General features: G+C 35.1%; 3 protein-coding genes, 1 long non-coding RNA gene and 3 other non-coding genes across 8 annotated transcripts; 5 read left to right on the forward strand and 2 right to left on the reverse strand.

The window, feature by feature from the left end:
• Positions 1-13,051: 13,051 nt before the first annotated feature.
• SEC8 (subunit of exocyst complex 8) lies at positions 13,052-19,233 on the forward strand. Of its 2 annotated transcripts, XM_078981668.1 has the most exons (25): positions 13,052-13,212; positions 13,313-13,416; positions 13,801-14,187; positions 14,271-14,375; positions 14,474-14,583; positions 14,680-14,832; positions 14,901-15,009; positions 15,087-15,193; positions 15,284-15,591; positions 15,678-15,841; positions 15,929-16,044; positions 16,138-16,202; positions 16,291-16,468; positions 16,558-16,658; positions 16,754-16,866; positions 16,947-17,054; positions 17,139-17,354; positions 17,436-17,521; positions 17,608-17,821; positions 17,915-17,992; positions 18,080-18,181; positions 18,276-18,350; positions 18,445-18,540; positions 18,630-18,679; positions 18,788-19,233. In XM_078981668.1, the coding sequence occupies exons 2-25, from the start codon at positions 13,375-13,377 to the stop codon at positions 18,873-18,875; spliced, it is 3,171 nt and encodes a 1,056-aa protein (XP_078837794.1). In that variant the 5' UTR covers positions 13,052-13,212; positions 13,313-13,374; the 3' UTR covers positions 18,876-19,233. The 2 variants fall into 2 exon arrangements, with proteins under 2 accessions (XP_078837794.1, XP_078837795.1); XM_078981669.1 differs by lacking the exons at positions 13,052-13,212; positions 13,313-13,416; positions 13,801-14,187 and having other exon boundaries at positions 14,685-14,832.
• Positions 19,234-19,261: 28 nt separating this feature from the next.
• Positions 19,262-21,845, reverse strand: LOC145032755 (putative ribosomal large subunit pseudouridine synthase SVR1, chloroplastic). The gene is made up of 10 exons (XM_078981670.1): positions 21,348-21,845; positions 20,952-21,031; positions 20,747-20,847; positions 20,580-20,652; positions 20,405-20,498; positions 20,281-20,329; positions 19,939-20,089; positions 19,778-19,834; positions 19,509-19,564; positions 19,262-19,439 (listed from the first exon to the last, which is right to left on the reverse strand). Exons 1-10 carry the CDS (start codon positions 21,745-21,747, stop codon positions 19,376-19,378), a joined length of 1,125 nt encoding a protein of 374 aa, XP_078837796.1. The 5' UTR covers positions 21,748-21,845; the 3' UTR covers positions 19,262-19,375.
• A 146-nt stretch (positions 21,846-21,991) lies between these two features.
• Positions 21,992-24,790, forward strand: LOC145032757 (uncharacterized). Its single transcript, XR_013677193.1, has 2 exons — positions 21,992-22,988; positions 23,086-24,790. It is a non-coding gene; the product is annotated as an uncharacterized LOC145032757 (long non-coding RNA).
• A 7,933-nt stretch (positions 24,791-32,723) lies between these two features.
• Positions 32,724-32,796, forward strand: TRNAK-UUU (transfer RNA lysine (anticodon UUU)). Its single transcript has one exon. It is a non-coding gene; the product is annotated as a tRNA-Lys (tRNA).
• A 79-nt stretch (positions 32,797-32,875) lies between these two features.
• On the forward strand, positions 32,876-32,948 carry TRNAK-UUU (transfer RNA lysine (anticodon UUU)). The gene has a single exon. It is a non-coding gene; the product is annotated as a tRNA-Lys (tRNA).
• Positions 32,949-34,683: 1,735 nt separating this feature from the next.
• TRNAK-UUU (transfer RNA lysine (anticodon UUU)) lies at positions 34,684-34,756 on the forward strand. The gene has a single exon. It is a non-coding gene; the product is annotated as a tRNA-Lys (tRNA).
• A 53-nt stretch (positions 34,757-34,809) lies between these two features.
• LOC145032758 (U-box domain-containing protein 14-like) lies at positions 34,810-37,940 on the reverse strand. Its single transcript, XM_078981671.1, has 4 exons — positions 37,397-37,940; positions 36,704-36,820; positions 36,198-36,614; positions 34,810-36,105 (listed from the first exon to the last, which is right to left on the reverse strand). The coding sequence occupies exons 1-4, from the start codon at positions 37,667-37,669 to the stop codon at positions 35,032-35,034; spliced, it is 1,881 nt and encodes a 626-aa protein (XP_078837797.1). The 5' UTR covers positions 37,670-37,940; the 3' UTR covers positions 34,810-35,031.
• Between the last annotated feature and the right edge of the window lie 34,149 nt (positions 37,941-72,089).

Consider the following 72,089-nt stretch of genomic DNA (forward strand, 5'->3'; position numbering starts at 1 on the left):
CACCTCTTCTTCTAGTGTACCATTTAAGGAAGCATTTGATACATCCATTTGATGTAATTCCTAGTCAAGATTAGCTGTGATGGATAACAATACTCTTATGGAATTTAGTTTTGCAATAGGTGCAAATGTTTGTTCATAATCGATTCCATATGTTTGAGTATATCCTCGAGCAACTAGATGGGCTTTGTATCTCTCAATAATCCCATTCTTGCCAACTTTCACACTAAAAATCCATTTACAACCTACTAATTTCTTTCCTTTAGGCATATCAACAACTTCCCATGTCTTGTTTTCATTTAATGCTTTTAATTCTTCAAAGACTGCTTCCTTCCACTTTGGATCCTTTAACGCTTCATGGATGTTTGAAGGAATAGTGGTGTCATCAAGTTGAGATACAAAGGCCCTGTGATTTTTAGATAACCTTCCATAGGACAAGTGTTTTGAAATAGGATGTTGAGTACAAGATCTTACTCCCTTTCGGATTGCAATAGGAACATCAAGATCATCCACTTTGGATTTTTCTTGCTGTAATTCTTATGGATGATCTGAAGTTGGTTCTGATGGCTGGTTTTGCTGAGTTACACGTGGTCTTCTTGAGTAGACACGTAAAGATGGTTCTTCTCTTTGAACAGGTTCTGAAATTTGAATTGGTTCAGGGATGATATTTTCTGTCACCGGGGGTATAGATGGTGATATAGACTCAGAAATAGGCAACATTGGAAGAGATATAGATGGATCCCAATGATTCTCTTCATTTAAAGTCTCCCCTGAAGAGAATCATAAGAGTAAAATGGTTGATTTTAAGGAAATGTGACATCATAAGATGTAGAGAACCTTTTTGTGTGGGGGTTGAAACATTTGTACCCTTTTTGTGTAGACGAGTAACCTACAAATACACATTTTGTTGATTGTGGATCAAGTTTTCCTTTGTTGGGACTGATATTGTGAACAAATGCTGAACACCCAAAAACTTTTGGAGAAAGAGAATTAATTACTCTGGAATCGGGAAAGGTTTTTTGAAGAACACTGATTGGTGTTTGGAATTTTAAAGGTTTTGAGGGAAGACAGTTTATTAGATAGGAAGCAGTTAGGATTGATTCTCCCCAAAAAGATTTTGGCACATGACTAGAGAACATGATTGAACGTGATACCTCTAAAAGATGTCGATTTTTACGCTCGACAATCCCATTTTGTTGGGGAGTTGAAGCACATGAACTCTGATGTAAAATACCATTTTCTGAGAGGTATCTTCGTAAGTTACTAGAGAAATATTCCCCCCCCCCCCTCCATTGTCTGTTCGAAGTATGTGAATATTGCTTTGGAATATGTTTTTTATCATGCTGTGAAATTTTATGAACACATCCACAACATCCGGTTTGTTTTCTAAAAGAAAAACCCAACATACACGAGTATAATCATCTATGAAGGTGATGAACCAACTCTTTCCACTTAGGTCCTTGACACGAGAAGGACCCCAAATATCACTATGTATAATATGGAATGGTTTTGAGGGTTGGTATACATGAATGGGGTAGTTTCTTCGTGTTTGTTTTGCAAGAATACATGATTCACAATAAAATGAAGAGACATCTTTGTTGATGAAGAGGTTTGGATACAAAAGCTTCATATACTGAAAACTAGGGTGTCCTAACCGTTTATGCCAAAGGATTACATCGGAATTTAAGATACTTGATGCAGATAGTGCTAGACACAAGGTTGGAAAATGAGAATGACCAGTGAGGTAGTAGAGACCATGTTCTACCTTAGCATTGCTAATCATCTTCCCCGAATGCAGATCCTGAAATACACAAAAATCACAAAGAAAAATTACTTGACAGTTTTGATATTTTGTTAATTTTCTCACAGACAGAAGATTATATTTTAAATGTGGCACGTGAAGGACTGATTTTAAGTGAAGTCCTTGAAACTTTGTATCACCCATTCTTATAACCGGTAACACAGTTCCATTTGCCACACATACTCCAGGTTCATCACCACATGTTCTATAGTTGCTTAAGTTTCTACAATCTCCGGTCATATGATCGGAGGCACCGGTATCAACAATCTAGTCATCTAAATCTGTTTTCTTTGTTAACAGAGACATTTTTATGTTACTGTGATGCGTAGTTGTTATTTTAGGGGCTGGTTCAGGTGCTCCATAGCATTGTAATTCACGGAGAAAGGACCTTAGAGTCTCCATATTTTGTGGAGTGAGTTTGTTGATGTCGGAGCTTAGTGGTCAGGTTTGCTCGACTACATGAGCAGAAGGAGTTTCTCTACGTTGACTTCGTGACTTCCAATCCTTTGGCTTTCCATGTATTTCCCAGCAGGTTGCCTTCGTATGGAAAGGTTTCTTGCAATGTTCGCACCAATGACGAGCATCCTTGTTTGCCTTATGATTTTGAGAATGAGAAGACATAAGGGCTGATCCTTGCGGTTGTTCTTCCGGAAAAATGCCCTCGTTTGATGTGAGCATAACTCTACGTCGGCTTTGTTCTCTACGAACTTCAGAAAAAACTTCTCTAAGTGAAGGCAGCGGTTTGACTCCAAGAATACGCCCTCTTACTTCATCAAGATCCTTATTAATTCCTTGAAGAAAATCAAAAACTCTGTCTTTTTCAAGCATTTGGTTATATGTGTTTCCATCATCACTGCACTTCCAAGGAATAAAATAGAATAGGTCCATATTATGCCATAAATCAACTAACTGGTTGTAATACTTAGTAACCATCATTGTTCCTTGGCGAGTGGATCTTAGGATTGAGCGAATCTCGAAACACTGAGATGTGTTTTCAAGATCTGAGTACATATCTTGGACACCTTTCTAGATTTCGTGAGCGTTGTTGTAGAATAAGTAATGCTATGATAATGGAGTTTTCTGCTTCCCATTGTTGATAACCTAAATCACCCTGTTTTGGTTGACAAGTTTCACCAGTAAGATAGCCTACTTTCCCTTTCCCTCGGATGACCAGCAAAACAGATTGATACCATTCTCTGAAATTCAACCCATTAAGTTTGTGTTGGGTGATTTGCAGAGTATGTCCAAGGTCAGGAGTAGAGAGGAGAGTGGATTTTGCTGCAGATGAAGTAGAATCGCTTGTGACATCGGATTGGTTTCCCCCGACCATAAGTAGTTTAAGTTAGAGAGAAAAAAAACTTAGGAAATAAAAGAGAGATGTTTGATCAGGTCTAGGATGGACCTGCTCTGATACCATGAAACAAAAGATGAAAGCTTTTCAGTCATTTTCTTATTCACATCACAACTGTTTATATACAGGGAAGAATTAGACTAAACTAGGAAAGAGATAATCTACTCTAATTACAGAATTAAGGTCTAAAAATACATCTAATATAAAGGCAATTAAAGAGCTAATTTAGGCCAATATACAACTGTTAAATATAGCAGTCAACAACTGTATAAGGTACAACTGTAATATTTCCAACAAAACATTGGATTATTAACTAGGTCATTTAACCAAAACAGTTGGGTTGAACCAAGTCAACTCAAGTTAAGATCTTTGGGCTGACCACTTACATACTTGATATGCCTACAACTTCAAATCATGTGTTGTTTTTACATTTGGCGAACATGATTACTTAATTCAAGGCAAAATCATAAAATGATGGGTTGATGTGGTAGTTCTCACAATTTTTTGGATTCTGTGGATCCTAGAGAATAACATTGTTTTTAGAGGGCCGGTGATGAGAAAATATTCCATGTTTGACTCGCTAGTACTGTTTTTGTTTCCTTGGAATTCTTTTCGGTGCTCTGAGTAGGGGTGAGCATTTGGACGGGTGGACCGGACCGAACCAGATCGGACCGTGTTTTTGGACCCCAGGGCCGGTTTTTGGTCCTAGAAATCCATCAAAACCGGTCCGGTTTTTTTCGCGGTCCAATCCGGTTTTTACCGGATTTAGAACCGGTTTGACCCGATTTAAAAGAAAATTTGTAATCTATGAAAATTTTTAAACAACCATAACTCATTCGTTTTTAAGTCGGATTGATACGCGGTTTATTCTAATGTTTAATTTATAGTTTGTAAATGAATTTAGACTACAATTTGTTGATATTGGTATTATATTTAATGTGTTATAGTCTTTCAAAGTTGAGCTATCAAGGCTGAAAAATTTCAGCTTTTCAGCAATATTTTTAAAATTTTGTAATCTGTGAAAATTTTTAAACAACCATAACTCATTCGTTTTAAGTCGGATTGATACGTGGTTTTTTCCAACGTTTAATTTATAGTTTGTAGTTGAATTTAGACTAGTTTTGTTGATTAGGGTATTATATTCAATGAGTTACAGTCTTTCAAAGTATAGCTATCAAAACTGAAACAAATTTTTAAAATTTTGTAATCTGTGAAATTTTTTATACAACCATAACTTATTCGTTTTAAATCGGATTGATTTGCGATTTTTTCCAATATTTAGTTGACAGTTTGTAGATGGATTTACATTATAATTTTGTTGATTTTTGTATTATATTCAGTGAATTGCAATCCTTCAAAATTGAGCTATCAAAGCTTAAATATTTCAGCTTTTTAACTATTATTTTAGACTATAATTCTGAATTTTATGTATTTTTGACAGATAAATCATATGAAATGGATCTTGGTGACATTAATTTATATGTTAGTTGTTTTTATTTGGAAAATTAATTTTGCAAGTTATAATATTATAAAATAAGGTAGATTAGTTATGCATGAAACGGAAACGTAATCATTTTTACAAGTTGTATCGTATCAAACCCAACAACATATTTGTTTTAACGAGTTCTATCAAACCAAAAACTTATTTTAACGATCTGTACTCTATGCAATTAAAGTTGTACCGGTCCAAACGGGTTCAAGAACCGAAAAACCCGGACATGAATATGGGCACGGACACAACTCATCCAGTCCAATCCAGTCCACGGTCCACAATATTCTCCATAACAAGTCCAATCCAAGAGTCGGTCTGGTTCAGTCCAAATGCTCACCCCTAGCTCTGAGTTTGAAATTTAAAGGGTAGATTGGCTCAAAATCTCTATATACTTTTTTTTTTATTTTTTTCTTTTGGTTTCTCGACTAATTGCTTGCTAGTAATTTAATAATAACTAGTTGTGCTCCAATCCTTTAATATTTTCAAGTACAAACACTTCTTTTAATTTATCCAATAATTTTTATCCCCTAGTTTTCGCTAAAAAACCGAGCTAAATTGCGAAGACTCGACGTCATTTAGAACTTCAATTGGGGAAAAGAATATGATAACTATAATAACATGCTACTACTAATAATAATATTAACAATAAGTAATACAAATAACAAAAGTAAATGCAATGTAAATAAACAATAGTTTAACAATAAACAAACAAATAGTAATGAAAATACCATTAACAACCCCAACACAAAATATTTGTGTCAAGTGGTAATTTCAACATGTATCACAACCATTTTTTTATGTACTAGTAAGGATGGATGTCCGTATCGACGAGTTTATTAATCATATATTTTCAACATCATTTCTTATTATTCTCTTACATGTGGACCATTTCTATAATTTCACTATTAGAACGGGCCATTATTGTAATTTTGTATTTGTAACACCCCAAAATTACCGGTTAAAATTTTCATTTTTAATTTAGGTGAAAACATAAAACATCATTACAAACATTCATGATAAAAATCCATGTCTGAAAAACCGGTGACATCATAATCAGAATTGAGAGTACATCCCAGAAAATCTACAATGCGGAAAACAAAAGGCGTATGTGTGATGTGCTGCTACCGCGCGGCTCTTTTCCCTTAGCTAGAGAGGTACCTGAAATCAAACTGCAAACCGTAAGCACAAAGCTTAGTGAGTTCCCCCATGATACCCCATACCATGTAAGCATATAATAACAACATTCAACTATGAGATACGGGCCCTTGCCCACACTCGTGAAGATACGGCTCCTGCCCACACTTCGCTTTCTGGGAGATACGGGCCATGCCCACACTCATGAAGATACGGACCCTGCCCACACTTTGCTATCTGGGAGATACGGGCCTAGCCCACACTCCACTCTCGGAGAGATACGGGCCTAGCCCACACTCAACCGCCAACTCATATCATACAAGTATCACACAGACAACAAGTATAGACAGCTCTATCCTACTAGCATATATCGCAATCACTCAATTAAGAGATACGGGTCGGCCCACACTCTAATACTAACGTCTCGTCTATACAGGCCGGCCTTGGTGCCTTAGACCCGTTACTACTAAAAGGAAACTCACCTCAAAATAGCTGCTGGTGTGTGTGGGAACCGACTGTCTGCTGCTGTTGCTACTCCGGAAATCCTCCGGCTGTAATTCCCACAACATACTCAACCAATCAATATTTACTGCCTTTTGGGTGAAATGACCCTTTTACCCCCGACCATGCCCTAAGTCAAAGTCAGAGTCAACTTCCAGTTGACCCGACTCGCCGAGTTGGCTATCCAACTCGTCGAGTCTATGTCCAAACGACTATCCAGGATTCTGTTTCTACTCGTCGAGTTAGGCGTTGACTCGACGAGTTCCCCATCCAAACTAATGTTCAAGTCCTTCATCCTACTCGTCGAGTTGTATGAACAACTCGGCGAGTTCATCTTCATCCGATGAACACTTATGCTGCGACTCGCCGAGTTGTATGAACAACTCGCCGAGTCTGATCTTGATCTAAGGAGATTGCCTTGAACTCGCCGAGTCAGGGCATCGACTCACCGAGTTCCATTATGGGTGAGTTTTGGCTTCTAACTCACCGAGTCCCTCCTGGACTCACCTCACGACTCGACATAACAAAAAGGGGCAAACCCGGAGACTCGCGACTGGACTCACCGAGTCCGTTCCATGCAAGAGCTAAAAATGCGATTTTGCTCGAATCCAATCCATGTAATTTGTAGATCTGGGCTCCTAGAGCATGAATAACACGTAAAGTTTCCAACTTTACATGTAAATATCCATCTATGGGGCTTTTAGGGTTGAAATGCACCAAAAGAGTAGATCTAAGGTTTATGTGCAATATGGGCTCATAAAGGTAGTGGATATGAGCTCCTGGAGCTCAACTATGCTTGGATCAAGAGACCAATCGGCGGAACATTATGCACATACAAGCTTGAGGAATGGCTCAAGAATGTCTTAAATGAAGCAATAAGCATGGAAACAAGGGAAAAACGAGATATACCTCAATGGAACTACTGAGAGAACACAATGGTGCTTGGATGGCTTCCCCTTCTTCTGGATCTACTTCCCTTCTTCTTCAAAACCTTCAAAAACACCAACAATTGCTTCAACTCTTCAAAGAACAAGCTCAAACGAGGGTTAGGAGCTCTGGAGGGTGAATGGGGGCTGGCTTGGGGCGGATATGTTGCTTAAATAGGGTGCAAACCCCTGAAACTTAGGGTTTCATCCAACAACGGTGACTCGCCGAGTCTAGGATATGGACTTGCCAACTTAAATGTGTCCCGTGTCTCGTCCCTACTCGGCGAGTCGGACCTATGACTCGCCGAGTCCAAGGCTTAAAAAGGAAAAATACTCAATGAAGATTTACATACCAGGAACTAGGCGCTACAGTATTACACATGGACCATCTTTGTAATTTTGGTATTACACATGGACCATTTCTATAATTTTGATACTACAGGGACCATTTCAGTAATATGTTATTACACAGGGGCCATTTCCATAACTTTGTCTTACACATGGACCGTTACTATATATTTTCGTATACATGAACCATTTGTGTAATCTCGTTACTACATAGTGGACATTTCAGACCATTTTTGTAAATTTTATAAAATATGGACAATTAAATAAACATAGTTTTTACACATGGATAATTTCTATAATTATGCTATTAAAAGGTACCATTTCTATAACTTTATGAAATACAAGACCATTTATGTATTTTTGTGAAACTCAAGGACCATTTCTAAAACATTATGAAAGATATAGACCATTTTATGAAATATAATGGTATTTATGTAATATTGTGAAAAAAAAAAGTGATGATTTGAATACGAACTATGCTATTTAGAAATATAAATTTCAAAAGAGGAAAGATTTGAGACAAACATACAATTATTACACTTACATTATTCTGTCATATGATTCTAAAACGAAAAACGTACAATTATTCCTTTCACGTACAATGAAAGGATCGATATTTCTTCAATAATGGTCTTCAATAATGTTTTCAAACGTCAGCAATGACGTTTGAAGACATTATTGAAGACCACATTGAAGAAACATCTATTATTGATCCTTTGGTTGTATGTGAAATGAATAATTTTGAATAATTGTACGTTTGTTGTTTTAGAATCATATGACACTATCCCTCCATGGCTAGCTTCTTATTGAAGACGTTATACGTATCTCCTATCTAGCCTGCCAATCAAATGTAAGAAGTATATAAACTTTGTTATTATACGTATCTCCTCATTCATATAAATTGTCAAATCATGAACATACACAAACACTATTTTATTCACAAGGGGATGCACAAAACAATTTGAGAAGGGGTACATATAGAATTATCTATAAGAATTTAATTTTACATTACTGCTTGATTGCATCAAACGTTTACATGGTTTGAATATTTTCTATTAGAATTTGTAGTTTCATTTCAATTAAACATAATACCATTGTTATATTACTCAAAACAAGATTTTTTTTTTTTTTAAATTTAATTCAAAACCCCAATCTATTTACTGTTTTGTTTATATTTGTCATACATACATGATACATACATTGTTGGTATGCTTTGACGGAGCTGTAGATGGTAGAGGTGGCAAAGGTGCAGTGGTTTCCAGGAATGAGTCGTCATGCAAACATGGAAGGAATAGGATGGATGACGAGTGAACACGTATCAGTGAAGGTTCTGGTTGTGCTACAGCTTGGTGAATGGGAACGAATGGTATATCATCAGAGTAACAACTAAAAAACATCGGCGAGTTTATGTGTTACATTGACGGGTCACTTAACCCAACTTTTTTATTTCTGTATAACAAGTTATTTGAAACTAAAAATTATGACCTAGCTTAAAAAAAAATACAAATGAACCACCTAAATATTTTGGGAACAAAAAAAATATATAAATTAGATTTTTGAACTCCATAATCTGTATTTTAATAGTCCAATATCTTTTAATTTATAATCTAATATTCATAGCCTAATACAAGCTATAATAAAAAATTAAAAAATTAAGTCACAAATCAATTGTTTTATAGCACATTAACCTTCAATCTTCAATTATTAATAACCGTCAATCAAATTTGCAATCGCCGGTAAATATATTCTACTTTGTTAACTTTGTAAAAATTGATTAAAGTATGTGGAAATTCTATTTTCAATTCCAATATTCTATGACAAAGACCATTATTCATAATTTAGTTGTAGGTTTAATTGAATTTACTGTTTGGTTTCTTTTCTTTTTCTTGTTAATATTTATTCCATAAGCATCAAAGACAAAGCTATTAAATGTTTGGGAATACTTAGTGAATTTTTTTTATTATTATTGTTCAATGAGTTCATAATAGGTTTTTTTTTTTTTTTTTTATTTCAATTTTTTCAATACGAATTGATTATTTGATTGTTGTTCATGTGTTTGGTTATTTGATTGTTGTTTGTGAATTGTTGTTTATTTCGGAAATCAAAATCAAGAATGTCTTTAATAATAATTTGATTTTTTTTGCTTATACAATTCGACCAGATCCAAACCCTCAACTAATATTTGATTATTATTATTTATTTTTTCTATCGGTTTCATTTAAATAGCGAACCATATGTTTTACGTTCTAGATTTGTCACTACTTAAAAATAAGGTTAGAGTGTTGGTAGAGGATGTGTCACTTGCAAACGAGAAGGAAGTTTCATCAAACTTAACATGTGTGGTGATGAAGATTTTAGAAGTAATAGGATCGAAACATTTGTAACCTTTATACCGAGTGCAATAACCAAGGAAGATGCATGCAATGCTTCAATGTGCTAGTTTATGCTCCGCATATGGTCTTAAATAAGGAAAAACCCGACATCCAAACCCCTTAAAGTTGTTATAGTTAGGAACAACTTTAAAAAGAGTTTCAAAGGGAGATTTATGTTGTTAAAGTTTCGTGGGTAGACGATTTATAACACAAGTGGCAGAAGAGAAAACATCCACCCAAAAAATGTGCAGGTGCATTTGTGCCAAAAAGCATGGCAAGACCGGTTTCGGTTAGACGACGATGCTTGCGTTCAACATGACCATTTTGTTGCGGAACATAAGGACACAACATTTGATGATGAGTTCCATTTTCAGCAAACAATTTGCACACATAATGATTTAAAAATTCAGTGCCTCCGTCACTTTGAAAAACCTTCATCTTGCAAGAGAATTGGGTTAGAACAAACGTTAAAAAAAGTGACTAAAACCTCATAAAAATCTTATTTCTATTTTAGAGGATAAAACCAAGAAAACTGAGAGTAGTCATCAATGAATAAAGCATAGTAACGATAACCATCAACATAAGTGATAGGAGTCGGTCCCCATAAATCTCAGTGAACTAAATCAAGAACATGCAAAAATCTTTTAACATTCAATTGAAAGGGTAAATGATGTTGCTTGGAGAGTTGACAAGATGTGCATAAAGTAGGACTCGGTAAGATAGAAGTAACAACCAAATATCCATATTTATTAAGAAGAAAAATAACATCATAAGAAACATGACCAAGTCATTTATGCCATAAATCCAAAGATGCAATATTGGAAGAAATCATTGATGCCACCAAAGCTTGAGATGTTAGATGCAAGATGTATAAACCACCTTTATGCTTGCGCGTTCCAAAATCTTTTTGTTGAATGTGTTCTGAATAGCAAAATAGGTCCGAGAAAACAAAAAATCAACCAGGTAATCATTAGTTAACTTGTTGATAAAGAGTAGCTTCTTTTTGATGTGTGGAACTATGATAACATCTTGTAATTTTAAATGTGGAGACAGGATAAAGTGCCAATAAGAGAGATGGGAAGCACATTACCATTTCCAAAAGCAACATTGTCTTTGTCATGATAAAGGATTGAGGAATCCATACCAATCGAAGATGGAGCCATGTGGGTTGTTGCTCCTGAATCGACACACCAATCAGAAGTAGATTCATTTATGTTGCAATTAGTGTTAAAAGCTCGAACAAGATTGGGAGCAGAATAAGAAGATCGTTGAGCATAACTATTGAGTTCTGGACATACGTTGGCATACTGACCATCATGGTGGCATAATTGGCAGTGATGAGGTCGACGACCAAACCTTCCCCTGCTACGAGAAGATGAAGATCCCCGCGTACTGGAATGTCCAAATCTACCTCTCCCATGAGAGGAGTTAGCATTAAAGGTAACAAGACGCAGTGTAAGGAGTGCTTGATGAGCAGTTGAGAAGGTTTCAAACGTTGGCCCTAAGCCACACAAGAACCAACAGCTCTTGTTAGTTTCAGGAACCGGTTGTCCGATGGCCTAGAGTTTATCACATATAGATTTAAATTTCTTAGCATAACCAGAAACAAAGAGGGTACCCTTTTTGAGTTGGCGTAAGGAATCTTTGAGGTTCTGTGATCTTTCTTGAGAGTCATGACTATAAGCAAACTCCAAAGTTGTCCGCACTTCACGAGGTATAAAGAGGCCATGGACTCTTCTAACAAGGAAGATTATAGGATTAAGAGGACTTTCTGACCGAGTTCCACTCAAACATCACACGTTCGGGTTTAGAGTTTCTTTTTCGTCGATAAGAATAGTAGATGGTGAGATGGTGGAGGAAGCATCAACATGACTCATCCACTTTTGATGAAGAAGCGAGATGATCTGATATTTCCAGAGAAGATAATTAGAGGAGTTTAACTTGACAGTAAGCATGTATATGAGGGTATTTAACGAACATGAACTTTCTGAGGAGGTGGTCATCGTGTAAGGAAGAAGAAGAGAAGGAGGGGCTATTTAGGGTTAGGAATGAGAGGAGGCTGATACCATGTGAGAATGGGATACATGTTCCCTTTGAATATTATTGATCATTAAACGGGATTACATACAAGATACAACATAATTGTAGGAGATATACAAGTTAACTAAATAATCAAATATAGGAAACAAATAAACTAATTATGTAGGGGAATAGGGGATTTATCTCCAATAATAAGAAATATATCTCTCACTCATATAAATTATCAAATCACGAGGATACACAAATACTATTTCACTCATCAAGGGATACATGAAACAATTTGGAAGGGGATATGTATAGAATTGCATATAAGAATTTAATTTGTCATTCCTGCAAAACTCGATTGCATCAAAATTTTACATGGTCTGATTTTTTTTTATAACAAAATTTGTATATAGTTTCATTTCTATCATATTTCATTATATTATATTCTAAGTGAACCAAATGCTTGATCGGCATGATAAGATAATTGTAAATTGAGAAATTTGGAAACAGGAGGAAACAATTAAACATAATAACACCGGTATATTACTTGAAACAATATTTTTTTGAATTTAATTCAAAGCCACAATCTATATACTGTTTTGTTTATATTTATCATACATACACGATACATACATTGTTGTCATGCATACTCTAATGTATTGTATTATTTATGAATATATAATCAAGAGTAAGGTATTGTATTCTTTATGAATATATAATCAAGAGTAAGTCTATAAGAGAACATTCAATTTTTAAATATCAACTTCGTTGAAAGAAAAGTCTAAAAGTTTGAAAAACACGATATATAAGAAGAGTCATTCTAATTGGTTAAGTAATCACCGAGTAGATAAACATAGTTTATTGCAACCTTAATTGGGTAGACAACGATATTATAGAACTTAAATTAATTTTATATCCATCCAACCATCTTTGCTGTATATTTCTTGAAATCATATTATTTTTATTTATTTAGACAGGTTCCAAATCCACATAGTCCCTATGAAATTACCTTTTTACCCTTGACCATCTTCTCGTATTAGACGCGGTTTGGTGGAAAGATTACAACATTACGAGGTCCTGATAGGAATTGAGTCAGATGGAGATGGGTCACGGTCAGCAGTTCAAAAACTCAACCATGGTTAAACACGTATAGTTACAAGATCATCGTCAGTGCCCCTTTTTCTCAATCTGCTGGAGCTCCACCAAGCTCTTCTCTCTCCTCCCTCCAGATCCTCCGATCACCACCATATTCGTGTCGTTTTCCGGTAAGCAATCGTTGTTTTCCTCTCTTCGCCCTTCGTCAACGGATTTTCGGCACAAGCGGGATTGCAATTTAGGCATAATTGATCTCTTCTTTGCTTGCAGAATTCTGAATTGTGGCCGGGACGTATTTCGAAAGCGATTTGCTTGTTTAGTTCCTCCGAGCTATGGGACTCTTTGATAATTTGCCTGTTCCTCAAGATAAAGCGGTGAGTTCTAATTAAACCTCACACCACTTTGTTTTTCTCTTGTGTATATCTGTCATGTAGTTTAAAGGGCTTTTAGTCATTCAGAACTTGACGAATTCCATTGAAAATATTACTCCTCTCCTCCATAGATAAGACCTACACTTTGACATTTGGGATCAAGCGAGCTGCTTTTCAACTATAAGTGACGTGCATTAACTAATTTGAGAAAAATCTCGACTAAAATACTAGTTATAGGGAAAGTGGGGGTAATGATGGTGTTATACTAGTAGTATATAAGGGACCAAATGTGCGTAAAATGAGATAACTAAATAGGCAAGTGTGTATTAATGAGGAATGGTGGAAGATTTGTTTTGATGTTTATTATCTGGTCTGTTTCCACTGCAGTATTTAAGAGATGATCTTGAGAATGTAGATGAGAGCTGGACTGTGGCACGATTTGATTCGTTACCTCATGTTGTCCATATCTTGACCTCAAAAGATCGAGATGCAGAAGTCCAAACATTGAAAGACCAGAGTGATATCGTTGAGGAAGTTGTGGATGAAGTTGTTCAAACTTATCATGGTGGATTCAACAGAGCAATTCAAAATTATTCACAAATATTACGGTTATTTAGTGAGTCTACTCAAAGCATCCGGACACTTAAAGTTGATCTGGGCAATGCAAAAAAAGTCATTAGTGCTCGCAACAAACAGTTGCATCAGCTTTGGTATCGATCCATGACATTGAGACACATTATCTCCTTGTTAGATCAAATTGAAAACATAGCTCAGGTTTGTGTGCACCTTCTAACTTTGTTAACTGTGCAAGTTATGGAGACTGAAGATCTTGAATTGAATCTGTTCATATGTTTCAGGTCCCATCTCGTATTAACAAGCTTATTGATGACAATCAGTTTTACGCAGCAGTCCAAGTTCATGTTCAATCATCTAGAATGCTTGAAAGAGAGGGACTTCAAACAGTGAGTCAATTTGAGCATCTATACTGTTACTATGTTGCCTTTTCAGAGAAAGAATTAGGTTTATAGTAGAAAATTTACATACTGGTTGGTTTTAACAGGTTGGTGCTCTTCAAGATGTCCGATCTGAGCTGACAAAATTGCGGGGTGTTCTCTTTTATAAAGTGTTGGAATCTTTGCATGCTCATCTTTATAATACTGGTGAATATAGGTAATTATGATGCTTTGCAATAACTACATGCTTCATTTTGAACTCAAGAGTAATATGAAAGAGGGATTTTGTAGAACTGATGATCTTTTAGTGCAGCTCAGCTACCCCTAGTATGAATGAGAAGGATGATGCTATTCCAACCACCACAGTTGCTGCATTTTCAATGAATCATTCACAGTCTCTTTCCCGGAGAACCAGATTGCAGAAAGGCGACAGTCACGTTGGAATTGCCAGTTCCGTTGATGGAGGGTAAGATGGAATCTCAATTCCGAAGTGAATTTATATGGAAATACTGATGCGAATTTTATGTATTTCAGTTCCTCATATGATGGCCATGATGATGATGACAATCAAGATAGTGCTGACATGAAGAATACTGCTCGTCTTCCAACATGGCTTACTGAATCCACTCCTGATGAATTTGTTGTATGATATAACCTTTCCTATTAAATTTGTAAAGTTTTTTTTTCCTCTTTTTCAATTGGGGTTCTATTTAATTACAGGAAATAATGAGAAAAAGCGAATCTCCTATTCATGTGAAGTATCTGCAGACTATGGTTGAGTGCCTTTGCATGCTTGGGAAAGTTGCAGCTGCTGGTGCTATAATGTGGTATGTAATGCTGCTCTTTTTTATGTTGTATTTCCAAATGAAGACACTTATTATTATTCTTGTTTTTTTTTTTTGTCTATATATCTACAGCCAAAGATTAAGACCTACAATTCATGAGGTTATTACATCAAAGATCAAAGCACAGGCAGAATATGTAAATTCTTGTAGAGCTGGTGTTGGGCAGGCTGCCCGAACTGCTACAACAGGTCTTCATTATGTAAAAGGGCAGTTGCAGAGCTACCAGTTACCAAAACATAAACAGAAAAACGGATCATTGTTAGCTGGAACATTATTGGCAGTTAGCCCTGTGTCACCTGTGATGGCTCCCATGGGAGCTGCACAGAATGCAGCAAAGGAACTTCTTGATTCTATTCTAGATGCTATTGTTCGGATATTTGGTTAGTATAATAAGTATTTTACTAATTATGTAATCATGATCTGTGATTGTGACTGAATGAGTTTTATCATTTTTTATATTTTGCAGACAACCATGTGGTTGTTGGGGAGCTTCTTGAATCAAAATCTTCTCAAAAAGCACCAATGAACACACCGAAATCCATGGTGACTGAGATATCTGGGAACCCTGATTCTGAATCATCTAAGGACACAGGAGGCTACACTATTGGCTTTTCCATGACTGTTCTACAGGCAATAATTACTAATTAGTGCTACTCTTTTTACTATCTTATGAATACTAGTTATATAGTTCATGATTTTTAACTGTATATTTGACAGAGTGAATGCCAACAACTCATTTGTGAGATTCTGCGAGCAACTCCTGAAGCTGCATCTGCTGATGCTGCTGTTCAAACAGCTAGACTTGCAAACAAGGCTCCTTCAAAAGAAAAAGGGCAAGCAAATATACTCTAATTCTTTTCCAGACCTTTTTCCATGTATAGCTCATTTTTCTGTTTGTTTGTTTATATTAATACTTTTGTTAACAGGGATAAGACAGAAGATGGCCTTACATTTGCCTTTCGCTTCACTGATGCTTCAGTATCCAGCCAAGGTCTGCTCATTGACTTTATATTACCTGTTACTACTTATATTTGGAAAGTGTTTTAACTTTTGTGTGGTGTGTATCTGACTTATGTCAGGTGCTGATTTGATTCGACAAGGGCGAAATAGGAAAGGTCAAAATGTCCAAGAGGGTTATGGTTCATCTTCCCTCCTACCAGAACAAGGCATATATCTAGCAGCATCTGTATACCGACCTGTTCTACAATTTACAGATAAAATAGCTGCAATGCTGCCTCAAAAGTATTCTCAACTAGGGTAAGCTTTGTACCTTTTCCAATGTTTTTACTTTTTATATGATCAAGCATCAACATGTCTTATGGTGTATCTTGACCTTTTTGTTGCAGGAATGATGGATTGTTGGCATTTGTTGAAAACTTTGTAAAAGATCACTTCCTCCCAACTATGTTTGTAGATTACAGAAAAGGCGTGCAACAAGCAATATCAAGCAAGTTCTTTGAATCCTTACCTTTCAATTAACTGCTATATAAATTCTTCACTTGATTACTAATTACTAATTTCCAATTGGAATCTTGTATGTAGGTCCCGCTGCATTTCGCCCTCGAGCAAATCCTGCTACTGCTTACACCCCATCAGTTTCCAAGGGTCGACCTGTCTTACAAGGACTTTTGACCATTGATTTTCTCGCAAAAGAGGCATGTTTTTTTCTTTTTTTTTAAAAAAAATTATTTATTTCTCGTTTGATTGTGTTTTAATTTGCACAATATTACTATAGGTGCTTGGGTGGGCACAAGCAATGCCAAAATTTTCTGGTGACCTTGTGAAGTATGTGCAAACTTTTCTTGAAAGAACATATGAAAGATGTCGGGCATCATACACTGAGGCATGGCTGTTTCTTTAATTTTTTTGTTCTTTTCTTTAAAAAATTTATAAATAATAACTTAATGTATGAGTTATGATATATCAGGCAGTTCTTGAGAAGCAGAGTTATATGCTTATTGGAAGACATGACATTGAAAATCTGATGCGACATGATCCAGCAAGTGCATTTTTGCCAACTTCACTTGCTCATGCTCATGCTCATGCTCATGCCAATGGAGATAATCATATTGCTGATGCTGAATCTGATGGGGTTGAATTGGAAATCAGTGCTCTTCTCATGAAACTAAGGCCAATCAAACAGGTCTGTTTTATTATTCCTTTTAAAATTTTAAGTTATTGGTTTACAGAAGATTACAATAAGATAAGATATCTCTTGTTGCAGGAGTCCTTAATTCGTGATAACAACAAACTTATATTGTTGGCATCCCTTAGTGATTCATTGGAGTACATTGCCGATTCTATAGAAAGGCAAGTTCTTGTTTTATGTATCGATATATGAAAGGCAGTTTTATTTATTTATTTTTAAAGAGAAGATGTGTCGTGTAATATAACAGGTTTGGAAATGCATCAGCAAAAGCATCTGATGAAGAAGTGGAACAAGAGCAGAAGGATGTTAAGCCGACACCTGGGCATGGGCATCATAAACGAAATGCTAGTGTAGCTCATAAGGACCTGGCATCATTTGCTGATGATTACAGAAAGCTAGCAATTGATTGCTTGAAGGTTTTACGTGTTGAGATGCAGTTAGAAACAGTTTTCAATATGCAGGTATGTCAATTGTCAACATCACATGCTGTAAATTACTATTTTGACCTTGTGAGATGTTTTATCTAATCTTCAAATTAATTTTGATGTTCACAGGTAATGGCAACACGGGAATACTTGGAGGACCAAGATGCCGAGGAACCTGATGATTATGTTATATCTCTAATCACCCAGGTGTGTGTTTTTGTGTGTTTCTATATCTTTTTGTTTTTTCCAAATATGTTCCAAGAAATAAATTAATTTATGTTTTTGGTGAGATAGATAACTCGTAGAGACGAGGTAATTGGTCCTTTCATTGCTCCAACAAAACGAAACTATGTATTTGGTGGAATCTGTGCTGTTGCATCACATGCATCCATCAAGGTTTGTAACACAAAGATTCCAATATAAAGATTCTTTTTTTTTTTTTTTTTGGGTTTTAACAGATAAACATTGCATATAATTTGTTTTTTATCAGGCTTTGGCGGAGATGAAACGCATCAATCTTTTTGGGGTGCAGCAGATATGTAGGAATACAATTGCATTAGAACAGGTTTGTGATGGTGATTATGTATTTTATCAAGAACACTTTAAAAAAAAATGGTTACTTTTTTGTGATGGATGTAATGATGTAATAATAAATATAGGCTTTGTCTGCGATCCCATCAATTGATAATGAATCAGTGCAAATGAGGTTAGATCATGTGAGAACTTACTACGAGCTGCTAAACATGCCAGTGGAGGTAATTAAATGCAATAAATAGTTTCTGTACAACTACAATAGTAGTTATATTTGGGAATTAAAACTGACATGTATATTTTTTGTGTGCAGGCATTACTTGCCTTTGTTACAGAGCATGACACATTATTCACTGCCATAGAGTATGTTCATTTTTATTTTATTTACTTTGAAATATTAACATAAGTGTTGCTAATTATTATGATATGAGAGAAGTGATGACCAATGATCATGTTGTATTGTATCTGTAGGTACTATAATCTTCTAAAGGTGCAGGTACCTGGTAGGGAAGTTCCAGATGATGCCAAAGGTAGGATGGCTGAGATCTTGCCTATTTAATCTTTTAACATCCACTCCACTCCACTCCACTCCACTCATCATGGATGGATGGTGTTCATTATGGTAAAACCTCCTCTTGTGCTACTAGTATTTTGTTTTGTTTGATTTTTGGTTCTACGGATCTTTTAAATGCATAAGCATGCACCCCACCCCTTTTCCCAAGAGTTAGAAGATATTATTAGTCATTTGTGTTCCCGATTTCTCTGTTTTCCCAAATTTTGTATTCTTTTGTGTAGTTGTAGTTGGTATAAGGCCTTTTTTGGTCCTGTTTGTTATTATGTGGTATGTATTTTTTCCTTGTAAAATAATCAGTCAATTGTCTACAATGTTATTTGGTATGAAATTATTATTACTCGCATCACATCTATACATACAGTCATTGCAAATGTTTAAATAAACCACCATTCAAAATTTCAAAGCTCGAACATGAGATAATATATAATTTACAGATTATAACCTATTACTCTACTTTCTTCTCTAACACCATCTAACACAACACATTACTTGTCCTCCCACCCCAATGCCTTTAAATGAGCTGGTTTTAGTTCCATGTGTTTTCCAAACCTATTTACACAAGATGTACTCTAGTCAAATTATGGTCACTTTGATGATAAAAAGTTTCATAATACTTACAAAAGATCTGGGGGAAGCCTGAAAGCACCAATACGCATCCTCTTCAGTGAATAAATCTGGAATGACAACAGTAGCAAGCAAAATTCATCAAAATAATGCCAGTATTTTCACCAGTGTGCCAAAATATAAGGCACCATGAAAAGATTAATAAATACCCTCTTCCATAGTACATATAAACTTCTATTACTGCTTTCTGGTCCTAATTTAAAAGGAGTAAATTGTTTTGTTACAGCATTAAGTTTTACACAGATGAAGAATTGAAACCATACCTGAAGTCCAGCACTTTTCACAAGTTCTCGAACTTCATGATTTCTCCCCTCATGAACCTACAACCAGTTCAATCAAAACAAATAAAATCACCAAAATGATTTTATAATAAAATTTCACCTCTCAAAGGTAAGTTAGATTTTTGGTTTTCATATGGAGTTACCACAATGCGAATGCGGGGTCTTGATTTATCAGGCTGTTGTGGTAGCAATTCCACAGCATCTGGGATACATTTGACACCATCAACCATTGTTCCCTCACTAATTGCTAACAAATGTCGTTTGTTCACTGCTCCATCTATTGTTGCAATGTACCTTCACCCATAAAATAACATCAACACCATGTCATGCAAACTCAATTTCAAATAATATCCACTGCCACATTGAATTCTTCATCATAGAAGACAGTTTCTTTTAACAATCCGTGGAATTGTAAAATCACACAGCAGCATTTGAAAGCATATTACAATTAAACTAACTAATTACATATTGGTATGGAACCTTACTCTTTGGATAAACCAGATGAAGGATGAGAAATTTTCTGTGCAAACTCCCCTACAAAGCATATAATCATAGGTTAAAAGCTATGCATCTAAAGTTAAATTGCTTTTCACAAAGCTTTACAAGTACCATCATTTGTTACAATTATCAGCCCAGTTGTGGCAACATCAAGCCTTCCTACAGTAAACAATCGGGGTTTCGGTTGCCCTGGATTTCTTTTATCCTGGATAAAAGAAAAGAGAGACAGTGGTTCAGATTTGTAACATTCAAGCTACAAGGAGCAAAACAGATACGTAGCACTTACCCAACTCTTCATATAATCGCTAAACAAAGATATGACAGATTTAGTTTGGGTTTCTCCTGATGAACAAATGTATCTGTAAAAGTATTGGCTCAGTGAATTGAATATTTGAAGTAGAAAATAATATTTGAATGGGTTGGGTTGTAATAAACATTAGACACAAAACAAACCCTTTTGGCTTGTTGAGAGCAAGATAGACCTTTGGAGGCAGTTTCTTAGGAAGGCGATTACCATTTACATATATCATATCCTTCTTAGGATCAACTCTAGTCTGCACATGTTATTGGAAAACAATATCAACTATAACAAATGATTATTTGAAGCTATCACTTAATGGCAATTGAAAACATATACCAAGAATATGAATAAGCTAACCTGGGGAGTATTGCATACAGAGCCATTAACAGTCACGCGACCCTCGAAGATTAGCTCCTCACAGCTCCTTCTAGATGCAACTAACAACAAAATGTCATAAAAGTTTCTTGAGAACGATGTAATGTAAGAAGTTCATGTCTAGAGGACAGAAGTAATCTATCTATAGAGATTCAAAAAGGCATGCCATAACTTCCTTTTCATATAAACATTCATCAGTCGGTTAGTTCAAAGCATCTAAGTTTCTCTTCTCACAAGCATACAGAAACAAAGAATTGTATGTGATGATCGAAACATCGAGTTGGAAGTCAAAATATATTCCCACAATCAGAACCTACTTTTGATCCTAACTGTGGATAAAAAGAAGCAAGTGATAAGATGTTCACAAAAGAATATCACCTCCGGCAGCAGCGAGGACTTTACTGAGCCTCTGCGATGAGGTCTCCTTGAAATTCTCGTTGTAAAACCTCCTCGCAGCTTTGGAATACCTCGGCTCCGACGTCAATTCTCTGGTCGACCTCAATCCTCTGCTCGACCTCAATTTCTTCTCCGCCGGTGAATTGACGGCGGATGCGTCCGCCATGACATGGAGGATTCGTACCGAACAAGGATCTCCTCTCCATTGACCAACGAGTTTTTTATCAGTTAATGATGACACGGAGGTGGTGATGAATTCGGAGGAGCGAGAGGAGAGAGAGTATGTAAACAATGTATGATAGCGAAGGTGGTTGCAGGCAATAGAGTAGGGTTTCGAGATGTGGAAGGTGGAGAGGGCTGTTGTTACGGCGGCTACCGCCATGGAAGCAGATGTGAAAGAGGGTTTATGGAGGTTTTCTGTTCACCGGTTTGGCGTCGGAATAGATAGATAGGAAGTAGAAACAATTAATACTAGCAACTTAATTATTTAGGTGAATTTCATATGTAACTTGTTAAACATAATATTTGCCATTTTTTTTTTTCATTTAGTATCATATTTATTTTTCATAAGATTAAAAATATCATATTATATATACATACTAATTTAGAAGTACCACTTGAACAGTTCTTACTTCCTATTGGACCAAACTTTTTATTTTTTATTTTTATTTTTTTTGTTTAATAATTTATGCTCGATGTATACGTGGTGATATATCCCACCTTCGTTCCAGTGATTCTAACACCGATATACACACGTTTGATTTTCTGCAGTTTTCTTACAGATATTGGCACCGCCTCGCCTCCTTTCATCTTCTTCCGTCTCACCTTTTTTTCTCATTTTGCTTACCGTACTCAACGGCTTCTCTTTGGAGTCGATCACCACCGCTCCTCCTTACATCACCATGGCTCCATCGGCACCCGTCATCTCCGACGTCACCCCACCTGCTGCCAAGAGAACCCTCCGACGAGGCCTCTCAGAACCCTAGCCTCAGCTTCGCCATGAGCATCACCATCTTCAAAGGCCAAATCATCTCTTGCAGAGGAAGCTATCGGCCCTCATAGCACACTTCCTCTGATTTCTTCACTCCGTTTACCATCTTCCTCTTTTCATCAGCTTCAGCAACAAATCGTAACCCAAAATAATCCCAATAACCTTCCAAAACATCAGTATTTATCTCCGCATCTACAAATTCCCTTTTGTCGTGTATTGCAAGAAGGCTGGTCGGAGGGAGTTATCACCCGACAAAGGAGATGTGGTGCAAACTGGCTGATACCCACCACCTCTAATTGATTGGGGCTTTCTTTGGTTCAATACTTCAATTCATCGTTGTTTACATGAGGGAGGAGGCCTACATCAGTTGAAGCCTTACCTCCGATTAGAAGTCGTCTCCGGATCCGGTTCAGATGGTCGCCGATTTCATAGATGGTCATTACATCGCTACTGCTATGCTTTTTCTTGCATCAGGTTTGTTTTTCTTTCTCTAAACCTCCATTGATATTTAAAACCTCTTCTACTTCATCTTTGGAGGTGTTGTTGGTTTTATTCGCTTCGTCTCGATCCTTCTTTCACAACTATAGGTTCAATGAAAACATAAACCCTTTTACGTCCAGGGTAAAAAGAAGGTACTCTTCGTTCGTCTTTTCTAGGTTCTGTTATCATATTTTTACACAAAAAAGAAATTATAATCTAAAATTAGCATGTTTTGTGACATAATTCCAGTTTCAAAAAATGGCGGTATAACAGGGATGGGTGTGGAGACATCAATTGGTCATACCCCAGATGAGTTTTACAACAATCTGTTAGAAGGTGTGAGTGGTATTAGTGAAATCAAAGTGTTTGATTGGTCCAATTATCCAACTGTATGTCACTATTCGTGTTCTTTCTCTTTATTTTTTAAGTTATTATTAGACAATTAAGAGTTGGAATTACAGAGAATTGCTGGAGAAACCAAAACTTTCTCTACAGGTGGATGGGTGGCACCCAAAAGAGGGTATTTGGTTAAAGCACATCCAGAGATTCACGATGGCTTTTCAACTTTCATAGATATGATCGTATATGCTTTCTTTCGTATCCAGTGGGTTGAGACTTTTGGGTATTGATCTGCTATGTGATCATGAATTGCCAATAAGTTACCAAAATTATTGTAATTGATTTAAAAGTTATCAAGGCAGTCCCTGTTTAGGGTTAGGAAGGTATTAATGTTACCCGCAGGTTGTAATGTGTTAATGCATACATCTGTTGGGCAATAATGACCTTGATTAATCATATTACTGAATTTCTTCTGTTTACAAAGAAGCATATATGGGAATTGGATAGTCATTATTTAATGTCTGCAGCATTGTGGATTTGGGGTTATAATTTCCATCCTGAAAACAAATTAAATTGGTTTTCATGGGATTTTCAGTTATTAATGCTTATATATATATATATATATTTTTTAAAATTATTGTTATAGAGCAAAAAGAAAAACCATCTGAAGTAAAAAATCAACTTAAAAAGGTCGATGTTGCCCAACATTGGAAAATACACGCTGCAATGGTAGCACTTTTTTTATTATTTTTTTATTATTTTATTACATTTGCCGAGTGTTTCTCATCATATTTTGTTTCTCTTTGATTCTTTTATAATAGGCTGAGGCCATTAGGAAAGCGTTGCCTCAAGTTTCTAGCAGTAAAAAGAGAGAAACATAACAGTAGCTTAGGCAAGACAAGTTAAGTTAGCCCGGGTTACTAACTATCTCCATGTAACCATTACTCCATTACTTTTACAAATTTTTACTCAAAGAACCGGTTATCGGCTACTGTTTGATTTTTTTCTTCAAGTTCCTGCTTAGAAAACACGTTATTTCCTGGTATTTGCAAAAATTTTTAATGACATTTTTTAACACTTCTTGGAACTCCTTAGGAAGATGGAAAAAGACCTTTATGGTGTTTATATGCCAGGTAACCATGATCTTCTTCTAATTTATTCCAGTAAATTGTGTATTGGGTAAAAAAAATATAAAAGTCAACAGTCACTAATAAAACCTATTATTTGTGATAAAGATTCAGAATGCTTCCTTTGATTCAAGGGACACATAGTATTATAGAAACACTTACAGCAGCAACTGGTGTTGTTGTCCCTTTTCACCATTTGGTTTATGGTATGCAAGAAGGGTAAAATGGTAATTTAGCAAAGTATGTTTGTTATTATGACCATTTTGTTGTTGTGAGTTGTGTGATAGGTTGGATCAAAATGAGAGGCAAATGGTATAGCAAAGGCAGAAGCAAAGATGGTGATGGATGTTTCCTGTGCAAAGGTTCATATTTTTATATATATTTCGAAAATGCCCTTTAGATTTTTCCACTTAGTTGTAAGTAAAATTTTTGAATTTCTTCGAAGTGTTGTAGACAGTTTAAGAGAATGAATAAATTAACCCACTAAATTTGGTGTATTTAGAATGTAAGCTTATACCCTTTTTTTTTTTAAATAATGGATTTAAATCTCATACGGATGATTTGCTTTGTATGTTACCAGCTAGATTTTTTATCAACATTTTGATAGTTCAATCTTAAAATGGGTGAAATGTAGCATCATTTTTCTTTGGCGCATCCAATCCCGCAAAGCGGGATTCTTCCCTAGTTTATTCCAATTCTAATTTTCTTTTAATCATTTTACATTTTATAATCTTTTCTTATAGTTGAAAATTATTGTACTAATAAAAAAAATAAACAGATCATATTACCTCAACTTCTTAATACTTAAATAACTTTGATGAGATGAATCACACATGATAGATGATCGGTTTACCTATATACACTGTCTTGAGAAATGCACTGACATCCAACATTAGAGTGATAGATCAAATTTACATTCCCTCTTTTTCAATTTCGTATTTCCCTCTCAAATTTCCTAAGACCACAACAAATACCACCATTACCAATTAGCTATTAATATAGTTAGGTCATCCAAAGTTTGTACTGATCAATTACGAAATATAAATTGTTAATCTCATTGATACAGATCCGTTTTGACTTAGTAGTTGAGTAAATCAATTTGATATCTTAAACTTCATCATTATTATGGGGATTTTAGAAAGTATCGCATTTGAACAATTTGCATTCAACGTTGGGGCAAATGTATTTTTACTATTTCGATGGTTTTAGTTTTCATGGATGTTATTTAAATCTATCTTCAAAAAGGCTTATGTGCTAGGCAAGTTGGTGAAGCCACATTAAGAATCACCAATTTTGAATGGATGTGAGAAAGTAACATCTTGAATCGCTACATTGAGTTTAATTGTTCGATCAACAGGGGACGTGGGGACAAGGTGTAACGCCCGATTTTTCTGGTAAATTTCTTAATTATTAAGTGGTTATCTATATTGCATGGGTACCAAGTACATTGGGCGTAAATGAGGTACGATGGGCGTACTATGAAGGAACTTGGGCACAGGGTTAACCCCCTGGTACACTGGGTGTATGTAAGCCAGGGGCAAAGCTTAAATTTTAGGGTTTGCCTCCTATTTAAGCACCTTATGTCCCAAAGCTCTCTCATTATCAAATACAATTAAACATATTTGAACATAAATGAACATATAACATAGTAATGTAATAAAAAAACATTTGAATATTTATGAATATAAATAAACTTAAACGAACGTAAATGACCAACATAAACGAACTTTCATGAATATAAATGAATGAACGAGACCGTTGTTCATGTTCTTTCGTTTAACTAAGCGAACGATAATTTATGTTCATGTTCGTTCATTTACTAAATAAATGAACATAAATGAACTTCCTTCCGAACGTTTCCCCGAACGTTCAGTTCGTTTACAATCCTAGTTTGATAACATATGTTATATTTTCGGGTATTTCTCGAGATAGTTTTTCGAATAAGTTTTATCGGGTATTTGTTGGTATTTATCATTTTACTAACATGTCATATTTTTTATAGACATTGAATGCTAAGAGATAACTTTATCAATTATTATTTTCTAAACCATATATAATAATAAAATTTTCACATATATATTTATAGAAATATGAAAACGATAAAACAAATTATTTAACCGTAATTTTTTATAATATCTTATATATTTTAATGAGAAAACTTCAAAAATGGTTCCTGTGATTTCCAGAAATATCAAGTTTAGTCCCTATGTTCAAAAAACCTCACAGATGGTCCCTGTGGTTTCAAAACTTTTAACAAATGGTCCTTCCGACTCACTCCGTTAGCATTTCACCGTTAACTCATTTTTTAATAAAAATTGCAGGGGTAATTTCGTCATTTCAGTTGTAACCTTCTCTCTTTAAAAGAAATTGCATGTCCGATTTTTGGGCAAATCCTTTAGCTTCATCAGTCGATCATCTATCCTCCTTTCCACTGTTGCTCGACCGTTGCACCCTTCACGACATCCAATCGCTTCTGATTCAAAGATGGTGACTTGCAGATGTGGGAATGCAGCAACGAAGATCACTTCATGGACGGATCGTAACCCTGGAAGACAATTTTGGAACTGTAGAAGATGTGGTTTCATTCGATGGCCAGATCCTCCTATGTGTGGTAGGGCTTTGGTGGTCATTCCAGGTTTGATAAGATCAAAGAATCGATTGGAAGAGAAGGTCGCCATTGTAACTGCAAAATTGTGGAACTACCAACTAATGTTGTTTTGTTCATGGGTGTTTTTTTTGGTATTATTTTAATCTTTAAGTATCTTGTGAAGGTTTGGATGGTAATGGAGTTTTCGTTTTTGGTTTGTAACCATTGCAGGGTTTTTTTTATATTTATTTTAATCAGAGAGGGTTTTTTTGCTTTCAGTTTATGTAGGTGGTTTTGGAATTGGTGTTGTTGTATTTGGTTTATGTATTAGATTAATGTGTAATGCAGTGGTAATGGTAATGGTAATGGAATGTAGTTTGTTATAGTTCATTGTTCAATTTCTTGAATGTTTTTGAAATGCAATTCTTAAGTGTATTGTAAATGCATCTTGAAGATGGTTTTCATTTGCAATTGAAATGTACAATGTTATTAATTGATATGTGAAGGGTAGTACACAAAACATATTAATTCATTACCAAAAAGTGCATACACACCATTACATTCAAAGTTATAAAGTTCTTAACACAACCATGATGCAAAGTTTTCAAAAGACCTACAACACAAGCATTACATGAAAAGTTTTCAAGTTCTTAACACATCTTCAAACAAGTACACATGACATAAGTTTCTAAATACCTACAACACCAGCATCCTAATAACCACTAAGTTTCAACCCCCTCCAACTTCACCACTGCCTCCCTGCCCTTTACATGTTTTGGAATTGTGCCCTTTGTTATGACATTTTGAACAAGTAACTGCCAAATATTTCCTGCTTAATATACCAACTTGGCTGTTTGGCTCATCAACACCCCTCCTTCTCTTCTTCTTAGGCCTCCCAACCTACACATGTTGATATACTATAGTTAAAATTGAATTCATTCCATGTTCACATGTACACTATATTTTTGGTGTACTTTAAATACAAACCTGTGTTTTATGTTTTGGTGGAAGTAAAGTGAATGGGCTGTCACTTTTAGGCCACATTGTACGTCCATTCAATGGATCAATTTTGTTGAAATACATGGCTTTCCATGTTGATAACCTATAGCAAGGATGGACCCATTCATCAACATGTGGGGCCATTTTCACCATTTTCAATTTTATCCCATATAGCACAAACAACATGTCTACATGGGAAACCTGTAATCTCCCAAAACCTAAAACTGCAACTTTGATCATTCAAGTTTACCACATATTGGTCTTGCCATGTGCTTGCCACTTGGTACTTCCCTGCCCCATTGTATTTAGCCACATACTTTGATGCATCAGCCTTAATCTTTTCAAACAGTGTAGTTGCAGTAGGGGTTAGAAGTCCTTCACACTTATCTATTTCCTTTTGCACCGTACATAACCCCCTCATAAGATACTCTCTAATATACTCTAAGCAAATGATAATAGGTTTATCCCTACCTTCATCTAACTTAGAATTGAATACCTCACAAAGCTTATTCAACAAACAATCAGTATGTGCCCTTCTTGAATAATAGATATTAACAGAAGACAATTACACATATAGTAAACACACAATAGGGAAGATTAACATTTCTCAATAAATTTCTAGAAACTTACCACTAAAATGAGATTTAGCCCAAGTGTTTGCTGGGATCTTAGACACCTAAGCATGAGCCTCTACATTGATCTTCTTCAACTCATCCATTGCTCTGTTAAAATGATTGACTGTTGTTGCTTTACCACGCTCCCAAAGCTGGTCACTTAAGTCTTTTCCTTTCCATTGTTTCTTCATGTTTTCCTGGATATGCCTCAAACAGAACCTGTGTTCTGCGCTAGGGAATACCTTCTCCATTGCTGATTTTATTCCCTAAACAAAAGTCAATGTATGCAACATTAGTTAACCAAATGTATTTAGAAAAGGTAATAAAAAAGTTAGGTGGTACACACCTTTTGTCTATCTGAAATGAAGGTAAAGTTTGAATTTGGTCCCAGAATCAGATCTTCTCCTAACAGTTCCAAGAACCAGGTCCAACTACTTGTTGATTCTGTCTCTACCACTGCATATGCTACAGGGTATATGCCATTGTTTGAGTCCAACCCTACAACAATTAACACTTGCCCAGGGTAAGGGCCCTTCATGAAATTACCATCCAGACCTAGAAATCTCTTAATCCAGATTTGAATCCTAACTTCAATGCACCTAAACAGACATATATTCTTCTAAAAGTTCTTGTGGTAACAGACAGGGAGGTTTCTGGATATACATCAATCCGAATTGTTGTACCAGGATTAGTGTTGAGTAGCTCCAACACATAATCCCTCAAAAATCCATACTGTACTTTGTAGTCCCCACTAATGATACGCTCAGCCATTGACTTTACCCTAACAACCTTTTGCAATGACATTCCTACTTCCAGTTTCTTGCACAACTCTTTGTGTAAAGCTTTCACTGGAATTTTAGGGTTACTTTGTATTTGTTGAACAATTAAGTTTGCTACGTATCTGGAAGTGCAAGCTTTAACCACCCTTGTTTGCAAACATTTATGCTCATCTTGTACTGTTTTCACCAACCAATCCTGATTTTCATTAGCCCTCGATATTTGGACTGCCCATAGACATGTACCTTTATTGGCAATTACATCTTTACCCTATTTCTAGTTGAGGGCCCACCACCATCAACTCCTGTAGAAGTCTTACTTACAACACCTTTACATTTCACCCTAATCCGAATTTTGTCATTTTTTGGCTAGGTATAAAGACCTCCTTGTTGCTACAGCATGTGAGTTCATGTAGTTTTTAACATCAATCTTGGTTTTGAAGACCTGGCCAATCTGAAATGGTTTAACATAAACCTCTCCATGTGAGCATATACTTGACTTACTCAACTCTTTTAGCAGTCTCTTCCTATCATCTTCATGAAATCCTGCAAATTGATAATCATCAGTGGCAGTAACTTCCAACTCATCATCAACCATGTCAATCCCTTCATCTTTTGAATGATTGTTCAAGATTCCATGTTCATCTACATCAACAGCATTATGGAATTCACTCATGTCTACATCTACATCAAATTGTATGTTAGACGCATCCACATTGTATTTACTGTCATCGGAATCATCTCCACTATCCTCAGAACCATGGCCACTCTCAGAGTAGAAAGCTTCTCCACTATCATCACTCACCATACCCTCTAGATAATCCACTTCTGGTTGTTTTTCAAATGAAGTTTCAACATTAAACTCAGCATCATAATTAGCATAAAGTGAGTAATCCTCTATAAATGGTTCATAATCATCAACTGTTGCAGTATTAGCTCCATCATCAGCTTGGCAGCTTGGTTCCTGTACATGGTAAGTTCCCAATGGTTCTTCAGTTTCAACTGTACTAGTGATCACTTCTTCTTGAGTTTCAATTTCATGATTCACCACTTCTTTTTGAATGACATGACTTTGTTTGCCTTGTGACCTTATAAATGGTACAATACTCTTTGAGTAATGTTGGCCTTCATCAACATCTAACACTTGTGACTACTCATAATCAGGGTTTATAGACTTGTTTAGATCAAGCTTTCTACTACATGATCTTGCTTCTCTCCTACAAGGTTTCTTTCTATTCATTTCAGGTGACACACTATCAGGCTCCAACTCTTCAATAACAACTTTAGAAGGAGACTTGTAATAAGTAGCTACCCTTGTATGACCAGTTTCAATATACACCCTAATAAGTCAATGTTTAGGGACATATGATACCATTTTAAGTACATCTTGATCATTAGCTAAATGCATTACGCCATAGTCCAAAGGGTATTCAGGGATACAGAAATGGTAGTAAAGGGTTTGCTCAGTTTTTTACCCTAGTTCTCGAACCATGTCGTCAAGCTCATGAACTGAAAATAAATTAGTGTCAACATCATCTACATATGCTACAACACCATCAACGTATTTCCTTCCAGGTGCTTTGGTGAAGACACCACTGTAGTGTATCTTCAACGTGAAATAGTTGTCATAACCTTCTGTAAACACAAAAAAAAAAGAGTAAAATTAATGATTTCCTTACGTCAACACAATAGACCAAGAAAAAACAAGTTTTGTTGTAGTATTGTACCGTATCTTTTTCCTAAGTCCTCCACGGTTACAAATTTTTCTCGAAAACACCATATTGATAGCACCATTGCAATTTCTGCAGCTTAAAACCCTAAATCCTAATTTCTGTTCTTGCTTCTACGATGGGAATGAATCCGATGACTAAACCTGTAACTGGTTATCTTCTTGGGAGAGGGACGGGTAGTGATGTGCAAGCAAGTAATCATTTCATATTAAAGAGAGAAGGTTACAACTAAAATGATGAAATTACCCCTGCAATATTTTATTAAAAAATGAGTTAACGGTGAAATGCTAATGAAGTGAGCCGAAATGACCATTTGTCAAAAGTTTTGAAACCACAGAGACCATCTGTGAGGTTTTTTGAACTTAAGGACTAAACTTGATATTTCTGGAAACCACATAGACCATTTTTGAAGTTTTGTCTATTTTAATTTTGAGAGTTTAACAATTTTTAAAGTTTTATAACTTTTTTATAAACTATACTCATTTTTATTTTATTAACTTAATTGGTTAACTAATAATAAATCTAATATCTAAATATATTTACTATATACAAAATGTAATTAGATGTAAAGATAAAAATGTAACAAACTCTAAAAGAAAAATAAAAGGTTAAAAAACAAAAACCCTTCAAATAGCAAAAGAGTTCTAGAAAAAACTAACATAAGATGCTATTATAAAAAAAAATCATTACTTATCATTGATAACATATAGATTCAGTTAGTTTAATATATTATAAAATTTAATCTTGTTGCATAAATAATAAAATTCTATTTTGTTATATAAATTAATAAAAACATATAATCTTATTTCATAAATAAATTATCAACCTTAAATAAAGATATTTGTCTGTACTCTTAACTGCCGCCCACCGGTCCACACCCATATATCACGCTACATTTGTTTTTTTCTAGAAAAAATTGTATTGTATTGATACGAATGATTAACTGAAGAACGACTACAACACACTTCTAATAATGATATCCTTGAGGTTGCACCTATAGTCATTTAGCTCAATCTATATATATTTTAATCTTACTTGATCGAAATGAAACATCACCATCCAAAACTAGTTAAATTTACACAATCACTTATATAGTAATATGACAACTTTGTTTCTATTTTAGAGAAAGGCGAAAGATTTTGAAACTAGAATAAAAACAATGTGTCATTTTTTTTATTACATTATCGTTCGGAGTATAACGTGGGAACGTTAGCCAGTATTATTTATAATACGAAATTTAATAGGTTATGTAGACTACATGATCCTGAATAAATTATCGACTCTTACTACAACATAATACAATTGTTATTTCATATATAAAGACTATTTATAAATAGAGTGTTGGTTATTTTCTGTTGAAAAATACTTTTAGCTTTTTCTCAAATCGCTTTGTGTTATGAATTTAGATAACCCTGAACAAAAAAAAAAGGTGTAAAATTTGTCATAATCGTTTAAATGAATTGTCACCGTAACTATGTTTGTTGGTAATATATTTCATGTTCATTCCTTTACTTTATTAACCGAATGTTTCTTCTAAATCAAATAATGAAGCTGCGTTACTTCAATATATCCATCTTACAAACATCATATTGGTTTCTTTAAAATGTAAAGTAGTTTTTTTTAATGAGTAAAATATAAACTTGATTAAAAAGAAAGTTAAATATTTATACGTGGTAAATAAAATTAATTTACTTACAAAATAGGTAAAACAAAAAGCCGTTCTAGCTCAGTTGGTAGAGCGCGTGGCTTTTAACCACGTGGTCGTGGGTTCGAGTCCCACGGATGGCGTTGCATAATAACTCATGTTTTTATGTTTTAACTCAGATTAATAATTATTAATAAAATTTCTAAACAATCACTTCAAAATGCCGTTCTAGCTCAGTTGGTAGAGCGCGTGGCTTTTAACCACGTGGTCGTGGGTTCGAGTCCCACGGATGGCGTTATTGTTATTTTTTTTTTCCGTTATTCTTTTCGTCTCAAGTCTCATTGCCTCCTTAAACTCTTTCTTAACTGCAAATAAAAACATATAAACTGTTGCTTCAATCTGACAATTTCGGATTTGATGTAAACTTCCATTTTTCTTCCCCAAATTGGATAGATAAGCCATTGTTTGAATGGAATTTAATTGACTTGAACTTTAACTAGTGATTATAGATAGATCCAAGAAAGTGATAAATAAATGTAAGGTTTTTTTTTTTTTTTTTTTTTTTTTGTCCTATTAATATACTATTTTAGGTTTAAGTATCCATAGAGTAATAAAACTTCAATTGCCATTATTGTATAGGAATTATAAAGATTAATGGAGTTTCAAATCATTTAAATTAAATGGATTATTTCGTTTAATCGATCTAATTAAATTGATTGTTTGGATTGAAAATTTTAAAATCTTTTCGAGATAGATTTAAATATTTTTATTTATTATATTTAGTGAATATTTATTATTATTTAATTATAAGTTTATATTATTAATTATATTTAAACAATGACAAGCCTAATTCAAATTTATAAACTCCCTTATCATAACGTTCCATTATCGTATTTTTTTTAATATCCCTAAGAACATTTTACCCTTCAAAAATATTTTCACCAATTAAACAATTTGCAGCGTAGTCCATGCTCTTACGAACATTTTTATAAATATTTGGAATGTAATCCAATCTTTTTCAAAACATAAAAGAGTCGCCAAGAAACAATCTTTCCATATTAAAAACACAACCTATATGTCTTCAAGAGCCAAATGTTTGCAATGCAATCCAAAATTTTAAAACGAGACTCATCTATCTTGAAGCCTCTTGTTTGTGTCCTTGATCCATCATCTTCTTTTACATCAACCATTGTTCGTAGTGTCCTTTCAAATTTATTTCATGGAACCACAAATCAAGAAAAATAATTATAAGAGGATCAAGCATTAATAAAAAAAAATCAGCAATGTATATGCATAAATTTCAGATGCAAAATCGGATTTCAGGAAGCAACAAAGAAATCTCCGCTTAATCATTCAAAGTCAGCAATGACAATGACTACTCCTATACTACTCAACTATCCTAATCATATGCATCCATGCCCTCCTATGTGAGGTCATGCCCTCAATTGATGCCTCTGTAGATTACTTATAAGAAAGCTAGACAATAGATGTTTAAAAAATAGTAATATGGTGCTCAGGTAGCGTATTTACAACGTTTGTTATCACTTTAAGTTTTAAATTTAGTGGTAGGTTCAATTTGATTTTCAAATAATGCCTTAGATTTGATTTTCACATAATGCCTTAGATATATCTAGGCTAGACCTATCCAGTGTCCATATGAAATATATCGAATATACATCTAATCTAATAAGTGGAGTGATTAGGCTTTCTAGTAACAGAAAGACTTGGACAAACTTCAACTGCAACATTACATATAACTGCCCACAACTTGTAAGTTGAGCTTTGTATTACAAAAGTTTAGTATAGCACAAGAAGGTGGATTTGGGTCTTTTACAACTTACGCATTGCGATTCAAAATGAAAGTTGCTGATATCAAATGCTTGTTACTAATAAGTATCAAAAAACTTGTTTACTAGAAAAATTACCATAAAGGAAATTTGATTAATTAAAAAAATAAGCAACATTATCTATTTCTGTGTGGAGGTAAAAATAAGCGGTAGAATATATTACTGACCGCAGTCTTACATCTAGCCGTTCTAGCTCAGTTGGTAGAGCGCGTGGCTTTTAACCACGTGGTCGTGGGTTCGAGTCCCACGGATGGCGAATAAGCATCTTTTTTTTTTCCTTAGAAACTGTATGAAAATGACTCTCATAAATAACGAAACAATCAAAACCACACTGATTACTTGATCATTACAAACTTCAAACAGCATAGACATAAATCACATGATAGTCATGATACACCATCTCCTACACTCTATTTTGTTACAATTGATTTATTCATAAATTATTCTATCATTTACTCTTTATACATAAAGAGAAGAGATTTCCATGTAAATGAATATAATAACTTCATTATACATACAAAAACAAAAATATCAGGATCCAATTACAGTACTAGTTTCAACCGATTCAATTCGTTGCAGAAGTTCCAACACACTTCCAGCCTTCCTCTTAGCTCTTTCAGTCCCATTCTCAGACAACTCCTTCAAAACCTCTTCAGCTCCAAGCTCCTTCATCATCTTCAAAGACCTAACATCACCTGCACACAAAGACCACAAAACCGCCGACCCATTTTCCCTATTCCGGGCCGACCCGGTCCGTATCACATCCACCAAAACCCCCATCGGCTCAGCCTCAGCAATCGCCATCTTCCCTTCCTGATGACTCGCCAATATAGCCAAAATAGCCAAACCCTCATCCATCATCCCACTACTCGCATCCTTCAGCAACCCCATCAACGGCGTCACAATCCCTGCCCGAACTGCCCGAACTTTATTCCCTTGGTAAATACAGAGGTTAAAAATAGCAGTCGCAGCATCTTTCTTCCCTCGTGGGGTCCCTTCTTGAAGCAACTCAATCAACGGCGGAATCGCACCGGCGGCTCCGATCGCCACCTTGTTTTCGTCCACCACCGAGAGGCTGAAGAGAGTGGCGGCAGCGTTCTCACGCGCCTCCGTACTCCCGGTTTTCAAAACATCGACAATTTCCGGAATTGCCCCTACACTTACAATAATCCCTTTGTTTGTTTCATTGATTGATAGATTCAAAAGGGCAGTGACTGCGTGTTCTTGTGTCCGCGTATCGGGTGATGATAAGAGCTCCACAAGCAGCGGAATTGCACCGGCCTCTGCAATACAAACGCGGTTATCCGCGTTTCTTTTGGCTAATAATCTGAGCTCACCGGCTGCTGATCTTTGTTCGTCTGAATCCCCGATTACAAGCTTTTGGAGCAACGACCCAATCACGGTCCGATCACATTCCGAACCGGGTCGACCCGGTTTCTGGTTTGATTTTGGGAGCTCGATTCCGTTACTATCACACCATAGAGCAATTAGACTTTTCAACACATAGTTTGGTGTTAATGCTGTGTGTAGTAATGTTTGTTGAGTTTTTGGGCATGTTTTGTGCCCTGCATCTAGCCATTTCTGAATAGACGATCTCTCATAAGTCTGTATGGATTAATACACATATAAGTTAAATTGCTACTATAGGTGATAAAACAAAGTACATTGCTATTATTGGTAAGTTATGGTATTGGTACCTGTCCGGTTGACACAATCACGGGGTCTTTCATCAGTTCGAGAGAAATCGGGCACCGGAAATCGTCTGGAATGACAGGAGATCGATGCCTCATGATGCTCTTTTCTCCCTCTGAGATATCAACTTCAGGGTTTCCTTTCATTACACAATCTTTGATATTTTTGAGAAGAAACGACATCATTTCAAACGAATCTTCAGGGTAGCCACCCGTTGATATGACCATATCATGAATAGCAAGTGATTCCTTTTTTAAATCGTTAATTGTAGTAAGATGTAATTTTTCCGATAGTCTTTTGATTGTTTCAGGATCTAGCTCGTGGTTTCCCTTACTTGCCATGGTTAAATCTCTTTGAAGCTGTAAATCGGGTGAATCCATTCGTGCTTTTGCTCTTTTAAATTGTACGTGCACAAGTTCAATCTGAAGAAACAAAACGGGATTCTTGTTAGTTATTTGGGTTAAATGAAAACCCATAAAGAGTAGTATATTTAAATTTGAAAGAAAGAGACCTGTTCGTGAACTTCTTCAGATAAATCTAGTTTATTGTAATCGATTTGGTTAAGTGCCTCTTCAATCTGTGTTGTTACTACATGAAACTTGCCTGTGGTTTTGTCAATTTGAAGCGCCTGTCACATATGTAACACCAAACGAGTTTGTTATAACTTATAAACCATGGATTTCGACAAATTATTATACATGTTTGATGATATCTACTTCAAAGTAAAATTGGGTTTGACTTATTTGAGTTCAAAACTGGTAACAAGTCAAAATCTTATACAAATTTCATGAATCTTGAATAATGGACCAAATCTAATCATGGTTTGCTTTAATTTTTCCAATACCAACTGATATAACACCTACAGACATAAACCACAAAATGTAAGCATTCTTATTAGGCATAAATCAAAATACATTCTCACTAATCATGAGATCATAGTCTTTGTAGTCTTGTCCCATTGATCAATTGTTATGATTTCACCAAATGGTAGCATAAATAATCGTTTTTGTACATGTAATAACCAGTCTCAAACACACAAACAATCGTTATACCCACAAAAATATGAATTAGGTAAAAGATAAGATAAAAACAGATTTTGAATGACACCCTACAATCCGATCATGCTCAATTATAGTTCCTACTTACAGAAATGGCTTCAGATTATAATGATCGCACAAAATGAACAAGAAGTTGTGAAAATTACCTGAAAAATCTTGCTGCCATCATTGACTGATTTGAGGAGTTCAAAAGCCAAATTCAAAGCGATTCTCAAACTCTGTAACCCCTTAAGATCGCCATCATCAAGTTTTTGTTCGTTGTCTTTGAGTTCCTCAAACAAAGGGCTCAAAAGCTTCACCCTCCTCATCAAATTCCCATACATCTTCCGTAGAGCGTTTCTGCACTCGGGTAACCCTGAAATATCCCTGACCAAGTCAACCAGTTGACTCACCAAATCTCCCTCTTCTTGATCGGCCATTATTGGGCCACCAAACACACACACAAATGAAGCTCAAAGATATCCTTTCTTTCTCAAAGAACAGAAGAACACGAACTGCGTTTGAATTACAATAGGGGTTTTAGTGAATTCTCGAATAGAGTCGTTATAGTCGAGACGATTTTGGGGCTTATAGAAAAGTAATGGTGGAACCCCTAAAAGCGTGTTGTCTGACGCTTGATTATTGCGTATTGCCAGTCATTTGGTTATTTGAGGTAGCTTGGTAATTGAAAGAAACTAAGAAAGACAGGAAGTTTATCTTACGAATAATTGGATAAAGTTTATTTTGGGGAGTATGACTAATCTAACCTTATAAATGACTATTTCGATAAAATGACCCAATTTATTTATTTACTTTGTAGAACACATGAATACGGGAGTATGATTCCGGATCATCGGTTTGAAATATATTTTTTTATATAACATGTGTTCTTTTTTTAGTATAACTTTTCGTTTTATATAATGTTTAAGTTTTGTTATAAATTTTGGTTTTATAAAATGTAAAATGCAATTAAAATCAACAAACAACTAACAAATATATAAACTAATGGACATGTCTTTAAGTGATTACAAATATAATGTTCAAATAGTCTTTGTACCCCAAAAATCTTCGCTAGTCATTTTCGAGAACTCATAGCCCATGGATCAGTTTTTATGCTCTATAAAAATCAATTTCCCGGTGATCAACCCCTTCGAGACCAACAAAAATACACCTCACAATCCCCTCTACTATCAATCTATTGTGGTATTTTCTGGAGCATTTTCGAGGGTCATGTTGAAGCTCTCAAGTGAGATTAAATCAGTTGTTTCGGTATCCCAGTAGTTGATGCAGACTCTCATAGCTATAAACTAATCCTCATTTTCTAAATAGTAGTCGTCCTTCCAATGACTATCATCTAGAGTCATTTTGAATGTCTTCAAATCTAAAGCACCCAAAAACCAATGAGCATGTGGTATATTGATTGAGATGTAAAACTACAAAAAGATTAGGAATAAGTAATTAGTATATAAATACTTACGTAATGTAATCCAAACACAATTATATTGTATCATAATCTGCCCAAGTTAGGTAAATAGATCTGTCAGTCATGTCACCCCAGTCAAATGTATCAGTGTTGAAAGCAGACAATACAACTGTCCACCGAGCATCATCCGCTTTACGCTCTAGCAGCAATGAGATCCACATCTTGATGTGTTGCCATTAATTTTTTTTTTTGATAGTAAAGTAAGTATTGTTATTAGAAGCACAATATGTAATAAGCACACAATTATATTACTTACATCACATGAGAGCCATCATTTATGACTATCCATATATAACTGTGTCTAAAACTCAATCGTAGCAAAACCGGTCAAATAATAGTGACCAAACAACAACGAACCATCCTTGTGAAAAAATGTACAACTGCTACTTTCCCAACATCTTCATTTCTTATATCATTTTAGGATAAAGAAACAGAAGGTTTTCATGTACTTACAAAAGAACCTCACTACATAAACCCTAATCTACTCTCGCAACATAACACTCAAACCCTAAACTAAAACACAATCTGAAAGTGTAAGTATTAAGACCTAAATATCTGAACAAATGATCAACAAGGCAAAACTACAAAACACTTTGAACTATGAGCGATTTAACAACGAGAAACTCTTAAACTCGGAGAAACCCTAATCGCCTTACACAGCTCCAAGAATGAGAAGTGAACGAGAGATCTTTCCAGACACACTCTCTCTCTTCTTTTATTTGTTAGCAACCCGGATCCAACCCGCTTTAAGATCCTCAAGACCCGCGTGTTCATCTTCCCTGTAAAACATTTAACTCCAGAAGAATACAATCTATACACTTTACACCCTTTAAGTTATAAATAAATATGAGATTGAAAATAATTGAATTTTCCTTATTTTTCAACATCCCCCCTCAATCGAAATATTTATTTTTTATTTTTTAAAAACATCTACAAGACCCATTTTGTTAGACAAAAAATCATGTTGTTTTATAGTTAAAGATTTGGTAAGAATATCTGCCGTTTGTTCAGAAGAACAAATTTTTACCAATTTTATTATACCATTAGAAATTTTTTCCCTAACAAAATGCAGGTCGATTTCAAAATGCTTTGTCCTCTCATGAAAAACAGGATTCAAAGCCAGTTTAATAGTCGACTCATTATCACAAAAAACTGAAACTGGAAGTAACTCCTTAATTCCTAATTCAAACAAAATTTTTAACACCCAAATTATTTCACACGTAACAGAACCAAGAGCTCTATACTCAGCTTCAGTAGAAGACCTAGAAACAGTAGATTGTTTCTTACTCTTCCAAGATATCAAACAATTATTAAAATAAACCAAATATCCAGATACTGACTTTCTTGTAACCAAGCACTTAGCCCAATCTGCATCTACAAAACCTTTAAGTTCAAAACTGTCAAATTTCGTTATAGCTATTCCTTTACCTGGACTATTCTTTAGATATCTTAAAAGTCTCATTACAATTTTAAGATGAGACCTGTTAGGTTTATGCATGAATTGACTAAGCACTTGAACAGCATAAGAAATATCAGGTCTAGTAACAGTTAAGTATATTAGTTTTCCTATCAATTTTTGAAATTCCGTTTTATTTTCTAATAAAGCATTTCCTTTATTTTTTTCACCAGAATCTAACACAAAATTTGTTTCCAAAGGTGTACTTACTGGTTTACATGCAAGCATACCGTATTCATGTAATAACTCTAAACAATATTTTCTTTGATTTAAACATAAACCATCATTAAACCTTACCACTTCTATTCCCAAAAAATACTTCAAAACTCCAAGATCTTTAATTAAAAACTGAGTTTTCATAAAATTTTTAACCTTTTGCAATTCATGTTCACAATTTCCAGTTAAAATAATGTCATCTACATATACAAGTAACACAGTCAATGAACCTTCAAACTTTCTTACAAATAAGGAGTAATCACTTATACTTTGCTGAAAACCATATAAAAATAAAGAAGAGCAAAGTTTTTCATTCCATTTTCTTGGGGCTTGCTTTAATCCATATAGAGATTTAGTAAGTTTACACACCCTAGAATCACCAGCAGAATAATAACCAGGAGGAAGAGACATATAAACATCCTCAGTTAAATCACCATATAAAAAAGCATTATTTATATCAAGTTGATATAAAGGCCATGAATTCTGAACAGATAAAGAAATAATAATACGAACAGTCACTATTTTCGCAACTGGAGAAAAAGTTTCTTCAAAATCTATTCCTTCTCTTTGGTTATACCCTTTAGCAACCAAACGAGCTTTATATCTTTCTACTTCACCACTGGATTTATATTTAATTTTGAAAACCCACTTACAACCTATTGGTTTTCTATTTTTAGGCAAATTAGTAATTTCCCAAGTATTATTTCGATGGAGTGCCTCCATCTCTTCATTCATTGCTCTAACCCAGTTAGGATCAGTTAAGGCTTCCTTATAATCTTTTGGTTCAACAATTTTATTCAAGTTTGAAATAAAACATTTTGTATTACTATCCAATAAGGAATAATTGACAGACCTTTCAATACCATATTTATATTTACCTTCAACAATATAATCAGCAAACCTAACAGGCATGTGTGACTCACGTCTAGACCTAGAAGAACCTATAGACTGCTCAACAGAAGGAATTAATGGTAACTGACTACTTTCCTCAGAAAAATCAGAAGAAGAAGGAACAAAACCAACAGAAGAAGGCACAACTGCCTCGCCACTACGATTGACAGTATCATTAGAAATATTATCATCCAGGTGAGTGGCTGCATCAGCACCATCCAACTGTGACTCTATTCTCAACTCATCAGGATCAATAGAATCATTTAAGTATTCATTAGTATCAAAAACATCATAGGAAAATGGATCACTAGAGCCAAAAACATGTACAGTTTTGTCAACATTTGTTGACTTTAACTTGTAAGGAAAAACAGACTCATAAAATTTCACATCCCTGGACATAAAAGAAGTGTTAGTATCCAGACTAAAAAGCTTATAAGCCTTTTTATCATATGAATATCCTAATAAAACACATTTTTCAGCACGCTCAGAAAATTTATCATTAACATTTTGTTTAACTGCAAAACAAAGGCAACCAAAAATTCTCAAATGATCGAAATTAGGAGTCTTTTTAAAAACAAGTTCATAAGGAGAAGACCCATTTAAAACTGAGGTAGGCATTCTGTTTATCAAAAATACTGAAGTTAAAATAGCATCTGCCCAAAACCTTAAAGGAATTGCTGACTGAAACAAAAGAGATCGTGCAACATTAAGAATGTGCCTGTGCTTTCTTTCCACAACCCCATTTTGTTGTGGAGTATAAGCACAAGAAGTTTGATGAATGATACCTCTTTCTATACAAAAACATCTCATTTGATTATTAACAAACTCAGTACCATTATCAGAACGCACAACCTTAATATTAACACTGAATTGATTCAATAAAATATTCACAAAAGATTTAAAAGAATCAAAAACTTCACTTTTAGACCTTAAGAGAAAAACCCAAGTAGCCCTAGTAAAATCATCAACAATAGTCAGAAAATACTTAAAACCTTCTACAGAAGCAAGTCTATAGGGACCCCAAACATCTAGATGAATTAATTCTCCTAACTATGTTGAACTATGTTGACTAAGAGAGAAAGATTCCCTAGTCTGTTTGGCCCTGTGACACACATCACAGGGGGGAAGAAATTCATTTCCTAACTTCAGCTTATCTTTTAATGAATTTAAAGCTTGGTCAGCCGGATGACCAAGTCTGCTATGCCAAGTTAACTTTGAAACACAACATCTAGAATTATTTAGACTAACTGAATTACCTGAGGGAACATGATCTAGATAATACAGTCCCCCAGACTCTCTACCATTCTCCACCATCTTCTTTGATAGTGAATCCTGAATTTTACAGTTATGTTCAGAAAAAATTACCTCACATCCATTATCCTTACACAATTTATGTACAGATAAAAGGTTAACATTAAAATCAGGCACAGCAAACACATCAAACAAAGTAAGATTAGAAGATAAGTGAACATTTCCAATCTTATTTATTGATGCAGAAGAACCATTAGGATGTTTCACAAGAAGGTTAAGTTTAGACACATCCACAGTGTCCTGGAGTTGTGACTCTGAGGCAATCATATGTTGATTTTCCCCAGAATCAACAATCCAACTTTGAGAACTATTTAAACTAACACAGGAATTAAAACAATATGTTGATGTACCTGCCATATTTGCAGCAACAGATACATCCTCACTAGCAGAGTTCTCATTTATAAGACGAAGAAATTTAGAATACTGTTCACTAGTAAGATAGTGACAATCACTACTAGGAACAGAAGCAGAAGAAACTCTAGAATCGTTAGTTGAAACAACAGAAGAAGCATTCACAGGAAAGGACTTATTTTGATTATTATTATCATTCTTAGGTTTAAAATATTTTGGATAACCAATCAATTTATAACATCTTTCTATAGTGTGACCCTTAAGATTACAATGCTTACATTGTAACCCTGGATTTCTAAACCTGTTTTGACCTTGACCCCTTTTTGAATCAGAAATTTTACTATTAAAAACAGAAACTTGGGGTTTTGAAGAAGAAACAGAACTCAGAGAACCATTTTTTTGAAGAGATTCCTCTCTGGAAAGAATTGAAAAAGTTGTTTTAACATTAGGTAAAGGTTCCATTAAAAGAATGTGACTTTTAACTTGATTATACACATCATCAAGACCATTCAAAAACTGCATTAATTTCATCATTTTAGAATGATCATTAAGTTTAGTAGCAGCCACACATACACATTCAGTTAAACTAGTCAAACCATCAAAGTCTTTCCACAATGAGTCAAGTTTATTATAATATTCAGAAAGAGAAGAACCATTCTGTTTTAAGGTATTTATCTGCTGATGGATATTAAAAATTACTGAACCATCAGCCTTATTATAAGTTTCAAATAATTCATCCCAAATATTTTTAGCATCATCAGAATGAACATGACTGGCATATATAGTCTCTGAAATTGAACCTAGCAACCAATTGCACACAACAGCATTTACACGTTCCCATTTAGCACTTTTAGTATTATCAATTTTTTCCCGAGTTAAAGTTCCATCTACAAATCCTAATTTATTTCTGGCCTTAAGGCCTCTAGTCATAGCACTACGCCACACTCGAAAGTTTTCGTTTCCAGTCAATTTTATTGTAATAATAGAAGTAACTGAATTATCAGATGGATGAATGTACAATGGGTCATCAAAATCAACAGGAACCTCCTTGGGAGTATCACTCCCTTCAGAAGTTTCACCAGCCATGAATAATCACAAGAAAAAAAAACAAGAACCAAGCAACAATGAACACAAATAAAAAACTTAAAACCAGACGCCTGTGTGACTTAAAGTCCAGATGGTCACCACTGTTTGTCGGGGCCCAAGACAATCAACACAGAGTCTAAATCAGAAAACAATTTTAAGACATAAAAAAAAAACTAGACCAATCAAGGAAGCAACAAGAGTAAGCTAAAACAAGTAATCAAATAAGCACAAATATGTCAGAACTCACGCATGTATGATGAAAGAGTTGAGAAGGGAACTAGAAATTGCTCACAGTGATACTTAGACAGATGTTACAAGGCAGAAGACCGCTCACCTCCCCTAGGGTTGTTCCCTGTCAAGATTATTTCAGACACTAGTCCGTTCCCTGACAGAGAACTTAACCTTTTGCAGGGATTAAATGAGCAGACAAGAAAGGCTGAGAAGTTTTTTTTTTAAGATCGAACCACAGATCCTCAAGAATCGGTCAATATCTTGAAACTGCAAATGAAGAAACAGCTTCGCAGTAACTTGTTTCTTAACAAAGAATGTAATCAACAAAAAACGATCTGAAGATGATCGTACTCAAGAAAAACACACAAAAGAAAAAAATAAGACGAACCTGTGCAAGACAGTCTTCAAATCACCAAGATCTTCAACAAATATTACACCGTAGCTCTGATACCATGTGAAAAAATGTACAACTGCTACTTTCCCAACATCTTCATTTCTTATATCATTTTAGGATAAAGAAACAGAAGGTTTTCATGTACTTACAAAAGAACCTCACTACATAAACCCTAATCTACTCTCGCAACATAACACTCAAACCCTAAACTAAAACACAATATGAAAGTGTAAGTATTAAGACCTAAATATCTGAACAAATGATCAACAAGGCAAAACTACAAAACACTTTGAACTATGAACGATTTAACAACGAGAAACTCTTAAACTCGGAGAAACCCTAATCGCCTTACACAACTCCAAGAATGAGAAGTGAACGAGAGATCTTTCCAGACACACTCTCTCTCTTCTTTTATTTGTTAGCAACCCGGATCCAACCCGCTTTAAGATCCTCAAGACCCGCGTGTTCATCTTCCCTGTAAAACATTTAACTCCAGAAGAATACAATCTATACACTTTACACCCTTTAAGTTATAAATAAATATGAGATTGAAAATAATTGAATTTTCCTTATTTTTCAACATCCCCCCTCAATCGAAATATTTATTTTTTATTTTTTAAAAACATCTACAAGACCCATTTTGTTAGACAAAAAATCATGTTGTTTTATAGTTAAAGATTTGGTAAGAATATCTGCCGTTTGTTCAGAAGAACAAATTTTTACCAATTTTATTATACCATTAGAAATTTTTTCCCTAACAAAATGCAGGTCGATTTCAAAATGCTTTGTCCTCTCATGAAAAACAGGATTCAAAGCCAGTTTAATAGTCGACTCATTATCACAAAAAACTGAAACTGGAAGTAACTCCTTAATTCCTAATTCAAACAAAATTTTTAACACCCAAATTATTTCACACGTAACAGAACCAAGAGCTCTATACTCAGCTTCAGTAGAAGACCTAGAAACAGTAGATTGTTTCTTACTCTTCCAAGATATCAAACAATTATTAAAATAAACCAAATATCCAGATACTGACTTTCTTGTAACCAAGCACTTAGCCCAATCTGCATCTACAAAACCTTTAAGTTCAAAACTGTCAAATTTCGTTATAGCTATTCCTTTACCTGGACTATTCTTTAGATATCTTAAAAGTCTCATTACAATTTTAAGATGAGACCTGTTAGGTTTATGCATGAATTGACTAAGCACTTGAACAGCATAAGAAATATCAGGTCTAGTAACAGTTAAGTATATTAGTTTTCCTATCAATTTTTGAAATTCCGTTTTATTTTCTAATAAAGCATTTCCTTTATTTTTTTCACCAGAATCTAACACAAAATTTGTTTCCAAAGGTGTACTTACTGGTTTACATGCAAGCATACCGTATTCATGTAATAACTCTAAACAATATTTTCTTTGATTTAAACATAAACCATCATTAAACCTTACCACTTCTATTCCCAAAAAATACTTCAAAACTCCAAGATCTTTAATTAAAAACTGAGTTTTCATAAAATTTTTAACCTTTTGCAATTCATGTTCACAATTTCCAGTTAAAATAATGTCATCTACATATACAAGTAACACAGTCAATGAACCTTCAAACTTTCTTACAAATAAGGAGTAATCACTTATACTTTGCTGAAAACCATATAAAAATAAAGAAGAGCAAAGTTTTTCATTCCATTTTCTTGGGGCTTGCTTTAATCCATATAGAGATTTAGTAAGTTTACACACCCTAGAATCACCAGCAGAATAATAACCAGGAGGAAGAGACATATAAACATCCTCAGTTAAATCACCATATAAAAAAGCATTATTTATATCAAGTTGATATAAAGGCCATGAATTCTGAACAGATAAAGAAATAATAATACGAACAGTCACTATTTTCGCAACTGGAGAAAAAGTTTCTTCAAAATCTATTCCTTCTCTTTGGTTATACCCTTTAGCAACCAAACGAGCTTTATATCTTTCTACTTCACCACTGGATTTATATTTAATTTTGAAAACCCACTTACAACCTATTGGTTTTCTATTTTTAGGCAAATTAGTAATTTCCCAAGTATTATTTCGATGGAGTGCCTCCATCTCTTCATTCATTGCTCTAACCCAGTTAGGATCAGTTAAGGCTTCCTTATAATCTTTTGGTTCAACAATTTTATTCAAGTTTGAAATAAAACATTTTGTATTACTATCCAATAAGGAATAATTGACAGACCTTTCAATACCATATTTATATTTACCTTCAACAATATAATCAGCAAACCTAACAGGCATGTGTGACTCACGTCTAGACCTAGAAGAACCTATAGACTGCTCAACAGAAGGAATTAATGGTAACTGACTACTTTCCTCAGAAAAATCAGAAGAAGAAGGAACAAAACCAACAGAAGAAGGCACAACTGCCTCGCCACTACGATTGACAGTATCATTAGAAATATTATCATCCAGGTGAGTGGCTGCATCAGCACCATCCAACTGTGACTCTATTCTCAACTCATCAGGATCAATAGAATCATTTAAGTATTCATTAGTATCAAAAACATCATAGGAAAATGGATCACTAGAGCCAAAAACATGTACAGTTTTGTCAACATTTGTTGACTTTAACTTGTAAGGAAAAACAGACTCATAAAATTTCACATCCCTGGACATAAAAGAAGTGTTAGTATCCAGACTAAAAAGCTTATAAGCCTTTTTATCATATGAATATCCTAATAAAACACATTTTTCAGCACGCTCAGAAAATTTATCATTAACATTTTGTTTAACTGCAAAACAAAGGCAACCAAAAATTCTCAAATGATCGAAATTAGGAGTCTTTTTAAAAACAAGTTCATAAGGAGAAGACCCATTTAAAACTGAGGTAGGCATTCTGTTTATCAAAAATACTGAAGTTAAAATAGCATCTGCCCAAAACCTTAAAGGAATTGCTGACTGAAACAAAAGAGATCGTGCAACATTAAGAATGTGCCTGTGCTTTCTTTCCACAACCCCATTTTGTTGTGGAGTATAAGCACAAGAAGTTTGATGAATGATACCTCTTTCTATACAAAAACATCTCATTTGATTATTAACAAACTCAGTACCATTATCAGAACGCACAACCTTAATATTAACACTGAATTGATTCAATAAAATATTCACAAAAGATTTAAAAGAATCAAAAACTTCACTTTTAGACCTTAAGAGAAAAACCCAAGTAGCCCTAGTAAAATCATCAATAATAGTCAGAAAATACTTAAAACCTTCTACAGAAGCAAGTCTATAGGGACCCCAAACATCTAGATGAATTAATTCTCCTAACTATGTTGAACTATGTTGACTAAGAGAGAAAGATTCCCTAGTCTGTTTGGCCCTGTGACACACATCACAGGGGGGAAGAAATTCATTTCCTAACTTCAGCTTATCTTTTAATGAATTTAAAGCTTGGTCAGCCGGATGACCAAGTCTGCTATGCCAAGTTAACTTTGAAACACAACATCTAGAATTATTTAGACTAACTGAATTACCTGAGGGAACATGATCTAGATAATACAGTCCCCCAGACTCTCTACCATTCTCCACCATCTTCTTTGATAGTGAATCCTGAATTTTACAGTTATGTTCAGAAAAAATTACCTCACATCCATTATCCTTACACAATTTATGTACAGATAAAAGGTTAACATTAAAATCAGGCACAGCAAACACATCAAACAAAGTAAGATTAGAAGATAAGTGAACATTTCCAATCTTATTTATTGATGCAGAAGAACCATTAGGATGTTTCACAAGAAGGTTAAGTTTAGACACATCCACAGTGTCCTGGAGTTGTGACTCTGAGGCAATCATATGTTGATTTTCCCCAGAATCAACAATCCAACTTTGAGAACTATTTAAACTAACACAGGAATTAAAACAATATGTTGATGTACCTGCCATATTTGCAGCAACAGATACATCCTCACTAGCAGAGTTCTCATTTATAAGACGAAGAAATTTAGAATACTGTTCACTAGTAAGATAGTGACAATCACTACTAGGAACAGAAGCAGAAGAAACTCTAGAATCGTTAGTTGAAACAACAGAAGAAGCATTCACAGGAAAGGACTTATTTTGATTATTATTATCATTCTTAGGTTTAAAATATTTTGGATAACCAATCAATTTATAACATCTTTCTATAGTGTGACCCTTAAGATTACAATGCTTACATTGTAACCCTGGATTTCTAAACCTGTTTTGACCTTGACCCCTTTTTGAATCAGAAATTTTACTATTAAAAATAGAAACTTGGGGTTTTGAAGAAGAAACAGAACTCAGAGAACCATTTTTTTGAAGAGATTCCTCTCTGGAAAGAATTGAAAAAGTTGTTTTAACATTAGGTAAAGGTTCCATTAAAAGAATGTGACTTTTAACTTGATTATACACATCATCAAGACCATTCAAAAACTGCATTAATTTCATCATTTTAGAATGATCATTAAGTTTAGTAGCAGCCACACATACACATTCAGTTAAACTAGTCAAACCATCAAAGTCTTTCCACAATGAGTCAAGTTTATTATAATATTCAGAAAGAGAAGAACCATTCTGTTTTAAGGTATTTATCTGCTGATGGATATTAAAAATTACTGAACCATCAGCCTTATTATAAGTTTCAAATAATTCATCCCAAATATTTTTAGCATCATCAGAATGAACATGACTGGCATATATAGTCTCTGAAATTGAACCTAGCAACCAATTGCACACAACAGCATTTACACGTTCCCATTTAGCACTTTTAGTATTATCAATTTTTTCCCGAGTTAAAGTTCCATCTACAAATCCTAATTTATTTCTGGCCTTAAGGCCTCTAGTCATAGCACTACGCCACACTCGAAAGTTTTCGTTTCCAGTCAATTTTATTGTAATAATAGAAGTAACTGAATTATCAGATGGATGAATGTACAATGGGTCATCAAAATCAACAGGAACCTCCTTGGGAGTATCACTCCCTTCAGAAGTTTCACCAGCCATGAATAATCACAAGAAAAAAAAACAAGAACCAAGCAACAATGAACACAAATAAAAAACTTAAAACCAGACGCCTGTGTGACTTAAAGTCCAGATGGTCACCACTGTTTGTCGGGGCCCAAGACAATCAACACAGAGTCTAAATCAGAAAACAATTTTAAGACATAAAAAAAAAACTAGACCAATCAAGGAAGCAACAAGAGTAAGCTAAAACAAGTAATCAAATAAGCACAAATATGTCAGAACTCACGCATGTATGATGAAAGAGTTGAGAAGGGAACTAGAAATTGCTCACAGTGATACTTAGACAGATGTTACAAGGCAGAAGACCGCTCACCTCCCCTAGGGTTGTTCCCTGTCAAGATTATTTCAGACACTAGTCCGTTCCCTGACAGAGAACTTAACCTTTTGCAGGGATTAAATGAGCAGACAAGAAAGGCTGAGAAGTTTTTTTTTTAAGATCGAACCACAGATCCTCAAGAATCGGTCAATATCTTGAAACTGCAAATGAAGAAACAGCTTCGCAGTAACTTGTTTCTTAACAAAGAATGTAATCAACAAAAAACGATCTGAAGATGATCGTACTCAAGAAAAACACACAAAAGAAAAAAATAAGACGAACCTGTGCAAGACAGTCTTCAAATCACCAAGATCTTCAACAAATATTACACCGTAGCTCTGATACCATGTGAAAAAATGTACAACTGCTACTTTCCCAACATCTTCATTTCTTATATCATTTTAGGATAAAGAAACAGAAGGTTTTCATGTACTTACAAAAGAACCTCACTACATAAACCCTAATCTACTCTCGCAACATAACACTCAAACCCTAAACTAAAACACAATATGAAAGTGTAAGTATTAAGACCTAAATATCTGAACAAATGATCAACAAGGCAAAACTACAAAACACTTTGAACTATGAACGATTTAACAACGAGAAACTCTTAAACTCGGAGAAACCCTAATCGCCTTACACAGCTCCAAGAATGAGAAGTGAACGAGAGATCTTTCCAGACACACTCTCTCTCTTCTTTTATTTGTTAGCAACCCGGATCCAACCCGCTTTAAGATCCTCAAGACCCGCGTGTTCATCTTCCCTGTAAAACATTTAACTCCAGAAGAATACAATCTATACACTTTACACCCTTTAAGTTATAAATAAATATGAGATTGAAAATAATTGAATTTTCCTTATTTTTCAACAATCCTATTATTTATATACCCTGTGTATGCCAGGTTCTAAAAGATTGTCTAACGGTTTTGGTTGTTGCCGTGCAACACATTTCCTCTTTATTTGTATCCATAGGGACTTGTACGATATGAACATAACTTTTTGGCGCTTAGAATGTCTAATAGGTGCTGGCGACGGTGTTTTGTATTCATTTCACAAAATCTATTTTACATCAGACTATTGAATACATGGAGACGGCTGCTCAGGGCCGTCATTCAGTGTCTGTTCAGGTGTATCTAACCCATAATCATGCTCCCATAAGTCATCGTCATTGTAGTTTGTGGTACCAGCATCTGGCATGAAGAGTGCATGCACGATTCAATAATGTTTAGTTATAAACGATGCAAAAAACCATAAACGATGAAATAATTAACAATGTACCTCCACCCATTCGAGGTACCAACATCATCTCCGGGAGTCTTACTAGTAAGTTTTAGAACCATAACTAAAGTAGCGTCATGCTCTGCTAAACACTTATCATGTGACCTTAACTACTTGCAACATTTCGTTGAGCTTATTTTGCAATTGATGGACCTTGTTTTGCAAGTCACTAATAATTCGGCCATTTTCAGTTGATGGTTTGTAACACTCGGTTTCGAATCGTTTCATTATTCGGGGCTATGGTTCGACCATCAGCCATCATAAGGCTTTGGACCTTGGGGAAGAAAGGATTTGGCCCTTTTTGGATGTGGGTGTTATAGTCTAAGTGATCCAGGTGTTCGTTTGTGTTTCAGAGCCTAAGGGTATAATCGTAATATGATATCTCGTTACTGTATGAATTTTGGGTTTTTGTTTGGAAACTTCTTAGGCGGAGGTGAGTTGATAAAAGTGTAGGGTTTCTACTTTCTCGTCACCTTTCCATGGCTATAAAGTTCGTTGGAAACGGGCTTATAAAGAAGAAGTTATGGCCTTCAAAGTTTGGTGGTTTTAGGGTTTAGCCAGGTACGCGGTATGTACATAGGTGTACGCATAGTGTACTAGTGAAAAAGGAAGTAAGTGGGGCACACCTCAGCGCACGCTCGCGTACTGATCATGATGGTTGCGGGTGCTCTACGGAGTACGTTGAGCATACTCCAGTCAGACCCAAACCCTATTTTAGGGTCTTGGACCCTATTTAAGCTCCTTATCTCATAATCTAACCCTAATATCTTCAACCTCCATCCCTCTAAACCCTAGAAATCGATCCTTAGCCCCCATTTGAGTGATTCTTGAGCTTTAAAGTGATTTATGTGTGTTTTTTGTGCTTGAGGAGGAAGAAGGAACTTCTTGAAGAGTCATTGCCTGACTTGGAGCTTTTGGATCCAAGCTTTGTTCACCTAGATCTAACTTCTGGAGGTATAAAGTCTCAACCTTGACAACTCTTTCTTGTAGATCTAGCTAAGTGGCACTTTGTTATGATTTTGGTCCATTTGTGGTGGTTCTTGTGAGTAGAAGTTACTTCAAAACCTTTAAGCTTCATATTTGGCCCTTGTTGTGGTTATGGATTTGTAAAGTTTGGATCTTGATGAGTATAAACCTTCTATGCACGATTTGGTAGTCTTTTAGTGAAGTTTGGGACTTAGGGTTTTGATTTGGGTCCCATTAAGTCATGGTAAGTCATAAAGTCTTAAGAAGTCCCTTTGAATCAGATTTGGAAGTTTGGAATAAGATCTTAAGGTATTGAGAAGTTTTTATGACATTTTGGAGTGATTTTGACCTTTGGAGTTCATCTTTGGTGTTGGGCTTCATTAAGCCATGCAATGGTTTAAAGCCTTCGACTTTATGTATCAAGTCACTTATATTTAGCTATTATGAGGTTTTGGACATCTTTGCTTAAGGGATTAAGATGTTTCTAGTTTGGATGTGGGCAGGGTCAGTACGCGGACGTACTGGGTTTCTTGGGCGTACGCTTAGCTTACCCACTGAGTACGCAGGGTGTACTCAATCATATGAGATTTTGCTTTTTGGGCCTCAAGTTTGGGCTTGGGTGTTTGAGTTATTAATGGACCATCTGAGTACAAGTGTTTTAGACTAGGAAGAATGGGTGGGCATTAGGGTAAGGCCCATGTAAGGGGTTTGGGCCAAATTTGGAAAATGGGCTATATTTGGGCCTTGGTTGATTATTTTGCCTTTGAGTTTTGCAGTTGTGAGTTTAGGCCTTAATCTTGGACCAAGCTAGGTTAGGGGTAAAATCGTATTTTTACCCCAAGTATGGATTTATGGTTATGGATTGGAACCCAATTGTTAATTGGGTGTTGTTTTGATATTAATAGTTTGAGGTTTGGTCAGCCACCAACCAGGGATTTATTCGTGGGATTCAGTAGTGTGAGGTGAGTCTTCTCACTATATCCATGAGTCGAAGGTACCAATGCATGACCAATACTTGTTGTGTGGAATGCTAGTTGTCTCTATGATACTTGCATGACAAACCATGGGGGAGCCCATGACACTTGGATATCAAACCATGGAAGGAGCCCATGGCATTCCAGGTCAAGACCATGAGGGGAGCCCATGACACTTGGATATTAGACCATGAGGGAGCCCATGGCATTTCAGGTAAAGACCATAGGGGTAGCCCATGGCAACTATATGTATGTCGCATGATATTTTGTGGTTTTATGTTATGTGGTATTTTGGGGAGCTCACTAAGCTTTGTGCTTACAGTTTTCAGTTTATGTTTCAGGCCCTCCGGTTTTCAAATAGAGAGATCGGGATGATTGTAGAGCAAACACCACAAGTTTCCGCATTTTGTGAATTACTCTGATTTGATGATGTTTTGTTAAATCTTGGATTCCTTGGTTTTATGGGAAATATATGTATTAATGATTTATTAATCTAAAAACAAAAAAAACTATGTCATGATTTTTGGGACGTTATAAATTGGTATCAGAGTCCTGGTTTGAGGGATTTGGACATACTCTCGGGTGTGTCTGAACTCAAACTGAGGGTTTGGTAAAGTTTTCAAAAGAAAAGTATTTTCAAGAAAATAATTTTCTAAGATAAGGTAAGGGTGTGGTGCATTCAATCAGCCGAGCTCAAGCAAGTTTTCCCAAAATACCCATACATGTTATCTGATATGATTAGAATCTGTGAATCACATGCTAGTTAGGGCTAAGGGTCTACTTAGTTTTTTCATGATAGAATGCTAGGAGAGATGCCTTTGTATGTCTATTGTATGAGCTGGTAGACTTGTATGCTAGGGCTGATTAGTCAGTGGTAAATTGGCTTGATATGTGTGATGCTTTGTAGCCTTGGGAGGATTGGATTCTATGCTAGAATGGGAATATCTATTGGTACCAGTATCTACTAAGTGTATGCTTTAAAAACTGTATACGGTTAGGATATTATACCTTAGAATAATTAATTTGGCCTTATTTCCTGTTCCTAGTTTGGTTGTGGTCCTAGGGTATAGTCTTTTATTCGACAACCTATTTGATCATGTTCCGTGTATAATTTGCATGCATAAAGCAACCGACAGTAAGGGTAAAAATTTCTTGCATGAGTGGTGGTGTGTGGGTTGAATGTCCTATGATCATTCTATGGATTAGAGTGTTACTGCACGAATGATGCTTGCTTTGTGCTTTGTGGAACTATTAGGTGATGGAAGTTAGCTAATAAGTGAATATGATTGTATTCATGAGGTGGGTGATTGGCATTATGGGGATTTCTTTAGCAGCTAATGGCAGGGTGAGGTCGGGAACCTAGGAGAGCCTAGGAAGTGTGTCAACGGCTTTTGTGGTGTTGTTTAGTGAGTTTTTGGTGTATCAGTTTGAGAAAGTGACTTAGAGGACCCGAGATGATTCTTGAGGAAAGTATGGATAGGTGTGGAAGGTAGTATTGGGCCCGTATTATTGAAAATACAGGATCCATACTTGAATCGAGGAGAGTCTTGGAGAATCTGAGAAGCTCGTGGGAAGAGGATTCTTGAGTATGTTCTGATCATTTGCATGTTGTATTTGATTTTGGTGATAAGCACCCAGGAAGGAGGTTCTGGTTCTGGTCCCAGCTCAGGTGCAAATACTGAGCTGATTAGTGAGCAGATGTGGGAATTCATCTCGTTGGAGATTGTATGCGGTATTCTGGAACAAAATTATGTGATCTTTGGTTCAGTTAAGGAGTGGATTCTGGAGATCTTGGATGAGTGCTTAGGCGCGATCCGTGCTGAGGTTATGGCTATCATTGGAGTTCACACTCTATCATTCTGTGAGCGAGAGTTCGATTTGGAACACCTAGAAAAGAGGGGTCAGATAAGGTGTAGAGAAGGGAGGGTCCCAAGAAAAGACACAAGGCTTCAGATCAACGATTGGGAGCCCATCAGGGTCAGGGTTAGTGTAGCATGTGCGGGAAACTGCACGATGGAGCTTGTCGTTCCAAAGGTACAGTTTGCTACAAGTGTAGCAGGATTGATCATGTCAGCATGGATTATCCTCAGGGGGAAAGCCCGTTAAGTTTTCTCTGCGGCCAAGTGGGCCTCAAGAGGGTCGTCTGTCCGATGAGGAAGGGAGGAGCAGTGAGTGCACCTGCTCTGACTATTTTGCGGATCTCTGATAGTCGTGAGGGTAGTATTGGATAAGGTGTCTAAGTCTGTAACTATATTTGGTATGTACTTGACACTACCCGGCATGGTCCATTTGGGTTGCACTTCATCGAAACAATTTGTATGGATAATATTTTGAGAATAGTATGTTTATGATTTATTAATATATTATAAGTTGTAATATATTAATATGAAATCATATTATTTAATTAGTATTGATCAATAATTAATTTGGAATTAATTTAGTTATCAAAAGGAACTAATCAAATATAGACTCTTATATATTTAGAATGGGCCAAAGTTGATTTAGGATGGGCTAAGCTTGAATGGATAGTCCATGGAGTTTTTAACCCATGGATCCAATGGAAATGAAAGGTCATGAGTATTAGGGTTTACATGGATGAAACCCTAATCCACCATACTATATAAAGAGGTACTTTGCACATGAACAAAGGGTACCCCACTCGAGGCATCCACATTATTGGTGCTAGGCTCTTCAAGCTCTAAGCAATCAACCAAAAGAAAATGTATGTTATCCTACTAAGTTTTATATTACAAGTACCCCATGATATGCTAGTTAGGATGAGAACCTTGGAAAAATCATATTTGCATGTATAATAGAGAAAACATAGATCCAAGGTTTCTAGGGTTGCATGTATACCATAGGAGTGTTAAAATGCTCAAAAGCCATCAGTGGTATCACAGGAGCCCCAACAGAGAGGAGTCGGTCATTTCAGTGTCAGTCAGTGGAGGCCCGTGCTCCAGCAGTTGATTTTGCGGGTATGTTACTTTTTGCGTTCTCTTCAATTGTTATCAGTATTTATGTTGCTTGGAATTTTATATTGGTTTGGGTAAGCATTATATTGGGTTTAATTTTCTTATATTATTGGGTTATATCATTGAATAATTGTTATATTCATTTTGCATGCCGTGATTATTAGTGGGTTATTGAGGGGTTGTATCTCGTGTAGCGGGTTCCATTGTGTTCGGTTGTTATTTTGGTTTTGGTCAAGATCAGTTCATGGGTATTAGCTGGAAGGTCAATGGTCAGGATTCAACGGGTTAGTTCTCCAGTAATTGTCCAGGTTCAATGGTTTCAGTAATTGTTCCGGTAGGAACGCTAGTTGCATATGGAAGAACTGTTAGGTTTAAACACTATCGTTGCTTTGAGAGGAGCGACAACAAGAAGATAATGGTGTCAGTTGCATGAGTTGTTTAGTTAATGGATGTGTAACATCTCGTATATTAAATAAATAAATAGATAAATTAATGAATGAATAGTAGCCCTAAAATCAATAATATTATAGCAATGTATTGCTCTCAAGGAGTTAACGGTCACAATTTTAGAAGTTGGGGTTAAAAGTGTAAGTTATGGATTGGTGTTGTTGTAACAACATGATTTTTCAAACCGAATTTTTTCTTTTGTAGTATTCATAAACACATGTCTCAACATTAATTCTCAAAAATCAATACAAGTTTTCAAATAATTGTTTAAATCCAAGATCCACAAACATAACTCCAAATCTTGAGTGTGTGTACAATCACGTCGGTGCCTTCCCCTGATCCTCCGGGGTACCTGGAACACACAACACATAACATAGTAAGCACGGATTCTTAGTGAGTTCCCCAAAATACCACATACAACAAATTCACCACTCGAGGCTATACTCTGTAGGACCCTCCGTCCCGTGTGTCTTAGCGGAACCCTCCAGTCCCGTAGCTCATTGGACCCTCTGGCCCGGTCTAGCTTGTTGGACCCTCCGGTCTGGTCTGATTGAGAACCCTTTGGTTGATCGGAAACTAATAAAACTCATAGAGATGCATTCATGTATGATTATCAAGTATGGGCTTGATTAATCTTCCTTGATATATTATGAATATAAAGAGTAAGTGAGTTTTCAGAGGAGAAAACATACTTAAATGAAAATCTTTCCAAGATTTAAGCAAACATCTCAAAGTAAGAATCTTCTTTCTTATAAGATAATTACATACTGTGAGTTGATTATAAATCAAGATGATTCTAGTGTTTTTTCTACAAAGCTAGTAGGAGTGCAATAACATTCTTAGTCTTGTATGCAATCAACATACTAATACGAGGAATAAAGATATATATAGATAGATCATGGCAACATAAAAGAATAAGTAAAACTGAATTAATTGTCAAGGATCTTAAAGGGCTTAAGATTAAGGACGCTGAGAGAGTTCTCTTGTCAAGTACCACATGACATGATTTTGAGCAAAATCCTAGTGCAAATGTTGTTGAACTAGATAATATGATTTTATTCCAAATGCTGCTACAACTAGATTAATATATATGTCATGATTATACATAAAGGTCGAATAACTAGTATGCTCGGAGCATGTCGATTGAATCCAATATAATCCGAGAACAAGTCATTGTGTGACTTATAGGAATATTCTAAAGTACTTGCGAGAACTATAGAAATATTCTTGATCTACGGAGTATTTGAAAGAAAGCTATGTTTAAAGTTGTTACACATGTGCTAAATTTTTAAATAGATTGAGATGAATCTCAGTCACAATCTGGCGAATCCTCATTATGAATGAAGAAAAGTTGCATGGATAGTATTTCCATGAAGATTTTAATTATAGTTACACATCAGAGTTAGAGTACCTTGTGGTTTGGAGAACCATATACAAAGATGCTTAATGTGTAGTTTGTTATGACTATAAGTCATCCCATTACACAACTATTGGTATCTAAATCATATTTAAGCATCTAATTCATTCTCAATAGCTTTCTTTATTATATAAAACTGAAAATGTTTGTATTTGCAAAGTTTATTACAAATCAAGTTTGTCAGATCTACTTAACAAAGTTACTTCGTTAGTTAAAGCATGAAAGTCATGCTGGTGCTATAGGGCCTTGTTGATATAAGTAGATGTATTTGATTGAAATTTAGTATTTATATATATTAGAATAGTACAAGAAACATATATTGTAATGAATTGATATATTGGATATGAGTCTTTCACTAAATAATTGTTGTGTTCTATATTAGCATGTTTAAATCTTTGAATAACTAGGTTATTCTAAATGTCCATAGTCGTTCATAGTTGTGGGAGCATCTATGAGGTAAGACTAATATGAGTGGATTGGTTGATTTTCATGGAGATGAAAATTGCAAGAGCTGCTACCAATTTCATACGTACTTGATTTGGAGAATAAGTATTGGACTTGACCCACATCAAAATCACTTTATGGATCATAGTTTTGAGTCATGTTTTGATCAAGGTTGCATCTTTGTATTCTTAGACCTGAGATACATATTTGGGACTTGAAGTTGAGGAATTGTTGTGCTTTGACATGGTTTAATGTTATTCCATAAAAGGTAATCATAAGGACCATTGTTGGGTATGACATGAACTACATTGATGGGCATATGTAGTCAAGATGAGATTTGTCCCTCTTATTCGTTGAGAGTTAGACATCTAAGGCCTTAGTAAAAGTTGAACACTAAATGAGATTGATCGAGATCCATATCTCATGTCCAACATGATGTATGGGATAAAAGAATAATTAATACCACACATTTAGTAACAATTGTAGCTTAGAGCTCCTGAAACTGGTTGTTGATGAGATGACACCCTTCATATGTTATCAGGGGCAGTAGCTCGTTGCTAGACGCCAGTTACTGTCTATATCAGTCTATAATGAATCTTGTGCAAGTGGGAGATTGTTGATTCTATATACCCAATAATCATTATGGGATGATATTACTAATAATATATGATCCTATAGGGTCACACATTTATCAAGTTGACACATTTTGCATATTTATTATTAATATGATTATTAATAAATAATATCAATTCTTGTATTTAATTAGGGAATAATTATTGTTTTGTGAAAATAATAATTATAAAAGAGTATGACTAGTTACTATTTCATATGATATGAATTAATAAGTCATGCACAACCTTTTGGACTAGTTGAATTCTTTTGTCTTTTACCTAAAGACAAATTTTATATTTTATAAACTTTAAGTTTATAAAAAATTAAAGAATCTTTCTTATAATTAAAGGTATGGCCAAAAATATTAAACACAGATGAATGTTGCTTTTCAACTTCCATGCTTTATCTCTCATGCTTCTAAAGGCTATAAATACTTTAAAGTATTTTAATATAAATCCCTTACCTTGCATGGAGTATATAAAGAGTGTCTTATGCATGAGAAACTAGCATTTCTTCTTCTCCTTTTCTCTCTAAAAACTATGGGCATGAAAGGGTTTGGAGCTCTCATTCTTTTGAAGATTATTCAAGTCTTTTGGTGGCTTAAAGTGCTTCTCTTTTAGTGCTTATTTTAGTTAAGCACTTAAAGGCTTAAGAAATACTTTACACAAGAAGGAAATAGCATTCCAAATGCTTTATTCTTGATGATTGATACTTGTAGAGAAGATCATGTTCTTTGATCTTTACATCTTCATTAACATCCCAAAACCAAGTGGGTTGAAAAGCTCCAAATGTTATATCTAAAACATTATATGATTGTTTTAATATCATTCTAACATTTATAAATGAATCCTAAATGGTTTGGTTTTGTTATGAACTAACAATAAATTTGTTATTTTTAAAGTCTTCGGGTAATGGTTTTTGTGAAAAACAAACTTATATTTTATATCAAAACCCATCATTATAATGGTTCAAATATCAAGGACCTAAGTTGTGATAAAATGTTGAGAAAAAACGGATTATTCGTACATAGTTATTGATTCATAATAGAGGATACGGTGATTTTATCATTAATATGTAATAGACTAGTTAGACTAAATTAGAGCCATTAAAATTATTCAAGGATCGACAAACCCACATAAACAGATGATTGGGGTAAAGTTAGTCCAAGGCTTCCGAGCAATGAAGATGAGAGAAATGATAATTGATATGGTTATGAAGTCCAATCCATATCTTGGCCCATTTCATGATACTGATAAGGTTATTTAGAAGGTTATATATTGATAACTCTTGATAAAGAAATTAACTAATATTATGTTGCATAAAATTCATACATGTAACCAATAAGGTTATTTGGAGACAGCAAAATAAATTATTTTCTAAGAGAAAATATCGAAATAAACTAAATTAATTCAACGATATTTTTTTAAATTATCACAAATGGACTTATCAGACTGATATAATCAGAAGGAAGATGATGATCCAAATTGTAGATAAAAGTAATCCGATGAAGAGTGAAATCAAATCGAAAAATCAAATTCATTCACAAATATGATTTCATATTTTAGAAAGGAAACGTACTCGAAGAATATAAGGTTGAAGATGGTTCCTTCTCGATTTTAATTTTTTTTTATTTCGGTTTTTGAATTCTAGCAAATCCATCAAAGTTATTTATTTTGGTATGGCGGGTTGTTCTTAATCATGTTCTGACGAAATAAGTTATTATTTTGGTGAATTCATACTCGTTGGAACTTAGAAATATGTGTATGAATTTTTTATTTTTTGTGATTTTTAACATTTGGTTAGTTGCTTTTAATTGTAGGGATGAGCATGGGTCAGTTTGGGTCGTTTTTTTGGCTAAAACCAAATCAAACCATAGAAAGTCGGTTTTTCGGTTTTTAAAACCATATAGGTTCGGTTTTTGCATGGGTCTGTTTTTCGGTTTTTCCGGGTTGAGTTTATGGGTTTTCGATTTTAAACCGTTGGTTTATGAGCTCCTGTTTTTTTTTTTCTAGTTTTTGGCTTCAAACCTAATGAAAATACGTTGCGATAAATAATATTGTATCTACTTTAAATATACTAAAATAAAGAGTACGAATTCTATATTATAAAAGCTAAAAGTGTTCAAAAGATGAAAGTTTAATATCATTAACAATTTGTTGAAAATAAAAATAAAGTATTAAAGAAGTAAAGTCTAAAGTTTAAAACTAAAAGTTTAAATCATAATATAAATAATATATATGTTGGTCGGTTCGGTTTTTATGGGTGGTTTTATACATCAAAACCGAACCAAACCGTTATTTTTCGGTTTTTGTAAAATTTAAACCTAAACCGTCGGTTATTGCTTTGGTTTCAGTTATGTCAGTTTTTTTTTTTTTCGATTCGGTTTTTGCTCATCCCTATTTAATTGTATTCATAAAGTTCAAAAAAAAAGCTACCAAAGTCTATTAATACTTAATAAGATAATCAACCCCTTCACAATTTAGTTTATTGTACGGATTAATTATTAGAGAAAACCAGCATTTAGAAAATACGACATGACTGGGAATGTTAACATCGCTAATAATAAACAACTTCACATGTTTTTATTCGTCAATCAGTTGTATAATCAATTTCAAGAAAATTAAAATATCAATTCTATACATCGTTTTATTTTTTTGCGTACATAAATAATGTCATACTTCATATTTTTCTCAGTTTATATTTACGCAACACCATAAAAAAGAGCTAAGAAACAAAAAACAAATTCGTTAGCAAACGATACCTTAATACATTAAAATTAAAAACAAATAAAAAAATTCTTTATCAAAAAGGACAAATAAATTATTGTCTCTGAGGAATTAAGTACACATGAGACTAAGAGTGATTAAGAAATGCTTAACCAGCCCATGGTTTTAATTATATTTTTTTTCCAGCGCCAAGGGATACAAAACCAGACAGACGTACAAATATTTATGTATAAATTACAAGTTATCAAAATACAATTAATATCAATATATCAAAAGTTACTTTGGAAAAAGTACTTAACAAATCTTAAATTAACTCAATTTTAATATTTGAAAACCACTCCGGTACGACAAAATTTGCAATATGAACTTGGGATTAAACATTTCTATATACTTTATCTAACTGTGGAGTACTTTATTAAATTGATTCTCTCTGAATACAGTCATATGTCGACAAAATAATTACAGATTATAATTGTTGGTTCTAAGTCTAACCTGACATTTATAAGATTCCAACGATCATTTGGTATGCACATGAATATGTTGCTTGGTGAATGATGATTATAATATATAAAAAAAAGCCACATAATATGTATAACTTGTATGCTAAGGACCGAAATTATACTTATTATAAATTTGTCATTCGTTTTTATCCTTGGATAAAAATGAGTATATTATGTTATTTATTTATTTATTTTTTTAAAAATTTATTTGTGGAAAAATCGAATTTCTTAAAATTTAATTATTTACAAAATTAGTATCATTATGAAAAATTTGAAAAATAATTATTTTTTATTTCTTATTTTTATTAAAAAACCAGAAAAAATATTCTCCAAAAATTTAAAAAATATTTTGACTCACTGCATTAGTGACTTTGTAAAAAAAATTTAAAAACAAAATTTTGAAGTATATATATTTTAATTTTAAGAAATATTCGTTTTTATAAATTATAACGATTTTTTTTTATCAATTTCGAAAAGCAAATGAAGGAGTTCTTCTAGATACTTTATATTTTATTGAGTTTATAGAAGAATTTTTTTATAAAATATATTATTAAGGATACAAACGTTTTGTTTAAATAATTAAAAATTTTATAAAAAATAAGAGATGAAAGTTTTTGTTCTCCAAATAATAAATCCTTTTAAATTTTTATCATATATAATTATTATGAGGTTTTTGAAAAGTAATATTTATAAATAAGGTTGTTTACATACCATTTTTTTTTAAAGATTGTATTTTTTTTTTATAAAAAAAATACTGAACACAATATAATCCAAAATGAGATAATTCAAAATATTTATGATTAAAAAAAATTGCGATTCAACATGTTTATGATCCTTAATTTGTTATGATATAAAAATATTTTGATTCAAATATTTTATAATCATTAATTATATGTTTTATGATTCAAAATTAAATGATTCAAAATATATAATAAACCAAAATTTATTTTTTTAACAAATATTTTATTTAATTTTATATATTATTGATCCAAAATCATATGATTCAAAAATGATATGATCTAAAATACTATGATTTAATTCAAAATTTTATGATTTAAAAATAATATGAACGTAAATATTATTATCTTTAATAATTTTTTATTTAAAACTTTTATAATTGTTAAACATTAAAAACTCGAATCGATATTTAGTTTAAAAAAATATAAAAAATCAACATAAAATAAAAAATAAACAAAAACACTAGTATCTTCAAGTATGTATTAAAAATATTAAAAAAAAAACTAAAAAAACTAAAACAATAAAGAAACGGAAAAAAACCCTAAAAACCAAGTATATATATGTTAATTTTTTTTAGTTAAAAAATAAAAAAACGAAAAAAATAATAAAACCCACTAAAATGACGTATCATGGATGTTCGTCCCATATAATTAGATCTTCAAGTTCGTATTAATTACCATGTACGTGCGTCGTGTATGTATGTGTGTGTGTGTGTGTATATATATATATATATATATATATATATATATATATATATATATATATATATATATATATATATATGTTAACATCCCAAAAATCAAGGAAAAATTTTCATTTTTAAACTCCAACTTCAAATCATAATTGTTTTCAAAATATTGTTCCGAAATGCAATAATCATGGATCAGAGTATCTAAAAATCCAATATCATAAAATCAGAAGGATGTGTACGATTACCCCTTTGCTTTTCCCCGATCATACGAAGTACTTGAAACATAAAACTAAAACGCTAAGCCAAATATTTGTGAGTTCCCCTAAATACCACATAACAGATCATATACGAAATATACACCGAGTCCACAACCTTTTGGTTGGATTACCCATGACCTACAATCTTCTAGATGGATTTCCCTGGCCCACAACCTTTCGGTTGGATTGCCTAATACATAGTGGGTCCACAACCTCCGGGTTGGATTACCCCTAGCCCATAACCTTTCGGTTGGATTGCCCAAGTTTGTTAACTGGTAGCAGAAAGTCGTACAGTCTCAACCCAACCACACTACGTCAACATATATATCAGAGAAAACACATAACAAAAACTAGATAATCATGTTGATCTTAACAGATCACTATAGCATAACAATTTTCGAAACCAGAATACACAATCTACTGGAACGACATTGATGCCTTCGATCCACAAGTATAGTGGGGAAAACTCACCTCACATTCTGAAAAGATAGTAGAAAAGAATGTTGCTCCAATTGTCAACTCTATGGGTCACCTATATAGAAAAAATAGCCTAGACTAAATTCACAGCTCAAAATACCCAAAATACCCATAGGTCAAACTTGGTCAAGGTCAAAGGTTAAAAGTTAACCGAGATAACTCAGGCTGAGTATGCTCATCGTACAAAGCTACTACGCCCGACGTAGTATGCTTCTTGACCATATTGCAGAGTCTTGAACACATACGCACAACGTACTATCAGGTATGCCCAACGTATGCGTCTGCCAACTTTCCTCTAAAAAGTGCTTAATCCATTAAGATACTTGGTCTAAAATCCAAATCTAGTTCCAAATAATGTCCTAAGTCATAAATTTTGCAACTTTATGACTTTCCAAGGTTATAAAGGGTCCAATAACTAAATCCTAACTTATTGCATAAACCAACACCTCATATCTCATGCATGAAGAAAGGAAGGGACCAAGATCATATTTTTATGGTTCTAAGCACCTAAACACGCAAGGAAGGAGAACCCTTATGGGTTGTAGTAATCCATACTCATGAACACCAAGCGAATGGGACCAAAAAGCATAAAGCTTAAGAGCTAACAAGATCCAAAGAAAATAAACATCAAGGTCTGAACTTTATACCTCCAAAGGCTGTTTGAGGGCAAGATACTTCCGGATCTAGATGGTCTTGAGCTTCTAAGGTGAATCCACTTCCTTTTTCCTTTTTCAAGAACACCAATAACACACTCTAAGGCTTAAAATACCCATAAAGGTGGATTAAGATTTTCAAGGTATGAAATGGGGTTGGAGGATGATGAGGGAAGGAGTCTTGGGGAGTTAATGATGCTTATATATTGCCTAAACCCTAAAAATTAGGGTTTGCACTTAGCCATGTGTACCCAACATACGCATTAAAGTGACGCATTTCACTTTAATGAACCATGGGACCAACTTTGTAATAAAATTTCATATAAAGGGTTAAAATGTAAAATACCTAGAAATTGAGGTGTTACAATTCTCCCCCACTTGAATTAGAATTTACCCTCAAATTTCGGTAATGCAAAGAACCGAGGGTAGTGCTCTCACATCTTCGCATCGGGTTCCCAAGTCCATTTTCTGATGCTGTCACCAGACCTTGACCAATGATACCCTCTTTGTTACGCAAGGCCTTCGTCTTCCTATCCAATATCACCACTGGTCTCTCAATGTAATTCAGACACTCATCAACCTGAATATCATCCAAAGGAACAACCGCTGAATCATCAGCCACACACTTCTGAAGCTGAGAAACGTGAAAGGTGTTGTGAATATGACTAAGCTCCTCAAGGAGATCCAAACGATAGGCTACCCTACCAACCCTGGAAATCACTCGAAACATACTGATATATCAGGACCACCCCAACTTTTCCATCTTCCTGAAGCCTATTACACCCTTCCAGGCTGATACCTTTAGTAAAACCATGTCGTCGACCTGAAATTCCAACTCGGATCGATGCTTGTGAACATAATTCTTATGTAGACCCTATGTTGTTTGTAGTCTCTTCCTGATCTACTGAATAAGATCTATCATTTAAAGAACTACCTCAGTCTTCTCCATGACCCGGTGAATGAGTTCTCCCCAATAGACCATGGTACGCCATTTCCTCCCAAAGAGAAGCTTAAACGGCAACACATCGATACTGGAGTGATAGTTGTTTTTATAAGAAAAATCAGCTAGGGGAAGGTAGGAGTCCCAAATCCCACCGAAATGTATGACATAAGCTCTCAATATATCCTTAAATGTCTAAAATGTCCACTCATTCTAGCCATTGGTCTGTAGATGATAAGGAGTGCTAAAATGCAACATCATACCCAGTTCCTCGTGGAACTTTTGCCAAAAACGAGAAGTGAACCGCACATTCCTATCGAATACAATGGAAACTGGAATACCATGCCAGGTAACTATCTCGTGCACATAAACATCGACCAATTTCTTGGCCGAGGAGCTCTCCCGAATAGTTAGGAAGTGGGCACTCTTGGTCAGACATCCACTATCACCCAAATCACATAAAATACCTTAGTTTTCGAGGTAGTTTGGTGATGAAATCCATGGCGATCTATACCTATTTCTGAATGGGAACCTTTATAGATTGAAGCTTGCCATGTGACCTCTGGTGCTCGGTCTTGACCATCCGACAGGTCAAGCACCTCTCAACATACTAGGCTATCTCCCTCTTCATACACGACCATCAATAGCTAAGTGTCAAATCCCAATACATCTTGGTGGCTCCAGGGCATATTGAAAGCTAGACTTATGAGCCTCCTCCAAAATAGTTTGCCTGACCCCACCAAAATCTGGTACCCAAACCCGACTGCACCGTGTCAACAACCCACGACTATTGGTAGAAAACCTATCGATCTCACCCTGATCCTTTCCTGTTACCAATTCTCCTTCTTGACTCCTTCAACCTGAGCCCCCCTAATCAAGTCTAAAAGCGGAGAATCGATAGATATCCTCATACATAAACTCTTAGAATTATAGATAGATGAATTATGGCTTAAGGCTTCAGCGACCACATTTACTTTTACTGGATGATACAAAATCTCATAGTCATAATCCTTGACCACATCAAGCCACCTATGCTGTCTCATATTTTGATTCGACTGATCCACGATATATCTGAAAATCTTGTGATCCGTGTAGATGGTACACCAGACCCCTTACCAAATATTGACATCAAATACTACTGCTCCCAACTCCAAATCATGCATTAGATACCGAATCTCATGTAGTTTCAGCTGCCTAGAAGCATACACGATAACCCATCCTCACTACATAAGATTTTCCCCCAGACCAGTGATGGAAGCATCATAACAAACAACAAAATCCTCAACACCCTGGTAGAGTCAAAACTGAGGCCTCACATAATTTCTATCTTAGTGTCTCGAACGCAACTTGCTGCTCAGGCCCCCCAACAGAAATCCACGCCCTTCCTCATCAAATGAGTGAAGGGTACAATAACCTTGAAGAAATCTTGAATAAATCTTCGATAATACTATGCTAATCCTAGAAAACTCATGATCTCTGAGGGAGAATTCAGGACCTCCCACTTCATAACCGCCTCAATATTGGTCGGGTCAACCACAATCCCATTCTGGTTAACAAGGTGTCCCAAGAATTGGACCTCTCATAACCAAAACTCACACTTCAAGAACTTGGTATACAACTGTTCCTGCCTCAAAATTCCCAGAAGCTCTCAAAGGTTCCCCTCATGCTACTCCTTTGTCTTCGAATAAACTAGGATGTCATCAATAAAAACAATGACTAATCGATCAAGCATCACCCTGCATACCTGATTCATCAAATTCATAAATGTTGCAGACGCATTGGTGAGCCCAAATGGAATCATCACGAACTCGAAATGACCATAACGAGTTTGAACGCTATCTTCTCCACATCCTCATCTATAACCCTCATCTGATGGTATCCTGATCTTAAATCAATCTTGGAGAACCAAGATGCACCCTGAAACCGAGCAAAGACATCATCAATCCGTAGACGTGGGTAACAGTTCTTCATCGTTAACTTGTTCAACTCTCGATAATTAATACACATGCGGTGGGACCCATAATTCTTCTTCAAAAATAAGATTGGCGCTCCCCCAATGCGAACTCCTCGGTCTGATAAACTGCTTGCCTAATAGCTCTTGGTGCTAACAACCCTACATCTCTAGTGGTGCTAAATGCTACGACGCCTTAGCAATCGGAGTTTCACCAGGAACTAGGTCTATCCTGAACTCAACCTGTGTCTTAGGAGGCACACCGGGTAATTCCTCCGGAAACACATATAGGAACTCCCTAAATACAGGTATATCCGAAACTGAAACCTCCTTCCTGACTCGAGTGTCAACCACATACGTGCGATAGCCCATACACCCATGTTGCAGGTACCGACAAGCCCTGGTAATAGGAAAAAAGGTGATCTTACCCTAGTACCCTCTCCCTAAATAATCAATTCTCCCCTACTTGGGGCTCGAACAACCACTCGTTGACCTTCAAAGTCAATCATTGCACCAAAAATGCTCAGTTAGTCCATCCCTGCTATCACGCACACATCCCTCATGGGAATAACGATAAGGTCAATTGGGTAAGGCACCCCAGAAATCTCCAAAATACAACCTTGATAAACGCTCGATGTTAAAACTCCGTGTTATTTGGCGATAGAAACCCGCAACGGATACTCCAAATCTCCAGGAATATATCAAAACTCCTAATGAAAGACAGAGACACAAAAGACCGACTCGTACCCGAGTTAAAAATCACAAGAGCAGACAAGGAGTTCACTAAGAAGGTACCTAGAAGAATCGTAAACATAAACACACCATAAAATAATATGACAAACTAATAAATGAAAAGATACCAGTAACGACATTCGGTGCCGCCCTGGCTTCCTATTCTGTGAGCTGGAACGCACGACCTTGGGGGGCTTCACCCTGTCTTGGCGTCCATCTGTGAGCCTCAAGGTAGAAGTAGCTAGTGCCTACACGGGTCTGGCAGTAAGTCAGGGATACTGGGCCCTCCTTTCCATACTTGTGGCCCCCAAAAGAAGATCCGAAAACAACCTCATGAACCTTGCTGCACTTGCCACAAGTACGAACCCTCTGTCCTCCAAATCATGAATCAGAAGGCTTGAACCGATTTGTTGCGGGCTGGGACTAAACTGGAGCCTGATGCTACTCCCTTATTTGGGTATTTATCTCAATCTCTTCCCTCCTCGCGACATCCTGAAGCTTCACAAGGGTACTGTATCATTGGGTAGACACAAACTGTCTAATATCCATCTTGAGCATGCTTAAGTACCGAGTTATTTGGGCGTGCTCTATAACAGCAAAATCAGGGCAGAAAAGAGCCCTCTTCATGAACATCTTGGTGATGTCCATCACTGTCTCAACTGTCTGCCTCAAGTCTAAGTACTTCTGAGCCAACCTATCCCTCTCCACCAGTAGAACATACCTCGTGTAAAACATCTCTAAGAACATATCACATGTTACAACAGTCCTCCGCTTAGGAGTGTGGGAACCGATCACCAGGTTTCACCTATCCCACGCGCCCATTCGAAGGAGGTTCAGGGCGCACCCGACCTTCCAGCCATCTGGATAGGAACATGTGAAGAAATAGCCACCCACATCTTTTAGCCATATCTTAGAAATGATCAGGTCCTTGAAACCTTCAAATTCGAGGGGATTCATGTTACGAAAGTCCCAGTACTGGAATGAACCTCCTCCACAACCTCCCATAACAACAATGACTATGGTGGTTGGAGCGGTAGTAGTCTTAGTGAGGGATGCATAGCAATCATCAAATAGCTCAATCATAGTAGTCTTGATAGACCCAAACAACTCCGGAATAGAACCCCTGACAGCAGTAGCCACCTCGGTGGCGATCAACTTGCTAATCTAATCATCAGTCAACCTTGGCATATCCTGGCCACCTGCTCCAGATCCAAAACTAGATCCTCTTGTGAACACGATACTGAAAATGAACAAATAAATGTATTAGAAAATGCCACCATTCATATTATATAATCATCACATAGAGGCTAAACCCTTAGGGTTTGTGATTTCCTTGTTATGCGTACAGGTCTTGTGCTTTCAGTAGTATGGGCCCATACTACCTTCCACACCTAACCATACTTGTCTCAAACGATCATCACAAACTAACCGAAAACAACCCACAACTAGGATATACATACATTCTAATCACTCCTCATCTGGCCGGTTCCTCACATACTCACTCATGAAACTTCCACCAATCCTGTAGTCACTTGTGCATGCTAATAATACATAACATTGAATTCCATAGACAGCTAAATATTTTTTTCTACCCTAAACTCATAACCAGACAAGTAACGAGAAATAAGGCTAAACCAAACATTTCAAGGCTATAGAATCTTAGCTATGTATAACCATGATGCACACACTAAGAAAATACAATAATGATGTCAATTTCATATATCATATAGAAAGTTCTCCTAGGATATCGTGCATCATACATCATGCAATTCTATCATGCAAATCCTGAAGATCCCAAGTGTTTTGGTAAAAAATCGACTAAGTAGAATTCAACCAAAATGTATGAGAGGCCATGATGATCATAGTAAATCAAGTATGAAATGATGATCAAAGTGACATAAGTAAGTTATAAGGAAAGCTCTTGATCCTTGGTAGGATCTCCGACATAAAACCTTGGGAGGTGATAGTAATCACTTGTCTTGACGATTTTATTTATATAAATCATTGAACATGGAGATAAGTGTGTAAATGTAAGTACAAGTATCGTGGATGAGCTACATGTGTGTAGTGTGCTAGTTACATGTGTTATTTTTAGTCTAATGCAAATAACAAGAAGTCCGATAATTCTGGGATCCTCCGGAATCAGCATATGAGCGTTTTTTTAACTTGATATTCCGAGTCTTTTGCCTTGTTGAGGTGTCTCCCTGTTGAGAATGGTACTTGTTTTGACTAGTTCTGTACATGTGTGATAAATAAAGAAAATATAGTTGCTACATGTGTTAGAAACATTAGTGATAATAGTCAGGATCCTGGGGTATGCTTGAGGATCCTAAGGTATCAGAAGTATTTGAGGATCCTGAATATAAATCAAAAATCCTACCCCTAACATTTTCCCCCAAATTATGCCTATGAAATATAATTGTTAGTGTTTTAAATATTTAGAGGTATAATTTTTAAGTAAAAATTGAAGTAAAAATTTCTAACAGATGGGTAGTTTTAACTTCAACGGGTAGATTTCTAGCCGTTGGGAATAGTCAAATCACCATTATACCTTTCATTGATTCCTGAATAAATAAGATATGGAGGTCTTCAATTTCATCTTACTCTTAAATTTTCTTCTAGAAGTTCATTGAATCATCATCGAAGGTAGTATTTTTATTCATTTTCTCCTTCTTAGTTTTCTTTTTCTTAAAAATGCCCAAGAAAGGAGCTCGTTCTCGTGCAAACATCATAGCTATACCTGATGATGATTTCGTAGATCAGAAGCTTCTTTCCTATGAGGAAACTTGTACCTTTGATGACAATATCATTGAAGCTTGAAGTTCGATTGGAATCGTTTCTGGTAGTACTGTATTTCAAGCCTTTCGATGTTAGGATCCAACCTGATTTTATTTCTTTTGTTTGGGTTTGTTTTCCTGAGTATCCCTTTACCTTAGGTCTTGCATATCCCTTTTCCAAGATCATTTCTAAATTTTTTGAAATCACCAAGATTTCATATATTCAAGCCATGCCAGCGGTTTGGAGGATGCTTTATTGAATTAACAATCTAAATCACTCCATGAGTCTCAACATTGGTGTAAATGAATTAGCTTATGTTTATGGCCTTTCTAAAATTGGAAAATCTCATTTTTTGTTAAAAGTTAAAACCGATAGATGACCTCTTGTACTAAAATCCAAGCATAACGATGGTGCTTGGAAAGGAAGATACTTTTCGTAAAACATGACTCGATTCTAGGTGGAGATCTTTTACCTCAATCTTGTGTTAAAAAGCGTATTGAGGATCACAATATTCACACTTCTTATTTTGTTTTTTTGTATCTTC

The sequence above is a fragment of the Lactuca saligna genome, chromosome 2 (assembly GCF_052625555.1).
Source record: "Lactuca saligna cultivar CGN05327 chromosome 2, ASM5262555v1, whole genome shotgun sequence".
NCBI classification, from domain to species: Eukaryota; Viridiplantae; Streptophyta; class Magnoliopsida; order Asterales; family Asteraceae; genus Lactuca; species Lactuca saligna.

Excerpts from the sequence above, each read along its gene's own strand:
- LOC145032755 (XM_078981670.1), bottom strand. The coding sequence starts at position 21,747 with ATGGCGGTAGCCGCCGTAACAACAGCCCTCTCCACCTTCCACATCTCG. Across the intron at positions 20,653-20,746 it reads GCTCTCAACAAGCCAAAAGG|ATACATTTGTTCATCAGGAG; the intron begins GTTTGTTTTGTG and ends ATACTTTTACAG. Across the intron at positions 19,440-19,508 it reads AGGCTTCCCCCAGATCTTTT|GTTTGGAAAACACATGGAAC; the intron begins GTAAGTATTATG and ends TTGTGTAAATAG.
- SEC8 (XM_078981668.1), top strand. The coding sequence starts at position 13,375 with ATGGGACTCTTTGATAATTTGCCTGTTCCTCAAGATAAAGCG. Across the intron at positions 17,822-17,914 it reads AAACAGTTTTCAATATGCAG|GTAATGGCAACACGGGAATA; the intron begins GTATGTCAATTG and ends TGATGTTCACAG. Across the intron at positions 18,680-18,787 it reads ACATTATTCACTGCCATAGA|GTACTATAATCTTCTAAAGG; the intron begins GTATGTTCATTT and ends TTGTATCTGTAG.
- LOC145032758 (XM_078981671.1), bottom strand. The coding sequence starts at position 37,669 with ATGGCCGATCAAGAAGAGGGAGATTTGGTGAGTCAACTGGTTGACTTG. Across the intron at positions 36,615-36,703 it reads CTGAAGAAGTTCACGAACAG|ATTGAACTTGTGCACGTACA; the intron begins GTCTCTTTCTTT and ends TTGTTTCTTCAG. Across the intron at positions 36,106-36,197 it reads TGATTGTGTCAACCGGACAG|ACTTATGAGAGATCGTCTAT; the intron begins GTACCAATACCA and ends TAATCCATACAG.